The 72,089-nt window shown below is 42.0% G+C and overlaps 1 protein-coding gene across 2 annotated transcripts; it reads left to right on the forward strand.

Annotated features, from left to right (window-relative positions):
- Positions 1–7,155: 7,155 nt before the first annotated feature.
- TBX19 (T-box transcription factor 19) lies at positions 7,156–41,022 on the forward strand. Of its 2 annotated transcripts, XM_069548811.1 has the most exons (10): positions 7,156–7,475; positions 20,921–21,185; positions 23,009–23,143; positions 26,137–26,198; positions 27,581–27,642; positions 34,234–34,425; positions 36,601–36,736; positions 39,702–39,846; positions 40,207–40,327; positions 40,740–41,022. In XM_069548811.1, the coding sequence occupies exons 1-9, from the start codon at positions 7,453–7,455 to the stop codon at positions 40,279–40,281; spliced, it is 1,095 nt and encodes a 364-aa protein (XP_069404912.1). In that variant the 5' UTR covers positions 7,156–7,452; the 3' UTR covers positions 40,282–40,327; positions 40,740–41,022. The 2 variants fall into 2 exon arrangements, with proteins under 2 accessions (XP_069404912.1, XP_069404905.1); XM_069548804.1 differs by having other exon boundaries at positions 39,702–41,022.
- Positions 41,023–72,089: the final 31,067 nt, after the last annotated feature.

The following is a 72,089-nucleotide window of genomic DNA, read 5'->3' on the forward strand; positions in this document are numbered from 1 at the left end:
CAGCAATCCCACTAGACATATACCCTGAGGAAACCAAAATTGAAAGAGACACATGTACCCCAATGTTCATTGCAGCATTATTTACAATAGCTAGAACATGGAAGAAATCTAGATGTCCATTGACAGATGAGTGGATAAAGAGGTTGTGGTACATATTTACATGAAATATTACTCAGCCATAAAAAGGAATGCATTTGAGTCAGTTCTAATGAGGTGGATGAACCTAGAGCCTGTTATATCACGTGAAGTAAGTCAGAAAGAGAAAGATAAATATCATATGCTAATGCACATATATGGAACCTAGAAAGATGGTACTAATGAGATTATTTGCAGGGCAGCAGTGGAGACATAGACAGACTTATGGACATGGGATGGCGGGAGGAAGGAGAGGGTGAAATGCATGGAGAGAGTAACATGGAAACTTACATTACCATATGTAAAATTGCCAACCGATGGGAATTTGCTGTATGACTCAGGAACACAAAGTGGCTCTGTAACAACTTAGAGGGGTGGGATGGGGCAGGTCATGGGAGGGAGGTTTAAGTAGGGGGAGACATAGGTAAACATATGACTGATTCAAGTCGATGTTTTGTAGGAACCAACACAATACTGTAAAGCAATTATCTTTCAATTTAAAAATAGATAAATTAAAAAAACAAACAGGTGGTTTCTATTGGGGTGGGGGAGGGGGAGAGGCATGTTATGGGGATGGGATTAAGAAATACAGACTGTGCTGCGTGTGTGCTGTGCTAAGTTGCTTCAGTCGTGTCTGGCTTTTTGTGACCCTTTGGACTGTACCCCGCCAGGCTCTTCTGCCCATGGAATTCTCTAGGCAAGGATACTGGAGTGGGTTGCCGTGTCCTCCTCCAGAAGATCTCCTCGATGCAGGGATCAAACCTGTATCTCTTATGTCTCTTGCATTAGCAGGCAGATTATTTACCACTAGCACCACAAAGATATATTGCATAAAATTGGGAAGTATAGCTATTATCTTTCAATAACTCTTAATGGAGTACAGTACTGAATCACTATGCTGTTCACTTGAAATTAATAAAATATTTAAAATCAACTATATTTTAATAAAATATCTATTTCTGCTTTATTGACTATGCCAAAGCCTTTGACTGTGTGGATCACAATAAACTGGAAAATTATGAAAGAAATGGGAATACCAGACCATCTGACCTGCCTCTTGAGAAACCTGTATGCAGGTCAGGAAGCAACAGTTAGAACTTGACATGGAACAACAGACTAGTTCCAAATAGGAAAAGGAGTACGTCATCTTGCTTATATTGTCTCCCTGCTTATTTAACTTCTATGCAGAGTACATCATGAGAAATGCTGGGCTGGATGAAGCACAAGCTGGAATCAAGATTGCTGGGAAAAGTAGCAATAACCTCAGATATGCAGATGACACCACTTTTATGGCAGAAAGGGAAGACGAACTAAAGAGCCTCTTGATGAAAGTGAAAGAGGAGAGTGAAAAAGTTGGCTTAAAGCTCAACATTCAGAAAACAAAGATCATGGCATCCAGTCCCACCAATTCATGGCAAATAGATGGGGAAACAGTGTAAACAATGTCAGACTTTATTTTCTTGGGCTCCAGAATCACTGCGGATGGTGATTGCAGCCATGAAATTAAGACACTTACTCCTTGGAAAGAAAGTTATGACCAACTTAGACAGCATATTAAAAAGCAGAGACATTTCTTTGTCAACAAAGGTCCGTCTAGTCAAAGCTATGGTTTTTCCAGTGGTCATGTATGGATGTGAGAGTTGGACTGTGAAGAAAGCTGAGTGCCGAAGAATTGATGCTTTTGGACTGTGGTGTTGGAGAAGACTCTTGAGAGTCCCTTGGACTGCAAGGAGATCCAACCAGTCCATCCTAGAGGAAGTCAGTTCTGAGTGTTCATTGGAAGGACTGATGTTGAAGCTGAAACTCCAATAATTTGGCTACCTCATGTGAAGAGCTGACTCATTTGAAAAGATCCCGAGGCTGGGAAAAGTTGAAGGTGGGAAGAGAAGAGGATGATAGAGGATGAGATGGCTGGATGGCATCACCGACTCAGTGGACGTGGGTTTGGGTAAACTCCAGGAATTGGTGATGGACAGGGAGGCCTGGCGTGCTGCAGTCCATGGGGTCACAAAGAGTCGGATACAACTGAGTGACTGAATTGAACTGATACTTTAATAAAAATATATTGTGATTCCCCTTAAAGTTTGTTATTAAATAAACAGAATGATTTTTCTTAATAAATATGAATTTTTACCTTATTGCATCCTGACCTTAAGCAATAAATCAAACAGTAAGTATAGAGGATCTACTATGTGCTGGCTACTAACTTTATGGATAAAGGGGATAAGGACATGATACTGGAGGCAAAACAATTTAGTAATTTAATCCTAAAATGTAGATATGAAGCTCTATTTTGAACTATTGAAGATTTGATACCGAATTACATAAGAACATAAGTAGCAGGGTGACAATATAATTTCTACAATAATTGCTACATAAGAAATTTGCATTCTGTATACTCTGGGGAATGTTGCTGACCTCTCTGCTCTGTGTGCTCACTGCCTTCCGTAACTGTTAGGCAAACAAACTTTGATTTACCCAAATGTTCTCAGTTTCTGATCTCTTCATAAAGCCTAGCCTACCACTGACATTTGTCTGTACAGTGTCATTTGTCTGTATAGTGTCATTTGTCTGTATACTTATCATTCCAGGGGCTTTCCTTTGTTTTTTTCTTGTGTTGGGTCTCTTGTTTCCCAGGTCTCGTATTTTGCTTTCTTTTCTTATTTTACTCTTCTATTTCACTTAAGGACATTCTCTAGCAACTTCTGAGCAAAAATGCATGGTAGGTAAATTTTTAAATACCTTGTAGGTCTGAAAATGTCTTTAGTCTCAAACCACGTATTTATTTTGAATGGGTATAGAATTCTGAATGAATAGTAATTTTCCATCACAGTTCTAAGAGCATTGTTTAATTTTCTTGTAGCTTTCAGGTTGTTATTGAGAAGGTTGATAGCATTATAATTTATGATTTATTATAACAAATTGCTTTTTCTCTAAAATATTTCATGATGATGCATGTGTCTTGGAGCAGATAAATATTTTTTTATGCATTATTCTGTGCCCTTCATGGACTTTTCAATACTGAAACTTATGTTCTTCAATTCTGAGAACATCTCCTGTATAATTTCTTGAAGAATTTCTGCACTTTTATCTTCACTGTTCTTTCTTTTTGGAATTCATTGTCACTCTTTTACTTTCTTAGAAATTTCACAAACTCTGACTTCAAAGCTTTTATTGAATTTTAAATATACATTTTGATGTCTTTAATTTCCAAGAGCTCTATTTTGTCCTCCAGTTCTTCCTTCTCTTCCTTTCTGCATCCCCTTTATCTTGATTCCTTTGTTTCCTCCTCCCCTCCTCTCTTATTGTGCTTCCTATCTCCTTCTTTTCTTCCTTCCTTCCTTCCATTTCCTTGTCTTATTTTATGAATGCAATATTTTCTCTTATGTTTGGGTGGAAAATAGTTTTCCTTTATTATATTTTGCTCCCTACATGGTCTCTGTTTACTCAGAATTCCTTTTTAAATTTAGTTTTTGTTTTGGTCTCTGACTTCCATGTTTGATGTCTGATAATCTCTTATTTTGAGGCACATACAGGCACTTAATTTTATTTTTTTTTAATTTTTTAAATTTTTTTATTTTTATTTTTTTTCAGGCACTTAATTTTATTGTGCATCACAGATATAGTGTTTTCTACAAATTGAAGGTTTGTGGCAAATCAGCATTGAGGAACACTATCAGTGCAACTTTTCCAACAGCATTTGCTCACTTCATGTCTTTGAATTACATTTTGGTCATTCTCACAATATTTCAAGCTTTTACATAATTATATATTTTTATGGTGATCTCTGATCAGTGATCTTTGATGCTGTAACTATCATAAAAAGATTATAACTTTTTGAAGGTCCAGATGATGGTTAGCATTTTCAGCAATAAAATATCTTTCAGTTCAGTTCAGTTCAGTTCAGTTCAGTCGCTCAGTCATGTCCGACTCTTTGTGACCCCATGAGCTGCAGCATGTCAGGCCTCCCTGTCCATCACCAACTCCCGGAGTCCACCCAAACCCATGTCCATCGAGTCAGTGATGTCATCCAACCATCTCATCCTCTGTCGTCCCATTCTCCTTCTGTCCTCAATCTTTCCCAGCATCAGGGTCTTTTCCAATGAGTCAGCTCTTCACATCAGGTGGGCAAAGTATTGGAGTTTCAGCTTCAACATCAGTCCTTCCAATGAACATCCAGGACTGATCTCCTCTAGGATGGACTGGTTGGATCTCCTTGCAGTTCAAGGGATTCTCAAGAGTCTTCTCCAACACCACAATTCAAAAGCATCAATTCTTCGGCACTCAGCTTTCTTCACAGTCCAACTCTCACATCCATACATGACCACTGGAAAAACCATAGCCTTGACTAGACAGACCTTTGTTGGCAAAGTAATGTCTCTGCTTTTTAATATGCTATCTAGGTTGGTCATAACTTTTCTTCCAAGGAGTAAGCGTCTTTTAATTTCATGGCTGCAGTCACCATCTGCAGTGATTCTGGAGCCCAGAAAAATAAGGTCAGCCACTGTTTCCCCATCGATTTGCCATGAAGTGATGGGACCAGCTGCCATGATCTTTGTTTTCTGAATGTTAAGCTTTAAGTCAACTTTTTCAATCTCTTCTTTCACTTTCATAAGAGGCTCTTTAGTTCTTCCCTTTCTGCCATAAGAGTGGTGTCATCTGCATATCTCAAGTTATTGATATTTCTCCCGGCAATCTTGATTCCAGTTTGTGCTTCCTCCAGTCCAGCTTTTCTCATGATGTACTCTGCATATAAGTTAATTAAGGTATGTACATTATGTTTCTAGATACAATACTGTTGCACACTAAATAGGCTGTACTATATAGCATAATGATAATTTTCATATGCTCTGAGAAACAAAAAACATTTACATGACTCATTTTATCACAATATTCATTTTGTTTGGGGGGTTTAGAACTGAACCACTGAAGTATGCCTGTCAATGTTGGTGCAATTCCTATGTTCATGGGCAGTTTTACAAAGTTTGGCTTTCCCATTTGATTGAGGTTAGTGATAATTGAGGATGAGTCATTTCACTGAGGAATCACCAGGTCTATTACCTAAGGAGTGCGTCATAACACTCGGTTTTCAGAATGTTCCTCACCCCTGCCTCCACCAGCAATTGTTGTCTCTGAGTACAAATCCTCCCAAATCTCCTCTCTTCTGAAAGTCATTCTCTTGTTTTCTCCTGCAATGGGGAGGTAAAATTGCCTGGCTGAGAAGTGAAGATCTCAAAAGTTAATGGTTTTTTTTTTACCACAGATTTCACGTCAACTTACTTCTCACAGGCCCTTTGCTGCCTTTTGTGTTGGTCATTTCTTCATCAAACTTGGGATTGTTGAGCAAATTGTGTACTCAAAGAACAGCTGAAAAACAATAATGATCTATAAATAAAACTTCAGTTTGAGAAAGCTAAAAAAAAAGTTAATGGTTTTTTAAAATAAAATTTCAAGATATTTTCCTATTTGATCCTAGCCAGAAACAGAGTTGGGCCATAAACAAGGCTGAGTGCCTTGATGCTTTTGAACTGTGGTGCTGGAGAAGACTCTTGAGAGTCCCTTGGAGTGCAAGGAGATTAAATCAGTCAATCCTAGAGGAAATCAACCCTGAATATTCATTGGAAGGACTGATGCTAAAGCTGAAGCTCTAATACTTTGGCCACCTGATGTGAAGAGCTGACACACTGGAAAAGATGCTGGGAAAGATTGACAGAGGATGAGTTGGTTGGATGGCATCACTGACTCAATGGACATGAGCTTGAGCAAACTCTGGGAGATAGTGAAGGACAGGGAAGCCTGGCTTGCTGTGGTCCATGCGATCACAAAAGTTTGGACATGACCGAACAACTGAACAACTTCCTTTCAGAGGAGTATAGTGCATCAAATCCCTGAGGCATTTCAGGGTTCTGTGGTACAACTGGCTTGCTTCTTATTGATCTCTTCCCCTGAAGCTTATATTTCAACTTTCTCTGATCTGCCTCATCAGTAACAGCCATTTGTTTTGGCAGTTCCCAAAATCTTGGTGACATCTCTTTTCTGCTGTTGTTTGCTCTGCTGTACTCCTCAACTTTGTGGGTTTACATTTCATGTTACCTTAGTGCCATTTTAGAGCTGTTTGCGGAGCATATATAAAAGAATGTGTTTAATCTGCCATGCTTAATCAAGAGTCTTTAAAAATTCTATTTTAAAAGAAGTATGCATGTATTATAAATAAAAATGTCTTCATCAAACTTGTTAGCAGAGGTCATCTCTTGGAGCTGCAATTATAGATAGTTTTTCTTTGCTTAATTTTTCAAAATTATCTATAGCAAGATACTTAGTAACTAGAGAAAGATCAATCAAGTAAAATGATATTATTGGGTTGGCCAAAAAATTCATTTGGATTTTTCTATAAGATGACATGGGAAAACCCAAACAAACTTTTTGGACAGCCCAATATATAGCTGTTTCAGTGAAAGCATTTTATATTAGTTTCAAATCCAATAATTAGTTGAACTATATTAAATTGCCTTTTCTTTTTTCAAATAAAACAAAGGTTGAATAGCAGCACTTTCATGTGGTTCAATCTAAACTATCTAATATAACACCGACCTTAGAGGTGATAGTCTGGAAAATGGAGTCATTATCTAGGTAGGCTAGACTCAAAGTCAAGAGAGTGTAAACCATTTTTGATTGCTAGTTTCACCCCATAACCACTGCATGTACTATTTTCCAAGGATCATTCTTTACTGGGCATACTGGTTGAAGATATTTGTGTGTTAACCTAGTTTTTAGGAGCACACTGATTTGGATGTAATGGATAAGAAAAATAACATTATTTATTTCTTTTCTTTTTTGTGGGTACACTTCACACATCTCTGTATTGTAATTCCCAGGGCATATGACTGCAGTCATGAAATTAAAAGACGTTCGCTCCTTGGAAGGAAAGCTATGACCAATCTAGACAGCATATTAAAAAGCAGAGACACATTACTTTGCCAACAAAGGTCTGTAATAGTCAAAGCTATGTTTTTTTTCCAGTAATCATGTATGGATGTGAGAGTTGGATCATAAAGAAGACCGAGCATCAGAGAATTGATACTTTCGAACTGTGGTGTTGGAGAATACTCTTGAGGGTCCCTTGGATGGCAAGGAGATCCAACCAGTCCATCCTAGAGGAGATCAGTCCTGGGTGTTCATTGGAAGGACTGATGTTGAAGCTGAAAGTCCAATATGTTGGCCACCCGATGCGAAGAGCTGACTCATTTGAAAAGACCCTGATGTTGGAAAAGATTGAAGGCAGGAGGAGAAGGGGACAACAGAGGATAAGATGGTCGGATGGCATCACTGACTCAATGCACGTGAGTTTGGGCAAGCTCCAGGAGATGGTGAAGGACAGGGAAAACTGTATGCTGCAGTCCATGGGGTCAAAAAGAGTTGGACACGGTGGGGTGACAGAACAACAACATGCCTTTTTCTCTCTTTTAGATTGTTACATACTTTAACGGTAGGGATCCTCATCCTACTGGTATTTATGGACCATTTGAGGAAACGTTATTCAGCCTATCACACAGTGTTTTCCTCTAAAGACTCATAGGAAAAGTTTCCCTTGGGCAAATGGCCTGTTTTTTATTTTAGGAACACAGTGTAAATGTATGTCAGATTGTATTTCCCCCTGCTTGTACTGCCTGCTAGGAAGATGAGAGCCACACTTGTGCCATAGTTTTAAGTAGTTTCTTCTTGAAATCTTTGCTTAGAAGTCTTGTCGTCTTTGAACTAGTTTCTTATTGCTGCTATAACAGTTACCATATACTTAATGACTTAAAGCAACACAAATTTATTATCTTACAGTTCTGGAGGTCAAGAGTCTTAAATCAGCTTCACTAGACTAAAATCCAGGTATTGGTGAGAGTTCTTTCTGGAGGCTGTTGGGGAAAATCCATTTCCTTATCTTTTTACAACTTGCTTGGCTTGTGACCCCTTCCTCCATTTTCAAAGCCAGCTGCGCAGTAAGATACCCTTCTCTCTGGCCTCTGCTTCTGTGCCTACATCTTTTTTCTCTGACTCTGATCCTTTTGTCTCCTTCTTATGAAGACCCTTGTGATTACCTTGAACCTACCTAGATAATCCAGGATAATCTCCCTATCTCAAATTTTTAACTGAGTCATATCTGCAAAGCCTCCTCCCCCCACCAATTAGTTTTAGTTTTTAGAACAGTTTTAGGCTTATAGGAATACTGAGCAGAAAATACTGAGACTTCCCATATATTTTCTAACTTTATACATGCATAGCCTTCCAAATGTCAACATTCTGGGCCAGAGTCACACTGATGAACCTATGCTGACAAATTGTTATCACCCAAAGTCCATCATTTACAGTCTGGTATTGTACCCTTTTGGTGATGTACGTCCTATGGGTTTTGATAAGTTTATCATGACAGGTGTTCATTACTATGAAATCATACAGAGTGTTTTCACTGCTTTAAAATTCTTCTATGAGATGGTAACAATAACCCTGTAGGTGAGACAGCAAAAGAGACACAGATGTATAGAACAGTCTTTTGGACTCTGTGGGAGAGGGTGAGGGTGGGATGATTTGGAAGAATGGAATTGAAACATGTATATTATCATATGTGAAATGAATCACCAGTTCAGATTTGATGCATGATACAGGATGCTCAGGGCTGGTGCACTGAGATGACCCAGAGGGATGGGATGGGGAGGGAGGTGGGAGGGGGGTTCAGGATGGGGAACACATGTACACCCGTGGAGGATTCATGTCAATGTATGGCAAAATCAATATGATATTGTAAAGTTAAAAAAAAAAAGAACTTAAAAAAAATCCTCTATGTTCTACCTGTTCATCCCTCTTTCTCCCAGTCCCTGGCAACAGCTGTTCTTTTTATTGTCTCCATAGTTTTGTGTTTTTCAGAATGTCATATAGTTGAAATTACACAATATGTAGCCTTTTGGGATTGGCTTTTTTTACTTAACAACATACATTTAGATTTCCTCCATGTATTTTCATGGCTTGATAGCTCATTTCTTTTTAGCACTGAATAATCACTGTTGGGTGTACCATTTATTAACCCTTTCAACTATAGAACAACTTCTTGGTTACTTCCAAGTTTTGTCAATTATAAACAAAGCTGCTGTTAACATCTGTGTGCAAGTTTTTTTGTGGACATAAGTTTTCAACTTATTTGAATAGTGCCATGGCTTCTTAGATCATGTGGTAAGAGTATGTCCAGTTTGTAAGCAACCATCAAACTGTCTTCCGAAGTGGCTGTATTATTTTGCATACCCACTAGCAATGAATGAGAACTCCTATTGCTCAGCCACCTCATTAGCCTTTGATGTTGTCAGTGTTTTGTTCATGCTAATGGGCACATAATGGTAACTTGTTATTGGTTTAACCTGCTTTTCTGTGATGACATACAATGTTGAGCAACAAAGTTCTTTTTTATCATATGTGAGGTACCGTATTCACAGGTCCTGGGGGTTAGGGCATGGGCATATTATTCAGACTTATTCGCAATTATTATTCACAATTTTGTCAATATTAATTACATGAAAATGAAAATTTTGATTCCTCAAACTAAAGCCGTATCTCTGCAGACTCCTTTCCCTGCATCCTTCCCCATCTCAGTAAATGGCTCTCTTACCTACTAACCATTCACCACAGACACTTGATTCCTCACTCTCTCCCTCAACCCACATCCTGTCCCTCTGAGGTTCTGCCATATCTACTTCTAAAACGAATCTAGAGTCCAACCACCTGCATTTGTGGCTGCTGCCACCACCCTAGGATAAGCCATCTCTTGCCTGAAACACTACAACAACCCTCTAATTTTTCTCTTTTCTTCAATTCTTGACTTTTACTACTCTATTCTCTATAATTTGTCCAGATTTCAAAAAAGCACAAAGCAAAACATACTATCTTCCTGCTTTAATACACACTGATAGTTTTGTATCTCATGTGGAATAAAATCCAAATTCCTTTTTAAGATTTATAAGGCCCCTCTTAAAGCACATCCCACTCTGATCTCTGTACTACCATGTTCTAGCCACACTGGCCTCCTCATGGTTCTTTAACTGGCCCAAGCTCCACTTCTCATATATGCCTCCTCTGCCTGAAACTCTTTCTCCAACTCTTCTCTAACTAAATCCTTGTCATCTTTTTTGTTCTCATCTGAATTGTCTCCTCAGAGGAGACTCCCCATACAACCCCACATAATTAGGATCCTCCCCACCCTGTCTTACACACATTTTTCTCGGCCATCTCACCCCTTTACATACTCTTCATATACTTATCACTACTGGTAATTACTCAGTTCAGTCCAGTTCAGTTGCTCAGTCATGTCTGACTCTTTGTGACCCCACAGACTGCAGCATACCAGGCCTCCCTGTCCATTACCAACTCCCAGAGTTTACTCAAACTCATATCTGTTGAGTTGGTGATGCCATCCAACCATCTCATCCTCTGTCGTCCCCTTCTCTTCCCATCTTCAATCTTTCCCAGCCTCAGGGTCTTTTCAAATGAGTCAGTTCTTCGCATCAGGTGGCCAAAGTAATGGAGTTTCAGCTTCAACATCAGTCCTTCCAATGAACACCCAGGACTGATCTCCTTTATGATGGACTGATTGGATCTCCTTGCAATCCAAGGACTCTCAAGAGTCTTCTCCAATGGCACAGTTCAAAAGCATCAATTCTTTGGTGCTCAGCTTTCTTTATAGTCCAACACTCACATCCACACATGACTACTGGAAAAACCATAGCCTTGACTAGATGGACCTTTGTTGGCAAAGTAATGTCTCTGCTTTTTAATAAGCTGTCTAGGTTGGTCATAACTTTCCTGCCAAGGAGCAAACGTCTCAGTTGTTTATATTATTCATCTTCTCTGCCAGATTTTTCATTCCATGAAGGCAGGGCCATTTCTGTTTCATTCATTGTTGGATGTAAGGCTTCATCAGTATCTGGCACTTAGTAGGCATGGCATACTGTTTGTATACCATCCTTACTCTGACTTTATCTTATGTTTTTGCTTTTACTTTTCTTTTGTTTTCATTTTCTACAACGTTCTGTTGTAGCAAGAGGAAAACTCACAAGTCCCAGGATCTACTCATAGTTGGGGAGGTGGAGCTGTCTCTGCCTTCCCCGTGTATATAGTGTGTATTGTGTGTCATGGGTAAAAGAAATGTTTTCTACTAGTAGTATCTGCTCAGGGAAAGTGGGGATTCACCTCAGAATGCCAGATAGGCCACAAACCATTGAAGGGGAAAGCCAGAATGCCTTTCTGGATTTAAGATTACAATTGCATAATAAGGTAACAAGCTTATTTTTCAATCACTGGGGACAGTGTTTCCTTAGATTAATATGGTGCTAGAAGGATTTTTTCTCCTTCTGGCTAGGATTGGAAATGAGAAATATTTGGGCTGTGGATACTAGGGAGGAGGAGCAATGTTCAGCGCTCTTCTGCTTGTGGGAGGAAATGAGGGACCTTGAGATGAGCAGGAGACTACACCTTGAGAGGTCTTTAGGATCCTTCAGGAGAGAGATGGCTAGTAAGGGATATCCTGGGAGAATGAAGTCCTTAGCTCTTTTCTCCTGATTTCTGACCCTTGAGTGGATGGCACACAGAGCATCTTCCTTCCTTTTGTGGTACAGTTGTCATATTCCTTGGCACAACGCCCTTGGCCTTCCATATATTCTATTCTATTCAGAGCTATTGGTTAGGTTCTCAACTGTGTCAGGAAATCCTGTTTCGGCATCAAGGTTTCCGATGCTTCTTTTTCCCTATAGATACCACAAGCCATGATTTAGACACAAATGTGATTTGCCTGATTGTTACAGTCTGGGCCCACAACAATTTTAATTAACTGGAAAATGGTCCTCAATACACCGATTAGACCTCTTCAGGTACAGCAAGATAAAAGCCTGATAATTTGGATGGAGTACCCTTCTTAAATATCTACTCTATACACAGCAGCCAATGGGAAAGCCAGGCTTTCTCCCACCTGATCCAGTGAGTAATTAAGAGAGGGCTTTTTCTTCCCCACCTCTCCCTTCCACCCCCAGCTAAAGCTTAACAGGTTGGTGGTATAATTTGTAGACTTTCAGGGTGTCATGCTAGGAGCTTAGGCAAGAGACTAGGCATCTCTTCCCCAGCTTCCCAGGCACTGTCCAGCTGGATTTGAAAAGCAGGCAAGTGACAGGAGGAAAGAGGTGGAAACCGGCAAAGTAACTACCATTTCTCAGCAAAGTTTGAGAGGGGCCTGTGGCCATGAGTGAGTTGGACACTCAGAAGACCTGTGATGGAACTGTTTCTCGTCTGCTCAATGTGGTGGAAAGTGAGCTTCAGGCAGGGAGGGAAAAAGGCGACCCTACAGAGAAGCAACTTCAGATCATTCTGGAGGATGCCCCTCTCTGGCAGAGGTTCAAGGAAGTCACTAACGAAATGATCGTGACCAAGAACGGCAGGTGAGATTATCTGTGGCTCTACTTGGGCTGGCGGGGCTTGGCAAGGGAGGCAAGGCCCCTTGAACATAGAAAAGGCTGCAGCTCTTCACTCAGAGGTAGCGGGGTCTGATTAAACACTCCCGAGGACAGTCTCCTATGGCTTTCCCCCAGCCAACTTAATTAATTTCTCTGAGATCGTCAGAGAAGTGGAGCATGAAGCCACCTGTTTTGCCTGCATTTTAAATGAAGAAATACTTTGAAATTACTGTAAAGGGGGGCATGTCCTGTGGGTTTGGGAAATGAACTCAAATGTCAGAAAATAATGTTAATTTTTGACTGACTGTACATCCTGGGGGCTTCCCTGGTGGCTCAGATGGTAGCAGATTACTACTATTCTTTGAACCCCAATTCCATTCAGATAAGATAAAAATAAAAGGCAACTTTATCTGGAAGCTGGGTGATCTTGTCTGAAGTATAGCAAACTTGCGAGACATTTCTGACAAGCTGAAGATTCAGAGGCTAAAAGGCAAATTTAATCTCATTTCCTCTTACTACACTTGCTTCTTCCTGTGTGTTTGTGGTGAGTGTTCATTTGAAACTGTGTGTGTTTGTGACAGTATGAAAGCCACTGGAGTAATAGTAAATGAACCCATAATATACTGACTGAGAAAAGAGAAGATGCCTTCTGTTTTTTTCATTGCAACAAATTAGGGATTAACGAAAATGGAGTCTCTGTTGGCATTTCTTGGATTATATTAAATCTATTTCTGCCAAGTGACTATCTAAGGTAATATTAGGGGTTTCTGTTTAGTAAAGGAGATAGAAATATTTAGAAAGAAAGTATTGTTCCCAAGCTTAGCCAAACAGCTCTCAATATTAATGTGATACTGATCTTTCTGTTCACATGGTCAAAAAAGTACATTGAAAGGTATTTTCAATATGGTTAGTTTCAGCACAATCTCAAAGGTTGTGACTTTTGAGAGAAATTCTGCTTTCCAATGAGAGAAAAAGTCCCAGCTAGCTGAAATTCTGGCAGGCTTTTATCCTTGTGAAAAGCACTTTCATTTCTGACTTCTCACTTTTCCATTTCTGAATAAAATGCATGGCATAGAGAATGAACCATTCTATCTGGGAAAATTATGAACTTGAGTGTTGTTGTGTGACATTACAGTGCTTCATAAATAAAAACTGTTCTAGAGATAATAGCCTTTCAATAAATTGTGATTACTAATAGTAGCAAGAATATCAATCTTGCTTGATGCTTATATTTTCTCTCTCTAAATGGGTCCCATATTTATTTCATATATAGAATTTGTTATTTTTAATAATTTTAATTGTAATTTCACCTCTTCTTACTCTTGATCTGTATTGATGCATTATATTCTGTAAAAAGAAATAGAAAACATGTTTGTAATTTCAAAGAATTATCCCCAATTCCTAAAACTAGATATACTTTCTTTCCTTTTAAAGATGAGTGATGATACAATTTTAAAAGTTTTATGATGTCTGATGACAGGTAAACCTTTCTGTTTATTATTATTTTAGTTACACTAATACTTAGCCTCATACTATTTATTTGGCTGTCAAAGTGGTCATATATGATATTAAAATAAGTATAATCATCAAGTAAAAATATAGTCCATATATTTGAATGAGGAATAAATAAAAATTTTGAAAACCATTATAAGATTCTACTTAATAATATGTCATATTGGTATATTCTTTTACAATTTTAGAAGAGCATTCTCTTGCCTTTCTGCACCTATATAATTTTCTCCATATTTAAAGTTGAGAAGTCTTCACATATTTAAAGTCATTAACTATGTGAAAATTATTCTCTGTAGAAAAAGTCTAATTATGATCAATGTGATTATTCTTATTTTCTGTGGAGGTCCTGCTGACATGTTACCTCCTCGGTGAATTAAATCTTTTCTTAGGATCTCTGAACCCCTCCTGGTCAAGATTTTGCCAGGAGATAGTTCCCTTTGTATTTCGGATAAAGAAGGGAAGACAAATCTCTAAGAAATGAATGCAGTTGGTAATGAATGAGTGTGATCTGGAATTACTCTCAGTCTGTTTAGTTTCTCAGAATAAACTGTTAACAACACTTTTCTGCTCTTGATATAGGCACATCTTTCTTGTTTTGCTGTCTTCTTTATTCTCCTCTTCATCTCTCTTTTCCCTCTTTTTTTCTCCTTGTATCACTACTTTTGACCCATTTTCTTCTGTCAGTAGACCCACAATGTCTCCTTCAGATGCCCCATCCTTATCTTTCATACCAACTCCTGAGCCTAAGGCAGATGGAACTGTGGCCCTTCTCTGGAAAGAAAGAAGAACATTCCTGGTAGTTAATACCCAGTCTTGGCCCTTTTCGTTCATGTTACCCTCCTGCCCCTGTAGTCAGTTAACTTTCTGACTTTTCTAAATCTTTGATGGGGTTAATCAGATATCTCCTGTACTCTAGAGCATAATTGTCCTCTGTAATAGCAAATTTTAAAATAGCATAGATGGGATGATGAATGAAAAGGCTCATTTTCAAATGAGCATCTATTTATATGCATAAATAGGAGGCTTGCTTCTGACATTGATCAGAAGTGATAGAGATTTTCCCTGAAAAACAGTGAATTATCCTCAGAAACTGGGATTATGATGGTTCTTCATTCCTTCCTCTCCTGTCCCTTCCTCGTGCTGTTTGACTGCTTCTTTTCTCTCTCCTCTCTTTTCTTCCCCTCCTTTTTTATTGACAATGCTTAGTTATCGATATTCAATAGCCTTCCAGACATAACAATAACAATTATAATACCTCCTTAGAGCTCATTTGAATCATCTCTAGTGCATTAGCTTGTAAATACTTCCTTTCATTTCCATCCTTTAAGCTAGGAACTTGTATTTTAGGTCGCACAAAAAGATTTATTTCAGATTTCAGTGGCAAATAAGTGAAATCTCTTGTAACTTTTGTTTTCTCTACAGTAACATATTTGCTTTGGGGGGAAAGCTATATTTCATGTGTATTTCCATGCAGTTGAATAATTTGATTTCATTCAGATTAAATTTGCCTTGAGAAGATTTTAATAAACTGGAAGAATTTCTGATGTAATTGGTGTATCCATTTATTATCATAAAATGTTAGGATCACTAAGTTGAACTTCCCAGTGATTTAGAGATGTTGGTTCGGTGAGCTAATGCTCATAGTGGGAGGCAACAAGGGCCCTGAAGGTATAGTGGAAGAGAAAACCAATGTTGCACATCAGGAAAGAATTGTCCATGTCCCTGTAGTCTATGGAGGTTTTTCTCTGAAGTTTACAATTGCGGTTTATGAGGATCATATGTTTTTGTGTGATCTGCCTCTAACCAGGCTACTTTGGTTACTTGCCCCTTCTCTCATCTTCACATAAGTCTAAACATCCATGCCCAATGTGTCTGCATACACACACACTCCAAAACCCTGATGAATGCTTTATGATTATTAAAATTTTGTGGGGGGAAAAAGAGAGTTTACTTCCTGAATTTTGCCTTTAACCATCTCTGCTGTTTCCCCACCTAGAAAATCTGCCTTGTCTGCCCTCTCTCTTCCTATAGATCTCAGTCTTCACAGCCTCTTTCAGCAGAGCTTACAGGGGCTCTCAAGATCCCCTGTAAGATAAATAAAAACTGAGAAACTAGCCTAATAGCTAAACAATACAGAGTTCATGGCCAATCCTAAGCATGTATGGTTCCTCAAGCATGGTTTTGGGCAGTGCTTATATTCCCTACTACATTTGCTTCTCTCTCTCTGCTATAGGGATTGGTTTACATATTTCTCAGCTTCTCAAAGATTCTTGGCCATCTCTGTGGTTAGCCACAGAGATGGAAGAAAAGGGAGAAAAGATCAAAGAAGTGCAGCTCATCCCTGAAAACAGCCTGGTCATGAGTGTTGCCCACAAGTAAAGAGATATCACATCCCAGTCCTTGTGAGGCTGGAGAAAGAGGCAGAGGCGAGCAGGAGGTGCTGAACTTGGCTTGGAGTCAGGGTGGCTTCAAGTGCTAGTTATAAGACTTTGGGCAAGTTGACATTTATTTACATTGGTGACATTTATGACATCATTGGTATAAAGAAGATAAAAATACACATCAGTTCATTTCTGTAGTGATTAAAAAAGAAAAATAATGATAAAATTCTCAGCAAATGAAGTATTAGAGATTAAAGCAACAAATGGTCCTACCATGTTTTACATGTGTTCTTCTAAGAACCAGGATGCTTCTTTACTTCTTTACTTTTTCTTTATTTACTTTTTTTGTTAACAGCTTTGTTGTGATAATTTACATACTATACAATCCAAAAAAACTTGTTTAAAGTATACCATAATGTCTTCATGGTTCATCTGTGTTGTAGCATTTTTATTGACAAATAACAATTCACTGTATAAATATACTTCATTTTATTTATTCACCCATCAATGGACATGTGTGTTGTTTCCAATTTTCAACTGTAATGAATAATGCCACTATGAATGTCTGTATATAAGTTTTTATGTGGGTGTATGTTTTCATTCAGTTCAGTTCAGTTCAGTTGCTCAGTCGTGTCTGACTCTTTGGGACCCCAAGAATCACAGCATGCCAGGCTTCCCTGTCCATCACCAACTCCCGGAGTTCACTCAGACTCGCGTCCATCGAGTCAGTGATGCCATCCAGCCATCTCATTCTCTGTCGTCTCCCTCAACATTCAGAAGATGAAGATCATGGCATCTGGTCCCATCACTTCATGGGAAATAGATGGGGAAACAGCGGAAACAGTGTCAGACTTTATTTTTTGGGGCTCCAAAATCACTTCAGATGGTGACTGCAGCCATGAAATTAAAAGACGCTTACTCCTTGGAAGAAAAGTTATGACCAACCTAGATAGCATATTCAAAAGCAAAGACACTATTTTGCCAACAAAGGTCCATCTAGTCAAGGCTATGGTTTTTCCAGTGGTCATGTATGCATGGGAGAGTTGGACTGTGAAGAAAGCTGAGTGCTGAAGAATTGATGCTTTTGAACTGTGGTGTTGAAGAAGACTCTTGAGAGTCCCTTGGACTGCAAGGAGATCCAACCAGTCCATTCTGAAGGAGATCAGTCCTGGGTGTTCTTTGGAAGGAATGATGCTAAAGCTGAAACTCCAGTACTTTGGCCACCTCATGCGAAGAGTTGGCTCATTGGAAAAGACTCTGATGCTGGGAGGGATTGGGAACAGGAGGAGAAGGGGACAACAGAGGATGAGATGGCTGGATGGCATCACTGACTTGAAAATTCTGAAAGAGATGGAAATACCAGACCACCTGACCTGCCTCTTGAGAAACCTATATGCAGGTCAGGAAGCAGCAGTTAGAACAGGACATGGAACAACAGACTGGTTCCAAATAGGAAAAGGAGCATGTCAAGGTTGAATATTGTCACCCTGCTTATTTAACTTCTATGCAGAGTACATCATGAGAAACGCTGGGCTGGGAGAAGTACAAGCTGGAATCAAGATTGTCGGGAGAAATATCAATAACCTCAGATATGCAGATGATACTACCGTTATGGCAGAAAGTGAAGAGGAACTAAAAAGCCTCTTGATGAAAGTGAAAGAGGAGAGTGAAAAAGTTGGCTTACTCATGTACATAACACCTAGGCGTGGAATTGCAGGGTCATATGGTAACTCTGTATTTTAACTTGTTAGAGGAATTGCAAGACTCACATTTTTTCCAGAGTGGCTGGTCCATTGTATATTCCACCAGCAATGTATAAGTGTTCCAGTTTCTCCACATCCTCACCTATGCTTATTGTTATTCACTTTTTATTCTTATTATAGCCATCTAGTGAGTATGAGGAATGATTTCAAATGTAGGTTATAATTCAGTTTGTTAGGTGTCAACTCTCGCTCTTCCTGAATACATGGACTTAAGTTGGTTTACTTAAACTCACCAAGCTTCATTTTCATTATCTTATCCAGCCTCTGGTACTCAAAGGTACTATCTATTTGCTATCTATTAAATGCTTGCTAGGAGCCATACTGGGGTATAAACCTTGGTTGGTGTAAACTCCCCCAGGTTCTTTGTATTTTGCCATGAGTTTTGAAGTGGTCTCTAAGACCACTTAGAAAAGAGGGGCTACTGAAAACAGATCCCTGTTATTCATACACAGCTGGAGGACTAAGTTGGAAGAGGACCCAGCAAAGGAGTTGGAAGGAAGTATTGATGAGGTGATGAGCCAAGGGGAAAAATATCCTCTCTGTCCAGAGTGTTCAGGGAGCCCATGTAATTTAAGCTCAGAAGACTGAGGAGCCTGGATGGCTTGAGTCCATCTCTAGATCCAGCCTTTGTTATCCGTTGGTCAATTTCTTCACTTTCCATATGTGACAGTTCTTATTGTACCTCATTTCAAAACTAGGCACTACTGGGCACAGGAGGATTCCCTTGGTGACCCTCCAGTCCCTCATCTATACCCATTATGCTTTTAATATTTCCATACCCGGCATCCTTGGACTCCTTCTTTTAGCAATGGACATACTCAGTTTTCCCTTTTTTATTCTCTTCCCAACCTTAATAGAAGCACAAATCCTCCAAGTGACTCCCCTTACTCCCTTGGATGTCTCCTTAGTTGCTATCTTAAAAGCTAAAGATACCCTAGACCAGTACATTTTAAGCTTTAAAGTTCTGGTGACTTAACTGGAGATTTTGAAAAGCACAGATTTTGATTGTGTATGTCTGGAGTTTGATCTGAGCTGCTGCATTTCTGATTACTGCTGCTGCTGAGTCATGAACCGACTCTGAGTAGCAAGTGTTTGGACCCTAGTTTGTTAGCTTTTCAACTTGGAGACTCAGATTTTCAAAGATGTATTGACAAATAAGATAGCTTCTGGGGCAATCGGGAGGTGGTAGGGGTGTCTGTATGGAAACTAGGTCTTTTGAGGAGATTGGAGCAACGTAGAGAGCTTGGTGAAGGAAAAATAAGCTAAAGAGAATCAGAAGCCAGGTGAGATGGCTTCTCCAAATATTTGTGAGAGTAAGCTTGCTGGTATTTTCTTGGAGCACAGGAGCTGCTGCTGCAGCTGTTTAGGCTCTACCACATGTCCGGCTCTTTCAGGGACCTGTGGACTGTAGCCAGCTAGGCTCCTCTGGCAGTGGGATTTCCCAGGCAAGAATATTGGAGTGGGTTGCCATTTTCTTCTCCAGGGGATCTTCCCAACCCAGGGATCAAACCCACGTCTCCTGCATTGGCAGGCAGATTCTTTATCACTGAGCCACCTGGGAATCCCCCAGAGGGTGGGAGAAGGACCAATAAATTCAGATCATCATGTCTTAAAGTATACATCTTCCTTTAAAATTTTTTTATTTATTTTTGGCTGCACTGGCTCTTTGTTGCTGTGTGCAGGTTTTCTCTAGTTGTGCTGAGTTGGGGCTACTCTCTAGTTGTGGTTTGAGGGCTCTATAGCATGCAGGCTTCAGTAGCTGTGGCTCATGGGCCTAGTTGCCCTATAGCATGTGGAATCTTCCAAGACCAGGGATGGAACCCATGTCCCCTGCATTGGCAGGCAGATTCTTAACCACTGGACCACCAGGGAAGTCCTCAAAGTGTATTTCTTGAACACAAATTCCCATAAGACGCTCAGTGAGAAGATCGTTGCACTGGTACACAAGTGCAGAATGCGGAATCCCTCTTCCCTTCTCAAAGTGCATACAGGTGAATTAAAGCCTCTGACAACTCCTGCAGGGAAGGAACTGGTCTAAATATGTAGAGTCAAGGGTCCCCTTCACTGCCTTTACCACAAACCATGTTTTCCGTATTAACACTGTTACTATTATTTAGAACTGTTTTGTGATACAGAGAAGGCCTGCTCTGTGGCAATAGTGTGAAAATCTGATGTATGCTGAGAGAAAACCTTTGAAGGAAGCTCTGTGAAGACCTGGTACCTGCCTGTCTATAATACCTCAAATTTCAGGAGGAATTTCATTCTAGTCAAATGGCTAGATCAATGATTTTCAGACTTTAAAACAGAGCACAACGTTTAAAAGTAAAACCTCAATATACACGTGTTCCCCATCCTGAACCCCCCTCCCGCCCCCCTCCCTGTACCATCCCTCTGGGTCATCTTACCTCCAAGTAAAATAAATAAATTTATATTAAAAAAACCTCAATATAAAATACATTGGTAAAAAGAGGCTTGTCTGACTTCGAGGTTGCTGGCCTGGCCCCTCTTTAATTTGGCTTCCCCCTGTGCATTTTCTGCACCACCAGAGCCCTCCAAGGACAGTCTCCTCTGAGCAGAGAGAGGGCTGGACAACTAGAGAGATGTTCCTAACATTCTAATATCCTTCTTGTGGCTCAATTTCTGCCTTTTCTTTTAGACGGATGTTCCCAGTCCTAAAGATTAGCATCACAGGGCTGGACCCCAATGCCATGTACTCACTCCTTCTGGACTTTGTCCCAACGGACAGTCATCGCTGGAAGTATGTCAATGGAGAATGGGTGCCTGCAGGCAAGCCAGAGGTCTCCAGCCACAGCTGTGTCTACATCCACCCAGACTCCCCCAACTTCGGTGCCCATTGGATGAAGGCACCCATCTCCTTCAGCAAAGTGAAGCTGACCAATAAGCTCAACGGAAGTGGGCAGGTATGCTTGGTAGCCTGGCCACCCGGCTGCCCCACAACACCCATCAAGAAATATCAAGGGTGCATTTAGGCAATTAGGGGGTCCTCACCGACCTCTTCTCTCACAGAAGCCAATTATTCCCCAGAGTCCAAATGTGAACAGGAATAAACAGCTCTTAATTGGTGCTTTCAGTTTTTAATGGACTTCCTGATGTTAAGAGAGAGTGAGAGAGTGCAGTAGTTTACTTAATCATCAGGGGCCTTTCAGAGTTTTGCCTTGTGTGCGGTGCTTTTTACCAAGCCTGGGAGGAGGGAGATGTTTGTGGGTACCAGGGTTTTATTATTCTCTCTCCCCCCCTTTTTTTTTGGTGTAAGTGGCATCTTAATAAAAAGCTGCTCCTAAATGAAATAATTGCTCCCTCTACTTGGGCATTATGATAATTATCAATAGAATGAATCAGCTTTGGGTTTTCAGAAAAAGAATCCAAACAAACCTTAAATAAAGAGGGTTTTATTTAAGGTCTCCAATTAGAGTAAACAAGATTTTGAGGCTTTTTACTCTTTTGTTTTCTCTGGTAGGATTGTGCATACTAGTGTGCTGTGCAAGGTTGCTATTTGCTTTATAAAATGTAGACTGTTTGGAGGGATTAGACCCAAATGGGGAAAGAGGTCTTATTCCCCCAGATTTCACTTTGGTCAGTCTCATAAGCCCTTAGACGTTTCACCCCTTCTCTGATCTCTGTGCTTATCCAGCTGGGATGTAGGGGTTCTTGTTTTAAGAATGGTAAGTCATTTTCCCAAGTCTCTGCAATATTCAGAAGTTTCCAGTTCTTTATTGAATCAGGAAATTGAAAAGTAAACTATTATTCTCTCCCAGTTTTCACGACAGGAGACTTTCAATAAACCTTTGATTTGAATCACAAAGAGTGGATGTTATATAACCAGCAGATGTCAGCTATCATTACTTTTTAGGTAATTCAGCCCTTTGTCAGGATTTTGAGACAATTAGGAATTCTTACTTGGGGGCTTCCGTGGTGGCTCAGATGGTAAAGAATCTGCCTGTGATTCAGAAGACCCAGGTTTGATCCCTGGATCAGGAAGATCCCCTGGAGAAGGGAATGGCAACCCTTTCCAGTATTATTGCCTGGAGAATTCCATGGACAGAGGAGCTTGGTGGGCTAGATTGGTTGCAAAGATTCAGACATGACTGAGCTTCTAACACTAACACACTTTCTTTTTTAAAAAAAATTTTATTTTTACTTTATTTTACTTTACAATACTGTATTGGTTTTGCCATACATCAGCATGAATCCACCACGGGTGTACATGAGTTCCCAAACATGAACCCCCCTCCCACCTCCCACCCCGTATCATCTCTCTGGATCACCCCCGTGCACCAGCCCCAAGCATCCTGTATCCTGCATCAAACATAGACTGGCACTTTCTCATAGGAAGAAAAACAGTATGTTTTAACAGAGCAAAATTCATATCGTTGTGCTGAAAATAGGAGGAAAAAAAAAAAAAAGGAAGCCAGGATTTTGGCAGAAAACCGAACACTGTTTAGACCAGCTCTTCTCTGGCAACCCACCCTTCACCCTCTTATGTGTGTATGTGCCTAGTCACCCTCACAAGCAGCTCCAAAGTTATTCTCCTTAAGAGTTTCTAAAAAAATCTCCCTTCAATAATTTCTCAGAGAGACAGTGGCAGCTCAGATGACTGGGGATCAATGTGTGTGGCCCTAAATGAGGTGGGTGTTAACCTTAGGACTAATCAGAGATGCTGAGTCATCTGTAACCTGTGATGCCCCAGGCTTTGTGTGTTCTCTCTCTTCTTCCACCTAAACAGATAATGTTGAATTCTCTGCATAAATATGAACCCCAGGTTCACATAGTGCGTGTTGGAGATGCCCATCGAATGGTGATGAACTGCTCCTTCCCTGAAACCCAGTTCATAGCTGTGACTGCCTATCAGAACGAGGAGGTGAGTGTGTGTGTGTATGTATGTGTAAATGTCACCTGGGGGAGTGTAGTGGGACTAGGGGGTGGTGCTTTTATTGCTATGACCAAACTTGAATGAAAGGTAGGTTTTCTAACATTCAGATACACTCAGATAGACTTGGTAGAGACAAAGTTAAACAGTGTGGTAATCACTTTCCACCTCCTTCTCCCTGCTTGCCAAAGCTCCACCAGTGTTTCTTCTCTTGGTGCCAATAAGGCACAGTGGTGTATTGTAATACAACCAGCAGAAATGCAGGAGTCTTTGTTTCCAGGCCCTGGACCTGACAAAGCTCGGCATCTCTCCTGCTCTAGAGCAAGTCTGTGGGAATTGATCCAACCGTGCACCCCCTTTGGGTTTGTGTTATACTATCTGTCCCACTTGTTAGCTTTTTTGGGGCCATATGTAGATCTTTTCCTGCCTAACTTGGGCCACACTAATGGTTACAGCTAAGGAGCCAGCATCTGGCCTCTGTAAACTCTGTGGGAGCAAAATATTTTTGGTTCATCCACATACTATAGGAGTTTCCAAGACTGCTGGTCACCAGGATACCTGATCAGTTGGATTCTTTTTGCTTAAACTTTAAAAGATTATTAAAAATTGAAGTATAGTTGCTTTACAATGTTTTCATTTTTTGCTGTACAGCAAAGTGATTCAGTTATACATAGATATATACATATTCTCTTTTTATGTTCTTTTTTTATGGTTTATCTCAGAATATTGAATATAGTTCCCCATTCTATACAGAAGTATCTTGCTGCTTTTCCATTCTATATATTTAATAGTTTTGCATTTAAGCCTAAACTCCCAGTTCATCCCTCCTCCACCCTTAAAAATTTTTTAAATGGTAATGATACATGTTTATTAAAAAAAATTCACATGATAAACAAATAGTATGGAAGTATATACAACGAAATGATAAGTTAGAGGCAAAAATTTACTCTTTCCCTATTTTGTGAATCCTACACCCCAGGGACACTACAAATAATAGCTTAGACTGTGCTTTTTTCCCACGCATATTCTGTTCATTTATAAATATGCACAGTGTATAGATTTCCTCACACAAATTGGCTCATGTTCATAATAGTATGCAATTTCTTCCCATCCCCTGTATTTAAGAGTATGTTATGAATATCTTTCTATGTAAATTGGATTAGGATTTATCTCCTTTTCTGAAATTATTGCAGAGGATACACTATATTTCAGGCAATCAGTTTCCCACCTAAATGACGTTTAGGTCATTTCCAGTTGTTTTTTTTTCTATGATAAATAATACTGCAGAGAATATTAAGCACTCAGAAATGGAAATGTTCTGTCAAGGATGGAATTGTTCTGTCAAGGAGAGTGTATGTTTAGAACTGTGATAGACAAAGCCCCATTGCCTCCCTCCAAAGAACATATCCATTTATAATTCCCACACCAGTTTCAACACTGGTGATTACCTACATTTTCAGCTTTGATAATTCAATAGGGTAGGAAAAATGGTATCTTACTGTTGCTTTAATTTGCATTTCTTTATTTGGAAGCTTTATAAGATTTTTAAGCTCCCATCCAGCTAACTGAGTCAGAATCTCCAGGGAGAATACCCAGAATCCAGTTTTAATAGTCTTCTTAAAGGATTCTGATGATCATCCAAGTTTGGAAACTACTGCCTTAGTGCCTACAGATGATGTGCAGGGAAATGTAATTTCTTTTCTATAGCTAATCTGGTCTCTCAGCTGAACCCTTTAGCAGGTCAGTGGAATGAAAAATTAACCAAATATCTGAAAATTTAAACAGGCCCTCAAATACTGTTCAGTTTTTATAGGCTGACGCATTTTGTTTCTCAGATTGCCTTTCATCCCCTTTTACACTCTGTAGGATGGCCTCTGGGTTTATGAAGGGAAAGTGGGCTTTTGCAACTTTGGAAAGTGAGGAGGAGTTGGGGGCCACATCCTGGCCTACTCTGTTCTCTGGATAATGTCCCTTATCCACTGACATGCTGCCTGCTCTCTCAGTCCATGGCAGGTGGAAACTGTCATCTCGTTGCCCTCTGGCTAAGTGCTCAGATTTTCCTGGACACATGCCGGAGGGTTCCCTCTGAACTAGCAGCAAGGCTAAGGCTATGTTTTCAACAGGCTACTAGCCTGATGCTGTAATTCTGGTCTTGGACATGCCCCAAGGGAATCAAACCTGGGAAACTCTAACCTCGGAGCCTCTGTCTCCTGACAACGTATCTCTGCCAATGTAAATGCACCCTGAGAGTGGGTACAGGGGTGGATGAGGGAGCCAAAAATCTTCTTTTATTCAGCAAATATTTGTTGGGTATTACTACAGGCTGGATGTTTTCCTACATGCTGGTAATGCTGCACTGTACTCAAGGCACTTGCATCCCGGTGAGAAGAGATGAAAATGATAAATATATGTTTGGTCAGATGGCTCTGAAGGAAAATGAAGTAGGCTAAGCCTAGGGGAGATAAAGGGTGAAAGTAGGTGGAATTGATAGTTTGTGTGTGTGTGCATGTGTGTAAACATGGCCCAAAGGGTAAGTGATTATTTAAGAGGTCAGGAAGTTGATTCTAGTCTGTACTTGAGAGTCTAGAGACAGGTGTTCATCAGTATACTCTCCTTTGTGTCCCAGTGACTAGAAAAGTAACTGACAGATGGTGGGTGTTCAATTACTGTTAAAAAAAATGAATGAATAATAGAATAAATGCTAGATTTAGCACATCAGGTTTGTGAAATTTTGTTGCTTTATCGTTTCTTTGCTCACTTTATACTGCATTTGCTATTTTCACCATATGTGACAATAAAATGTTTCTTGTTGGACAGTGCAATAGTGATTTTGTGCAGAAGGAAGCAAAGAAACGTGGAGAGGGAGAAAAAAAGAGAGAGGAGAATTATTCCGATTTTACAGAAATTCACAGGTGAAGATAAAGTGTTCTGTTCCCCATGCATATTCTACTTTCACTAACACTTCTTGTCTTTGTAAATACAAGATAACAGCTCTCAAAATCAAGTACAACCCTTTTGCCAAAGCCTTCTTGGATGCTAAGGAAAGGTGAGTAGAGAAATTTCAGGGAAATCTTATGATCTTTGCAAATATGAAGTTTATAATAATCTTGGAAGGAACCATTTGCATTACCTTTGATAGAAACATGTTTTTAATATTTAATTCAGTGTCCAACAAAATCAGCAAGATAAAACAAATTTATAATTACTTGCCATTTATAATAGGGGTCCAGGAGAACCTGGGGCTTCCCAGGTGGCTCAGGGTTAAATAATTCGCCTGCCAATGCAGGTACTGTGATTTGTTCCCTGAGTCAGGAAGATTCCCTGGAGAAGGAAATGACAACCGACTCCAGTATTCTTGCCTGGGAAATCCCATGGGCAGAGGAGCCTCGTGGGCTACAGTCTATGGGGTCACAAGGAGTTGGACACGACTTAGCAGCTAAACAACAGGAGGACCTGGAACTGGCCATGTTTTATCTGCCCTGTCTTATGATAGATTCTTAAAACTAATATAATCACATTAAAAAAAAACTAAGTGATTTAAATTTTAAATAATTCAATCTTCCTTTACCACAGTTGTCTGAGTAGTACAATTTCAAAAAATTTTTTAAAGCTAGATTTCACCTAGGAAAGGTGAGTAATTCATAAATGTGAGAGGCTCATGTCTTTCAGAAGTCAGAGACTTCTGGGGGTTGTGAATGATTTCCTTTGAAGTGTTGGGATTTTGTTGTTTCTGTTTCAAATCTTTACACTAATTCCTATAACTTTCTAATCTTTCCTTTTCATCATAAAGGCTCTATACTAACGGACAGGTATTTATAATAATGTGTCACAGGGGTCTGTCCTGTCAATATTTGACTTAATTTTGATGATGTAGAAGAAATGCCTTTTTTCAGATAAGAAAAGTCATATAATAAAAATATTTAAGACTTTGAGAGAGAGAGAGATCCTGGCTTTTGAGTCCTGGCTTTACCATTTCCTGACTTGCATAAGTCAGTTTGCTTTTCTGGGACCCATTTTCTAAATCTGCGAAAGCATGTAGTAATATTCTATCATAGGATAATTGGTGGACCTAGCATGTCACAGATGTGACTGTGCCCTGAAGTTCTATGCAAATCTTAGCTGCTGTAATCATTGCTTGAATTTTGGCAAGCAGAAACACTAACCACAAATCAGTAAGATCAAGCTGCATAGTGATAGATGTAAATAAGGTAAATTGGATTGACTATAAAGTTGCAATTCAAAGAGCAATTGCACAAGAACATAAAGTAGGAGGAGAATGGGGGAAAGATAGTAGTTTGAGGGGAAAAAAGTGTTTTATTTTCTTATTTCAAGAAATTTATTGCTCTCCAAAGACAATCTTGGGTGTACTTGATGCTGGATGTGAATGGTAAGCTGGACAGCTATGGTGCACTTTCATTGCTCTTTCAGGAACCACCTCAAGGATATTCCAGAAGCTATGTCTGAAAGCCAGCATGTGACCTATTCTCACTGTGAGTTGGGTGAACCCTGGATAGGAGGGGCCTGGGGCTACACTAGGAGCATCTCCACCATGCTCAGACTTTTTACCTGTCATGACTGCTTCAGGCTTGTTTCCAATATTCTATCAAGACCCAACAGTTATTTCTTCCACTCAAGACAAGTATATGCCCTTTCAAGAATTCCCAGAGAGAACCACTGCTCCTGGGGGAGTGTACACAAATCCAAGGCAGGAGAGAAAAATGGAAATAGTGGATTTCTTTGACTCCCATTTTTGTGTCAGGGAAGCTAAAGAGCTCATCAAAGTGCATTCTGGTTCTAGGCTTTACCCTGATACTCCACTCCTGCTTCAGGGTTTCCTTTTTCTTAGTACTTTCTGGTTTTTGAGTTTATCACCATTGCCACGCCTCAGAAAGGCCACAGCTTTGCACATGAAGGAACTTCTGTATTTGTTGACTGGAAAGCTACAGTATTAGTGGAGTCATATACCTGGAATTCTGCAGGTGGACTGGATGCACCTGATAGGGTGCCACCCTCTCCATGTCTCAGATCAGAGAGGAGGCTCCACAGTGGAGCAAGTCCTCTAAAGCTGCAGCAGTAATCCAAGGGCTGTAGCATCAGTGTCTGAGATACCCTTTAATTTAGAGTATAATGGTTTGCTAAGATCCCTTCTGCAGTTTTCCAGCTATGAAATTCTTTACTCCCTCCTTCCCCTAAAGTTCGCTGCATTTTTCATTACAGAAGTGGCAGTATAGCCACATAAAGAGAAACAACTCTCAGAAAATAACTTTAAAAAAACCTTTTCTCAGAAGTCTTTTTTTTTCCTTTGTCTAGTTACCATCTGTCACCATACAAAGTTATTACAATATTATTGACTATATTCCCCATACTGCACGTTTCATCCTCATGACTCTTTTGTGACTGGAATTTTGTACCTCTTAATCTCCCTCACCTATTTATTTCCTCCCCACCATCTGGTAACTACTTGTTTGTTCTCTATATCTATGAGTCTGTTCTGTTTTGTTATGTCTGTTCATGTGGCTTGTTTTTTAGATTCCATGTATAAGTGAAATCATATGGTATTTATATTTTTCTACCTGACTTATTTCACTTAGTATAATACCCTCTAAGTCCATCCATGATTTTGAAAATGGCATGATTATTTTTTATGGCTGAATAATATTCCATTGTATGTGTGTGTGTATATATATATATATTCTTTATATATATATATACATATATATATATATTCTTCTTTATTCATTTATCTCTTGGTGGTTTGCTTCATTTCCTTGGCTATTGTAAGTAGTGCTGCAATGTTATTTTTTGTTTTGCTTTGTAACTTTCTTTTTGTGGTGCTGTTGTCTGGTTTTGGTATGATGGTGATGCTGGCCTCATAGAATGCATTCAGAAGCATTCCTTCCTCTTCAGTTTTTGGCATAGTTTGAGAAGGATAGATGTTTACTTCTTAAAACATTTGGTAGAATTCAACTTTTGTTTGTTGGGAGTTTTTTGATTATTGATTAAATTTCATTGTTGGTAATCAATTTGTTCATGTTTTCTATTTCTTCCTGATTCAGTTGTGGGAGATGGCACATTTCTAACAATTTATCCAGGAAAAGCACTTTTTAACTGACCTGGAATGAAAAGCTATTTTGCGTAGGATAGGATCACATGTGGAACCACACTGTTTCAAGTTCATGTGTTGCAATCTTCTCAGTAAACATCCTTATATGTGGCAAACTTCATGAATAAAAGTCTGGTTCTGCCTGGCTTTGCTTACTGAGCACCTGAATCTTGATTCTGTCATTCAGATAGTGATCCTTTGTGCCACATGTCTATACAACAAAGAGAAAATGAAGATAACAAAATGATTTATTGAGAATGACTGACCTACATTTTGTAATATGAATTCTGTACAATTTGTTTACTTATACTTAAAAAGTATTAAGCATGGAGAAGGAAATGGCACCCTACTCCAGTGTTCTTGCCTGGAGAATCCCAGGGACGGGGGAGCCTAGTGGGCTGCCGTCTCTGGGGTCGCACAGAGTCGGACACGACTGAAGCGACTTAGCAGCAGCAGCAGCAACCCTGTCATGGGAGGTTACAGCTCCCGCTGTGTTATAGCCGAGCGCTAGACATGGACCAGCTGTAAAGGGAGAAACTCAGTTTACCCGTGGAGCCTCCCCAGCAGATCGCAGACCTGTTTTCCAAGCTGCTGGTTTCTGGTATATAACTGCTAGTGTTTCTTAAGGGTTTCCCCATTTGATTTAGCTTTGTGAAGTATCTTTTATCTTAATCATAACTTGCTTTTCAAGCAATGGTACATGACCTGGTTCAATGTTTGGTTCTGAATTTATAAACTGATGTGTTTAGATATCTTAATGTAACTTGACAAGTCCTCAGTAGGGAACTGTGAATTTCTGTAACATTTTGATATGTTTTAAAGTACCTGACTTAGATCTTTTTGAATAAAGCACTCTCAAAAAGAAAAAAAAAGTATTAAGCAAATGGTTTTAATAAAAGTTCTATTTCCATATCACAAAAGCGTTGGTGACAATCCCTAGTCAATATTCTTAAGAACATTTCTGGTCCTGTCTGAATCTTTATCTGTGGGCCCCTCAGTTGAGAGATGGTTGGCCAAAGGATGTACTTCTTTTTCTAGGGCCTCTCTGTCCTTTCCCATGAATTCACCTGAAGTAAAGCCTTTTCCTCATAATACTTACTACATTTTTTATTGTGGCTTAAAACCATAATATAAAATGCACCTTCACAAGAATTGTATGTATAGTACAATATTGTCAATCACATGCACATTTTGGTTCAAAAGATTCCCAGAACCACCTGATTGCCCCCTCTACCCCAATTCCTGCATGTTAAAACTACATATACTCACCAAACTTCATCTCTTCACATCTCCCTCCCCACAAAGCCCTTGGCCACCACCATTCTACTCTATACCTCTGTATCCATAGCCTTTAGATACCTAGTATGAGGAATCATGCTAGGTATATATATTTTATGACTGGCTGCTTCTGCTTATCCTAATGTTCCTCAAGGCTCATCCATATAGTACCATACGACAGGATTTCCTTCTTTTTAAGGATGAAATAATATTCACTTGCATGTATATACCAAATTTGCCTATCCCATAATCTGTTGATGGTCATTTAGGTTACTTACACCTCTTGGCAACTGTGAATAATGGTGCAGTGAACATAAATGTGCAAATGTCTTTAATTCTCCTGGATATATAGCCAGAAATGAAATTGGTGGATCATGCAGTACTTCTATTTTTAATTTTTTAGGGAAACTCCATAGTGTTTTCCATGCCAGTTGCACCATTTTACATCCCCATGAACAGTTCACAAGGGTTCCAATTTCTCCACATTCTCACCAACACTTACTATTTCCTAATCTTTTTTGGATAATGGCCATCCTGGTGGCTCAGAGGTTAAAGCATCTGCCTGCAATGCGGGAGACCTGGGTTTGATCCCTGGGTCGAGAAGTTCCTCTGGAGAAGGAAATGGCAACCCACTCCAGTATTCTTGCCTGAAGAATCCCAAGGATGGAGGAGGCTGGTGGGCTACAGTTCACAGGGTCTCAAAGAGTCGGACACAACTGAGCGACTTCACTTCACTTCAATAGTATGAGGTGATATCTTGTTTTGATTTGTGTTTTGCTAATGAATACTGATGTTGAACATCTTTTCATATACATATTGACTTTTTTATATCTTTGAAGAAATGTCTGTCTGTCCTTTGCTTGTTTTAATTAGGATTTTTGTTGTTTTATTGTTGAGTTATAAGAGATCTTTACATGTTCTAGATGTTAATTCCTTTTATAGTTTTATAGTTTGTCAATATTCTCTTCCACCCTATAGATTTCCCTTTCACTCTGTTGATTGCTTCTTTTGCTGTGCAAAAGTTTTAAAGTTTGAAGTAGTTTGTTTATTTTTGCTTTTGTTGTCTGTGCTTTTGGTGTCATATCTAAGAAATCATTGCCAAATCCAATTTCATGAAGTTTTCCCCTGCATTTCTTATAGGAGTTTTATAGGTCTTACATTTATTTATTTAAAGTTAAAATTTTTATATGGTGTAATACGAGTTTATTTCTAATACTGTTCACTGAAGAGACTATCCTTTCCCCATCATGTAGTCATGGCACCATTGTTGAAGATTATTTGACCATATAAGTGGAATTTATCTATCTATTTTTTGCCATTGGTCTATATGTCATTATGCCAGCACCATACTAATTAAGGGGCTTCCTAGGTGGTTCAGTGGTAAACTATCTGCCTGTCAGTGCAGACACAGGAGATTGAGTTTGATCCCTGGTCAGGAAGATCCCCTGAAATAGGAAATGGCAACCCACTCCAGTATTCTTGCCTGGAAAATTCCATGGACAGAGGAGCCTGGCAGGCTACAGTCCATGGGGTTGCAAAGAGTCAGACACAAATGGGCAACTGAACACATACTATTTACTGTATTGTAGCTTTGTAATGTGTTTTGAAATCAGAAACTATGAGGCCTCCAGCTTTATTTTTATATCTCAGGATTGTTCTATTTGGAGTTCTTTGAGAATCTATATGAATTTTAGTATTGCTTTACGTTTCTGACAAAAGTGTCTTATGGATTTTGATAGAGATTTCTTTGGGTAGTATGAACATTTTAATAATACTAAGCCTTTCAATCCATGAACATAGGATGTCTTTCCATTTATTTATATCTTCTTCAATTTCTTTCATCTATATTTTATTGGAGAAGGAAATGGCAACCCACTCCAGTATTCTTGCCTGGAGAATCCCATGGATGGAGGGGTTGCAAAGAGTCAGACACGACTGAGCGACTTCACGGAATTTTAGTATTGCTTTATGTTTCTGACAAAAGTGTCTTATGGATTTTGATAGAGATTTCTTTGGGTAGTATGAACATTTTAATAATATTAAGCCTTCAATCCATGAATGTAGGATGTCTTTCCATTTATTTATATCTTCTTTAATTTCTTTCATCTATATTTTATAGTTTTCAGTGTATGAGCCTTTGCCATGTAGGTATATTTTGTTCCAAGGTGCTTTATTAACTGTGGTGCTATTCTAAATTGGATTGTTTCCTTAGTTAGTTTTTGGATTGTTCATTGTTAGTGTATAGAAATGCAACTGATTTTTGTGTGTTGATTTTGTATCCTGCAACTGCTGAATTTGTTTATTATAAAAGTTTTTTGTGGAGTATTTAGAGTTTTCTACATATAAGATTGTGTCATCTATGAACAGAGATAATTTTATTTCGTCATTTCCAATTTGGATGCCTTTTCTTTCTTTCTTTTTCTTTATTCCTAATTGCTCTGACTAGGGCTTCTAGTGGAGAAGGCAATGGCAGCCCACTCCAGTACTCTTGCCTGGAGAACCCCATGGATGGAGGAGCCTGGTGGGCTGCAGTTCATGGGGTTGCTAAGAGTCGGACACGACTGAGCGACTTCACTTTGACTTTTCACTCTCGTGCCTTGGAGAAGGAAATGGCAACCCACTCCAGTATTCTTGCCTGGAGAGTCCCAGGGACAGGGAGCCTGATGGGCTGCTGTCTATGGGGTCACAAAGAGTTGGACATGACTGAAGTGACTTAGCAGCAGCAGGGCTTCTAGTACAATGCTGAATGGAAATGGTAAGAGTGGATATTCTTGTCCTGCTCATGATCTTGGAGGAAAAGCTTTCAGTTTTTTTACCATTGAGTATGGTGGTGAAATGGCAACCCACTCGTATTCTTGCCTGGAGAATCCCAGGGATGGGGCAGCCTGGTGGGCTGCCATCTATGGGGTCACACAGAGTCAGACATGACTGAAGTGACTTAGCAGCAGCAGCATGGTGTTAACTGTGGGCTTGTCCTATATGGCCTTTATTATGTTGAGGCAATTTTCCTATATTCTTTATTGAATGCTTTTATTATGATAGGGTATTAAATTTTGTCATATGCTTTTTCTGCATCAATTGAGATGGTCTTTCACAAACACATTTCTGTGAAATATTTTGCAGTTTTCCAAAATGTTTTGCAAGATTCTTATCAATTTGTGCTAGCCATCTCCCTCTTTTTCCCTTCAGAATCCTTTTTGTTGAATGGTGATGGGAGGCATCATGTCTCCTCTTGCTTGGAGCGAGAAATAAAGATATTTTCTCACTTGGCAGAAACAGGGAGGGCTCTATTCTTTCTGGGTAACCAAATTAAACATTCCCTAGTAGCTATTAATTAATGATTAACATATCATCTAACACCTCCTTCTTGGACTGACTTTTAATCCAATTAAGTCAGAAGCAACTTAACTTTTGTATTTTCTATTAACTTATACATTCAAATAATATTTTATATAGCTGTGATTCCAGCATTGCTTAAGAGATTTTCCAAACTTGATAGGACCTGTCATCCATCTCCAAAGAAGCCAACTTTGCTGCTAACATGGAAGGGGAGTAGCAGCAGAGGTGGTAGTATCTAACTCCACACAGGTAGACATTGTCATTCACACAGAAATATAACTATGCAAAGTGGCTGGTAACCTGATTTTTGGTGTGGAAGTTCACAGAGTCTTCCTCTGTGTCTTCCTCTTATCTCTTCCAGTGGGAGGCTGGATCTTTTCCAATCCGGAGGGAGTGTGCACTGCAGGAAACACCAGTTACCAGTATACTGCTCCTTTGCCTCTGTCTGCTCCCCACACCCACCATGGCTGTGAGCACTATCCTGGCATCCGAGGACACCACCGGCAGGCTCCCTACCCTTCTGTGTACATGCATAGAAATCATTCTCCCTCAGGTGTGTGATTCTGCTAACAATACCCTTGGGGGTATGGATGGTGGTAAGGAGTAGATAAACAACTAGTAGAAGTAAATATCTGAAGATAGACTCCATCTTATCTAATATATGTAATATTATTATATATTAAAATTTTGATGTTTATATACTAATAGTTGACTATGTCGTTATAGCATTATTAGTGTTTTAGAATTATTTCAAATAATTACAAAAGCTGAGAGACAACCAGTCTCCCAATTTCTAATGGGTGTGAAAGTCCTCCTCCCAGGGCACTGGTGTACTAAGCAGTTTCAGGCTGCATCTCTAAAAGCCAAGTTAAGTCATGGAGTTCTGAGACCCTCAGCTCATTGCCCTCACATGACTCTTTTCTACAGTTGTAATACATGGCTCAGTCCAGAAAATATTGGGCCCAGTTCGAAGAGCCATTAGGAAGTTTTGGGAAGCTAGCTCACTCTACATCCAGGCTTTGGTCTGATTTGGCAAATATTTATCAAGGGTTGACTTTGTGCCAGGTTTTGTCCATGAACAAAATAGATTACAGCGCCAATCATCTCACAGAGATTCTATTCTCATATGGGGACACTAACACTAAATGAAACAAGTAAAGTTCATGGTATGGGAGACAGAGGAGTGTGTTAGGATACCAGGGACATCCTGAGCTTTGTACCTGCAGATGACTTTGCTGGTCATCAGCTACCTGTCCCTGTGCTCCATCGCTGGCAACTCCCAGCAACCTTGAAGCAAGCTGCTTCTAGGAAGGGAGAAAATGGAGCTTAATGATATCAGAAACTGAGCAGGGTTCTCATTTACTTCTTGATTCTTTCCTGGGGTCAGCACACAAAACACATCTGAGTATTTCCTATGCACCAGGCACTCTTCTAGGCAGGGGGGTAAGGAAGGTGATTAAGGTTTAATTTATTCCCTGGAGGATCTCAGGGTTATGCAAACACATATAATTAATCTTAATACAGTATAGTGAGAGCTCTAATGTGGTCCTCAGACCTGTAGCATTCCCCGGGAACTTGTTAGAAATACAGACTCTCAGGTTCTCCTTCTGAAAGAGTTTGCAGTTTAACGAAATCCCCAGGTGATGCTTATGCACATTAAAGTTAGAGAAACATTCTATAAAGCACACAAGCCAAGGTGCTATGGGAATGAAAGAAAAGGGCAGTGAGGCTTAATGCTTAAGTTGAGATTTGGAGATTTGGAGAAAAGGATAATGGCTGGAGTGGGCAGGGGTGAAAGATGGATGACATGGGACACAGGCAGAAGTGAAGGGCATTCCATGTGAGAGAGTGCTATGAGCAAAGGTAAAGAAGGCGGAGAGTACCTAGGTTGTCCAGGAATGGTTTGGCAAAAGAGAGGAGAAGGAGGGAGGCAGTGTGGTGGATGCAGGAGTTGAGGCTGAGGGCTACACCATGAAAAGGAGTGGCTTGGCCAGGGATGTACATGAAATCCTCTTCCTATCTTTCCCCTCCTTCCTTCCCTTCTTCCTCTCTATTATTTATGCACCATTTGTGCAAATGAAGATTCAAATACATAGAAGACACTATTCCTGAAATGTTTAAATCTCCCTGGGGTTGCTGAGAAAAATAGGTCCTGATCCTCAGAAATTTCATCTGAAGCACTGGTGGCCTTAGGCTTGTTTTGAGGGGATGATGACATGGCCCATTTTAAAGGGGATGTAAGCATGGTGACCTGAGTTAGATCTGTGTCAAAAAGGGAAAATCATCCCACCTGTCTGAGCCTCATCTATAAAATGGAGGTGAGAAGTTGTTATAAAGATTTAAAGATGAACAGTACACGACCCAGCTGGTAAAGAATCTGCCTGCAATGCAGGAGACCTGGGTTGGGAAGATCCTCTGGAGAAGGGAAACACTACCCACTCCGATATTCTGGCCTGGAGAATTCCATGGACTGTATAGTTCATTGGATCGCAAAGAGTTGGACATGACTGAGAAACTTTCACTTTCAGTATGTGGTTGACATATAGTTGACATTCAATAAACTTCAATAACCTAAGTTCCTCCCTCCTGTTTCCTTCAGAAAGTATCAACACACAGTTGGCACGTGTGGCACAAGCTATGGTTGTATTTTGACCAAGGATAATGTCATTGGTCACCATCTTTATAGTTTCCATGCTTCATAAATTGAACTGTTGTTATTTCCCCAAAGTGAATTTGATAGAAAACTCCAGCAATAATCTGCAAGTTTTCTCTGGAGCTGACAATTGGACTTCCTTATCCTCCACACCCCACGCCAGCATCCTGTCTGTACCCCACACCAGCGGACCAGTCAATCCAGGGCCTAGGTAAGACCAACACAAACAGCTTGCTCATTATTCTTGGAGGTTTACTTTTTAGCATGGGGCGTCAAATTCATATTTTTTTCCTGGGGTGCCTTGGTCTAAGCTTTTGTCCTGACTTCTAAGCCACTAAGAAGTGAAAATAACAAGGTCAACTCTTCGCCCCTGGAAAAAGTATGGTGAGAAAGCTCTACTCAGTCATGTAGTCTTTTCATTTGTAACTTTGGTATTTTTTTAAGAGGGAAAAGATATTGTGGCCTGAGATTATTTGTCTCAAGTCAGGAAGAAATACTGTGAACAATGGTGGTAGCAAATAAATACTGAACATCAGGGAATTAAAAGGGAAAAGTGCAAATATGCACTGAAACCTTAAGACCCTAGATTGTCTATATCCTCACAAGCTACTCATTCTAACAGGTGGACAGATTTTGGGCCCCTGGGCCTCAACCCAGGCAATAGGGCTGAGAGGATCTTGTAGGACCCATAGCATAACTCTTATACCAGAGACCAGCATTCAGTTCTGAGTGTTGGAAATCAGTGTGATGAGTAGAAAGGAAAGGGGCCTGGAATCTGACAAATGTGGCCTTCAGTCCCAGTTTCACTTATTGACTCTGTGACTTTAGGAAATTTTCTTAGCCTCACTAAGCTTAAACTTTCTTATCTGTAACATGGCAATAATATGAGCCACTCTGTAGAGTTATGGTGAACACCAAAATTAAAAAGAGCATAATATATACTGTAAGCAATAACATTGTATCAATATATACATGTCCTGTTAAGTTCAACTTAATTAGGCAGAGTTTTGAGAAGGTCCCAAAAGCAATTCAAGATTAAAAGATGTCCTGTCTTTTTTGGGGGGAGATGTTAGATGACTTATGACTTGCAGGTCTAAACAAGTTTGAGGGTCATAGGACTTTGATTCACATCAATGCTCCTCACTCTTTAATGTGCATTAGAATCACCTGGGATGTTGTTCAACTGCACAATCTGATTAACAGGTCTGGGTTAGGGCCCAAGATTCTGCATTTTTAACAAGCTTCCAGGTCTTGCTGTAAACTGTGATCTTGATTTTGAGGTTGATGTTGCTATGGCCCTTGAGCAATCTAGTGCTGTGCTGTTAAGGCAACAGCTCCCAACTGCTTTTGGCTCCTGGACTCTTGTAATGCAACTGGTCCAAACTGAGATGGGCTGTAACACACAGAATGTTAAAGACAGTAGATAATAAAGAATAAATTCTTAATAATTGTTTATACTGATGCATGTAAAAATGATAATATTTTAAATATTTTCAGTTACATAAAATATTATTAAGTTCATTTGTTTCTTTTTATTCTTTTCTCAAGTGTGGTGTCTTGAAAATTTAGCCTCATTATTTGTGGCTCACATTATATTTCTGTCGGACAGTGCTTGACTAGAAGACCTCAGTGAAATGCATTTATTTGTGCTGTGTTGGAAGTGAGGGAAAGGGTGTCCTTGAAGCTATTAGATAAATAATTATGTGCCAAGTTCTGTACTAGATCCTTTATGTAAGTCATTTATAGGATTCAAAGACATCCATGAGGCTGCTTTTAAAATTCCTATTTTCCTGATGGAGAAACTAAATCTCAGAGGCACTAAAAACTGCCTGAAGCTAAGACAGTAAATAAAGTAACTCAGAGCCCATGGTTTTTGAATCAGTCCAGGAAGCATCAGAAAGGGTCTCTGACTGTTATTGTAGAAGAATTTCTTTTGAAAACTGGGGAATTGGGGACAGAATCCCAGCAAGCTGAGCTGGCTAAAAAACCCAACAACCCCCATGGCCTATCTAGGTTTTTGCAGGTTTCATATGGTCCAAGGAGGTCTGTGAATCTGAAATATGGCAGAGTGCAGGGTGGCATTTCTACCTCTGGTTTCATCGGTGGCATGTTTAACCCATTGCTGACTCTAAATATTTTTCTAGAGAAAAGCAAAATGTGTTCAGTACTGTCATTGGGTAATGAGCCTATTATCAAGCAAAGTAGGGACTCTGAAAAGTGATGATGAAAATACTGGAAGTTATTTTGCTTGTGTTGACTGCAGTCATTTTAATCCAGGTTCTGTGTTAAGGTGCAAAATTGGCTGCACATCACAGTCAACAGGAAAGCTTTAAAAATTCTGGTACTACATGCCAGACTAATTAGATCAGAATCTCTGGGGGGTAGAACCTATGTGTCAGTAGTGTTTTTAATTTGCTAAATGATTTCAGTGTACAGTCAAGTTCATGACCCAGTGATATTGGATAGAAAAGTCTAAGAAAGTGGTCCAGTTCACTGCCTTTCTACCAGGGACCAGAACTGACGGGTAGAAACCTGGAATGAAAGAATTAATTATAACAATCACCATTTACTGAGTGCTGTGTTTTGGATTTCACGTACTCATTTCCTTATTCAATCCTCATATAAATATTTAGTAAGATATGTTTAATTATCACTCCAAATCTTGAAGCTAAGGAAGCTGAGGCTTACCTATTAAATAATTTGTACAAAGTCACAGAGCTAATAAGCTGCAATGCTAGGATTTAAACCTAGATTTTCTGTCCTGGTTATCAGGCCACATCACCTCTCTTGGCCAGTGAGAGATCTTACTCACAGATTATACTACCCAAATAGCCTCCTTTCAACTCCCCTGCACATTTACTCAGGTAGCAAGGGAAGCCTAGAGAAATAAAATGCTGTGTTAAAACTGAACAACTTGCTAGAGGCAAGGGCCAGCATCAAAATGCAGGTCTCAGGACACCTAATTGTATGCTTATTCTACTACATCTTGCTGCTTCTCTGCAGAAATGGGACCAGTGTGTGTCAGAGCTGGAAATAAAGCCATGACTAGATACTGTCTTTCTAACTTGTGTCCCTCTCAGCACTGTGTATGTGCTAATCAGAAGGCAATCCTGTCTGGGAGTATCATCACCATTCTCTCTCTCTCTCTCTCTCTCTCTCTCTCTGTGTTTCTGCAGCCCATACCCATGCCTGTGGACCATCAACAACAGTGGCGGGGGCCCTGCTGGGTCGGGCTCAGAGGTGCATGCCAACTCCCCGGGAGCATTTCTCCTGGGTAACCCAGCTGTGACTTCGCCTGTCTCCACCCAGACACCCACTTCGGTTAGTGTGGAGGTTCTGGGGGAGCCTTCGCTGACCAGCATCGCCATGTCCACATGGACAGCAGTGGCTTCACATTCCTTTACAGGCTGGGGTAGCCCAGGTAGGGGTGGGCACCATTCTCCCTCCTCACTGCATAGTTAAGCAGGATCCTAGTGAAGGTGTCAGTAGAGAATCTGCTAGATGTAGAGCTCTTAGAAGAATCACCTACTGATCCCAGTGAGTCAGACTGCAGAGTCTCCCCACCCAATGAAGTGGGTTGTAGCAGAAGCCTCCTAGGAAACGGTTTGGTTTAGATGACGCTAATTTTGTCACCTGCATCTCTCTACCATTTTCTCTTTGTGCTCCCATTTTTTTCTGCAGCTTATCCATGCCATGCTTAGGCAACAAAAGTTCGTTGAGTACCTTCCTTGTGCCCTGACCCTTACTCTCAAATGATTCTAGAAGGCTGCCCCTCCTGTTCTGTGGACATAGTGTAAAGCTGGTAAGTGAGCTCAAAATTTACCTAGCCTAAGGCTACTGCTTCATAACTTTGTACAGTCCTAAAGGTATGTGTAGCCACAGAGCTTCTGCTTTGAGACCAAGAGAGGGTGTAAGGCCATGGAGTGAAGTTAACAGAAGTAGAGTTAATTACATGTTATAGCATTGAGAACTGAGGAAATGAAATCATGTTGCTCCTTGGCTCAGAAACTTTGGATGACTCACCATCACCTACAGATCAAAGTTGATCTCTGCCATCTGCCCTCAAAACATTTCTCCAGCTTTATCTCCATGTTACCCCCTTAGCATCCTCTGTTTCAGTCAAGGCATACGTTCTGCCTCTATCTTGTGAACATTCAGTGTTCTTTCCCACCTCTGTACCTTCTCTCCTGCCTGAAATTTCCTTCTCTGCTCAGTTCCACCTGTGTGAATCCTGCTTATCTCCCATGGACTGACCAGAGCATCACCTGCTGCATCAAGCATTTGATCTGCCTGGGTTCCGTGCCTTCCCACTGGTTTTGCCTCTGTTATAGAGCTCATCTCATGCTCCCTTGTATTTTTAGTACCTGTGTCTCTCTTCCACTAGATTGTGAGCCCCTTGAGGGAAAGGCCCAGCCTTCTCTTCTCTGTTCCCCACAGCAGCACCTGGTTCTGTGCCTTGCCTATAGGAGGTGCCCAATAAACTCTGGCTGAACTGCATGGATGTGAAGTGCATATGTGAAAAGGACAGCTATAGAGCTCACTGGGGGGCAGAGCTCAGAGATATATGTCTCAGAATGGGCAGCGGGTCAAAGTGGGAGATCGGGGACACTCTGGGTGTTACATTTGCAGTGCAGCCCTTTCTCAGTGATTGGTTGTGTAAGGAGATGGTGTGGGCTAGGGTGATTGTTCCTCGACTCTGGTCCTTGGATCCCCTCCTCTGAACCACATGGAACACTGAGAAATAAATTCTTTGGCACACTCCACACCTCTTGAATCAGAATCTTTGGAGGTGGAGTCCAGGAATCTGCATTTCATACAAGTGTTCCAGACAATGGTCTCAGCCAAATTTGAAAATGACTTGCCTGGAACAGAGAAACAGCATGATAAATACTCCTGGGATCTCCTCAGATAAGAGTTTCAATCTCTGCACCATTCTAGGCCGTTGCTATAGCCAATGAGCAGAATCACGTTTTATTGGTTTTCCTTTTCTACCCCCTACTGGATGTGCTGATGACTGCAGGAGTGAGGTCTCCAGACCTAGATGATGGCTCTCTCAGCATCAACAGCATGCTGCGCTGACTGGGCAGCTTTCTTGGGTCATTCCTGAAGGTCTCTGAGAATCCATTCGGAACCTGGCCATGGCTCAGCTGTTCCCACTGAGGCAGGAGACAGGCATTTATAACTGATCTCCTGTTTACATTTCTTGAGGCAAGAAAAAGATGGGCTTCAGGCCAGACATTTACAGCTAGCCACCTGTTTGCATTTCTTGAAATAGACGATAGGTAGGCTCCAGGTTAGATATCTACAAGCAGCCTCCTGTTTGCTCTTCTAAATGGAACTAACAAAGGAAACAGGATAAATAGTCAATTTTTGTCTCCTGTGGACACCCTAAGGGAACAGTCATGGCAGGAACATAGAGGAGCTAAACCTTGTCTGAGTAAAGAATCAAGAGGTTATATATTTGCCATCCTTGGGGCAAGAGAGACAGTTCATATGTGCAGAAAGGCTCCTTGGGGTCAAAAAGAATGGTGTACTGCCCCATAATATGTGATGTTAATATGTGATTCCATAGGCCTCTCAACTGGAATCCATCTTGGAAAACAGTTGTGTGTGCATGTTGGGAAGGGTTCTAGGGTAGGTCAGGTTTGGAAAAAGAAGCCAGATAATTGGCAGAAGATAAACAAAGATCGGAAGAACTGTCATATATAAATGGCTTAAACACTTCTTTATTGTGTTCCTCCTCTCTGGGGGGTACACCTATACCCTTTCTCTTTGGGTATGTCTTTCTCCCTTGCTTCCATCTTAAGAAACCATTCCTCTGTGTGCTGCCCCACTTGTTGTTGTGCTGTGCCTCTAATAATAAACTTTGAACCTGCATTTACAGTTTTTGCCTCCATAATAAATGCATTTTTCACTGGAAGAAAGAGTCCAGAAAAATAGCTTCTAGCCTTTAGCCCTTGCTGGTCTGGTGGCTCAGTCTTCTAGTTTTCATCCAGGCTATCCAGGTTCAATTCCTGGGCAGGGAATTAAGTTCTCATTTCATGCCACCACTCACTGCTGGGTACCAAGATCACTGCCACAGTTCCATCAGTAGAGCCCATGCAAACCCACCCATGCCAACTCTTAGCCTGGGGCATCCCAACACAGCACTGTTGAGTCCTTGGCTCTTTCTACAGAGAAGGATCTTTTAACATGTTGTAGTTAGCCTGTTTTCTGGTGCCATTCCATTTTTGGACCTGGATCTCTGGCAATGATGCCACTCCAAACACGTGGTGACCTTCAGTCAGTTCAGTTCAGTTCAGTTCAGTTGCTCAGTCGTGTCCAACTCTTTGGGACCCCATGAACTCCAGCACGCCAGGCCTCCCTGTCCATCAACAACTCCCAGAGTTTACCAAACCCATGTCCACTGAGTCGGTGATGCCATCTAGCCATCTCATCCTCTGTTGTCCCTTACTTCTTCTGCCCTCAATGTTTCCCAGCATCAGGGTCTTTTCCAATGAGTCAGCTCATCGCATCAGGTGGCCGAAGTATTGGAGTTTCAGCTTCAACATCAGTCCTTCCAAAGAACACTCAGGACTGATCTCCTTTAGGATGGACAGGTTGGATCTCCTTGCAGTCCAAGGGACTCTCAAGAGTCTTCTCCAACACCACACTTCAAAAGCATCAACTCTTCAGCGCTCAACTGTCTTTATAGTCCAACTCTCCCATCTATGCATGACCACTGGAAAAACCATAGCCTTGACTAGATGGACTTTTGTTGGCAAAGTAATGTCTCTGCTTTTTAATATGCTGTCTAGGTTGGTCATAACTTTCCTTCCAAGGAGTAAGCGTCTTTTAATTTCATGGCTGCAATCACCATCTGCAGTAATTTTGGAGCGCCCCCCAAATAAAGTCTCTCACTGTTTCCACTGTTCCCATCTATTTGCCATGAAGTGATGGGACCAAATGCCATGATCTTCATTTTCTGAATGTTGAGCTTTAAGCCAACTTTTTCACTCTCCACTTTCACTTTCATCAAGAGTCTCATTTGTTCTTCCCTTTCTGCCATAAGGGTGGTGTCATCTGCATATCTGAAGTTATTGATATTTCTCCCGACAATCTTAATTCTAGCTTGTGCTACATCTAGCCTGGAATTTCACATGATGTACCACTCTGCATGTAAGTTAAATAAGCAGGGTGACAATATACAGTCTTGATGTGCTCCTTTTCCTATTTGGAACCAGTCTGTTGTTCCATGTCCAGTTCTAACTGTTGCTTCCTGACCTGCATACAGATTTCTCAAGAGGCAGGTCAGGTGGTCTGGTATTCCTATCTCTTTCAGAATTTTCCACAGTTTATTGTGATCCACACACTCAAAGGCTTTGGCGTAGTCAATAAGGCAGAAATAGATGTTTTTCTGGAACTCTCTTGCTTTTTTGATGATCCAGAGGATGTTGGCAATTTGATCTCTGGTTCCCTTTCCTTTTCTAAATCCATCTTGAACATCTGGAAGTTCATGGTTCATGTTATTGCTGAAGCCTGGTTTGGAGAATTTTGAGCATTACTTTACTAGCGTGTGAGATGAGTGCAATTGTATGGTAGTTTGAGCATTCTTTGGCATTGTCTTTCTTAGGGATTGGAATAAAAACTGACCTTTTCCAGTCCTGTGGCCACTGCTGAGTTTTCCAAATTTGCTGGCATATTGAGTGTAGCACTTTCACAGCATCATCCTTTAGGATCTGAATTAGCTCAACTGGAATTCCATCACCTCCACTAGCTTTGTTCATAGTGATGCTTCCTAAGGCCCACTTGACTTCACATTCCAGGATGTCTGGCTCTAGGTGAGTGATCACACCTTTGTGATTATCTGGGTCATGAAGATCTTTTTTGTACAGTTCTGTGTATTCTTGCCACCTCTTTTCTTTTTTAAAATAAAATTGTTTATTTTCTTTTTTTGGTAGTAATTTTATTTTTTCTGTTTATTTATATATTTATTTTACTTTACAATATTGTATTGGTTTTGCGATACATTGACTTGAATCTACCATGAGTGTACACGTGTTCCCCATCCTGAACCCACCTCCCATCTCCCTCCCCATTCCACCCCTCTGGGTCATCCCAGTGCACCAGCCCCAAGCACCCTGTATCATGCACAGAACCTGGACTGGTGATTCGTTTCACATATGACAACTTACATGTTTCAATGCCCGTCTCCCATATCATCCTGCCCTCACCCTCTCCCACAGAGTCCTAAAGACTATTCAATACATCTGTATCTCTTTTGCTGTCTTGCATACAGTGTTATCATTACCATCTTTCTAAATTCCATATATATGCATTAGTATACTAATTGGTGTGTTTCTTTCTGGGTTACTTCACCTCTTGTTAATATCTTCTGCTTCTGTAAGGTTCCTACCATTTCTGTCCTTTATTGAGCCCATCTTTGCATGAAATGTTCCCTTGGTATCTATCTATAATTTTCTTGGAGAGATCTCTAGTCTTTTCCATTCTGTTGTTTTCCTTTATTTCTTTGCATTGATCACTGAGGAAGGCTTTCTTATCTCTCCTTGCTATTCTTTGGAACTCTGCATCAAATAGGTATGTCTTTCCTCTTCTCCTTTGCTTTTCACTTCCCTTCTTTTCACAGCTACTTGTAAGGCCTCCTCAGACAGCCATTTTGCTTTTTTTCATTTCTCACTCTACCTACACTTATATCTTCTCCCCATCCTGCAACAAAGATACCCTTGCCATTTCAAGCCACCTCAGAACACCTCTTTGTGCCTTGCTCAATCTCGACCTAATACACGCCCACACACGCCACCCTAATCTGCCCCTCCCCAGGCTTTCCACCTCACCCCAACTGCCCTTCCACATATCAACCCAATCCATACCTGTCTTGGCCCAGTCCACACCTCCACATATCTACTCGCTCCACTTCACACCTACCCGCCTCACCCCAACCTGCCCTGACACGTGACTACCCTCCATACTGCAATCTGTCTCACCACGTACCCATGAGCCTCAATCCAAAGTGCCCCTCCACATACTTACCTGACATACTTTTACCCGCCATGTCACATGCTTACCCACTTCAACCCATCCCACTCTGCCACACAACTGCCTGCTATGCCTCAATCTGCCCTGCCATGCAACTAACCAACTCACCACAACCCACCCAGAATATGCCAATTTACCTTGCCTCAACCCAAAGCTACAAATGCTTACTAACATTGTTCCAACTCATCTTGCCACACACCTACAGCCTCGCCCCACTCCAACCCTCCACATGTTTACATGTCTTGCACAAACCCGACTCACCACAAATCTAAGTGCCTTGACAAACCTGCCTTGCCACACACCTACCTGCCTCACTCAATCCATCTCACCACATGTCTAATTGCCTCGCATCAAACTTGCTTTGCCAAATGCATACCTGCTTCTCCCAAATCTGCCCAGGCACATTCCTATTCCTGCCACTTTAAACCTCTCCACCTCATGCCTTCATGCCTTGTCCAAACCCAACAAAATACATGACTACCCTCCTCACCCTAACCTGCCAAGCCACACACCTTCCTGACTGGTTCAACCCACTTCATCAGAGGGCTATCTGCCTGTTGTAAACCTGCTCTGACTCACATTCACCTGTCTTATCCCAACCTGCTCTGCCACATGTCCACCAGTTTTGCACCCAGTTGCTCCACTGCTTACCTCGCTGCCTCATACCAACCTGGACAGCCTCACGTCTACCTGCCTTGCCCCAACCTGTCCTATCATGTTCCTATCCACCTCACTCCATTCATGCAACATACACCTACCTGTCTTGCCTCAATGAACCACATGTCTACATGCTGTGCCAAACACCAATTCATCTCACTCCAACCCATACTGCCACACACTTACAGTTTGTCCCTACCAGCCTTGCCACATGCTTACACCCCTTAATGCAAGAAATACCACAACACATCTACCTTTCTCACCTCACCCTGCTTCATCTCATGCTTAAACACCATGCCACACCCTGCCCCACCACGTGCCTACCCACCCTGCCCCAGTGCATCCCACCGTGCAGCTTCACTCTAACCTGCCTTGCTACAGCCCTACCCATCTCACCCCTACGAGGACTTTGAAATGGTTATCCATGTTGCCCAAACCCTACCTACGGGGGTACTACATGCCTACTCATCTAACCTAACCTGCCCTGCCTGTGCTTACCTACTTCACTGAAATCACCCCACCACACACCTTCCCAACTCACCCCAACCCCACCTGCAAGATGAGTACCCACCTCACTTCAAATTGTCCCACCCATGCCAACTACCTCACACCAACTCACATCACCACACCCCTACCCACCTCACTTCAACCAGCCCTGTGACATGCCAGTTGCCTTGCCCCAATCCTCCTCGCTGAACACCAGCCTGCCTTGTCCCAACCCACTGTGTCATGCTTCCTACATACATTGCACCAACCAGCCCTGCAACATGAACAGCTAGCCACCTTGCCCAGATTGCACAATTTCACTGCTATACACCTCACAACTCACCCTGCCAAACTAATGGCCACCTGTCCTTAACCCATTCCGCCACATGTCTACCAGCCTCGCCCTAAGCCACACTGCTTCACACCTATAGCCACGCCAAACATGCACCTCCATATGCCTACCCACATTGTCTCAACCTGCCCAACCACACGCTGTTGCACCACTCAATAATCTTCCCTGCCAAACACCTACCTCCTTTCTTTAACCCACCCATCACATGCCTCCAGACGCCACACTAACCTGCCCCATAACATGACTACCCACATCCACAAGCCTACCTGTCTTGCCCCAGCCCACTCAATTATACATCTGACTACCTCACTCAAGCTGCCTTGCTATGCACCATTTTCACCCCAACCTGCCTTGTCACACACCTATCCATCTTGCCCAATTCCTTTGTCAGACACTCACTTGGCTTGCCCAAACAGGCCCCACACATGTGTACCCATCTCATATGGACTCATTCCTCCATACACCTACCCAACTCACCCAACACACCCTGCCACAGGCCTACCCACTGTACCCCAACCTGCCAGGCACATGCCTAACTACCTCACCATAAGCCACCCCACCATATGCTCAACTGTTTTGCACCAACCTGCTCAACTACATGTGCACCCTCACCACATGAAATTGCACCTCCACGTGCATATTCAGCCCGCCCAACAAGAACCACTGCAGGCAAACCGCCTCACTCCAAGCTGACCTGCTACAGGTCTACTTTACTTACCTTACTGCCTGAGCACATGCCTACCTACCTGCCTTGTCCCAACTCGGCCCTCCACATGCCTAGCCCCTTATCACAACCCACTCCTTAAAATGTGTACCTGCCTTGCCTCAGAGTACCCCTTGACACACATACCTGCCTTGCTGGTAACCGCCCTAAAATACACCTACCCGCCTCTTGCCAAATCACTCCAACTCATGCCAGCTGCCTCTTCCAACGCTGCCACATATCTAACAGCCTCGCCCCAACCCATCCCACCACACTCCAACATGCCTCATCCCAACCTGCCCCACTACACATTTACCCGCCAGCCCCAACCTACCCTATGACGTGCCTTCATGCCTCATTCCAACCATCCCCCTACACATGTGCCCATCTCTCTTCAACCTGAGCTGCCACACACCTACTTGCCCATCCCTAACCCACACCACCACATGCCTACACCTGCCACCCTAATTTGCCCCACAATAAGCTTATCCATCTTGTCCTGTCATACCCCTCCAAATGTTTACCTGCCTCAACCCAGTACTTCCCACATACACCTATGCCCACACCCCCATTTTGCTGTGCCACTCATTTATACCCCTTACCCTTAACCATCCTGCCACATGCCTATCTTTGTCACCCCAATACGCCCAACCACACACCTACCAGCCTTGTCCCAACCTGCCCCTCCATTGGCCTACACACCAAGCCTAAACCTAACCCACTATCCGCTTCACCACAACTCGCCCTGCCACACACCTATGCTTTCCATCCCAACCCACCACATGTTTACATGGCTCACCCAAACATGCCTTGCAACAAACCTACATGTGTTGCATGAACTCACAGGTCCTCATGGCTACCAACACACCCTACCTACTCACCTAGTGCTAATGCACCCTGCCCACACACTTACCTGCCTTGTCCCAACCTGCCCCATGACACACCTACCTATTTTGCCCCAACCTGCACCACTACGTGCCTAAAACCACCATATGAATTTGCCTGGTCACATGCCTACGCACCTCGCCCAGCCACGCACCATCACATGCCTACCTGCCTCATTTCAACCCGCCCCACCACACACCTACCCTTTTCACCCCAACCTGCCCAACCACATGCCTCTCCACCTCATACCAACCTGCTCCACCACATGTTTATCCTTTTGCCCCAACCCGCCCTGCCACATGCTTATTCCTGCCAACCCAAGCCACCCGCCACAAACTTATGCACCTCGCCAAAATCCAGTCCTCTTCAACCTACTCTCTTGGCCCTAACCGTCCCCATGACATGACCACCAACCTTGTCTCAACATGCCTACCCACATGGATACCCAACTCACCCCAACCTGCACTGCTACATGACTATCTGCCTCACCCAATCTCATTCCACTGCATGACACCTGCCTCACTCTAACCTGGCCACCTCAAGCAAAATGAACTTACCGCACACCTACCTGCCTCACCCAACTCACCTTGCCACACAACTACCCTCCTCCCCCAAATTGCCCCACCGCATGCCTATCCATCTGTCCCAACTTGCCTCACCACACGACTAGACACATTTTCCCACTCTGCCCCATGACACACCTACCCCTTTGTCCCCAACCCAGTCTTTGAACAACTAAACTGCCACCCCTTAACTGGCCCCACCAGAGGACTAGCTGCTAGCCCCAGTGGACACTACCACACACCCAGCCACCTCACCCCCAAGTGCCTAACCCCGCCATCCTAATCTGCCATGTTACATGCATAACCTCCCCTCCTCATGTCACCTAGCCACACACCTACTGTCATGCCCCAACCTGCATACCAGAGGCCTATCCACCTTGTCCAAACCCACACCACAACCAACCACCTGCCTTGATCCCCCCACTCTGCTAAATGTCTATCTGCCTCACCTGAATTGGCCCCAACACAAACCTACACATCTCAACTTAACTCACCTTGCCACATGTCAATCTCTGCATCCTGATTGCAATACCTCACGCCTACCCATTTCAACCCAACTCGCCCCTTCAAATGGCTACCTGCCTTGCACCAAACTGGCCTGCCACACAACTATCCCACACCCCAATTCACATCTCCACACTCCTAACCCTGACACCCTTACACCAAGACACACACTTACATACCTTGCCCAACCCGTACCACCACAGACCTAACTGCTTGACTAACTCACCCAGACCTAACCCAGACCTACCTACCCCACCACATGCCTACCCACTTTACTCTAATCCACCCTCCCACATGCCAACCCACCTTAACCAAATCCACCTGGTCACACCTCTACCTGCCTTGGCTCAACACTTTCCAATTCACCCTGAAAGATGCCTACATGCCCTGCCCTGATCCACTCCATTGCAGGCCTACCAGTCTCATGCCAACCTGCCCAGACAAATGCCTACCCACTTAGTCCCATCCTACCCCACAACATGCCTACCCAACTTGCCTGAACCCAACCCTCCACATTCTTACACATCACCACAAGCCTAGTGGTTGAGACTCAGTTTACCCTGTCAAAAGCCTACCACCCTCTCCCCAACCTGCCCCACCACTCACCTATTGCCTCACACTAACCCCCACCACATGCCTGCATACCTTTCCTTATCCCACCTCACCCCACACCTACCCTTGCCACCCCAAGTTGCTCAGCCTACACCTACATGCCTCACACCAACTCACCCCTCCAAATGCCTGCCCAACTCACCCCAACCCATCCAGCAACATGCTTAGTGCTTCATTGTACCTATTCAACCAATGCCTATCTGCATCAACCCATCCTGCTGTGCCAAAAGCCTACTCCATTCACCCCAAACCTCCCCTCCCCAAACCTACTCATATCTCAAAATCCACTCTGACTCAGGACTACCTGCCTTGCCCCAGCCCACTCTGCAACACACCTACCCATCTCGTCCCAACCTGCCTCACCACACATTGAGAAACCTCACCTGAACCCACCCCCAAGATGCATAGCCAATTCAACACAACTGGCTCTGCCACATGCCTAGCTGACTCACTCCAAAGGACCCCACCATGGGCCTACCTACTGCACCACAATCCACACTGCCACATGAACATCCTCTCCATATGTCAACTTCCTTCTTAAAACCTGCACTTAAACTTGCCTACCCACTTCATCCCAACCTGCCCCACCAAAGGCCTATCCCCCTTGCACTGACTCACCCCTCCATATGTCTACCCATTTTGCCCATCACACCCAGTTACACACCTAACCACCTTTCCCCAACCCACCCCACAGCACACATTCCACTTCATACCAAATAGACCTACCACAAGCCTACCTACCTCACCCCAACACACCCCACCACATAACTATATGCCTCCTGCCAACCCACCTGGTAATAAGCCTACATGTCTCACTTAACATGCCTTGCCACATGCCTACCTACCTCACACCAACAGATCCCCTATGTGCATAGCCACCTAGCCCCAACTGCCCTCACTATATGCATAACTGACTCATTCCGATAGACCCCACCATAGGCCTACTTGCTCTGCCTCAGCCCACACTGAAAAGCAAAAACCTGCCTTGCTGTAACCCTCTGAAACACACTGATAGCCACCCCAAACTGCGATGCCACATGCCTACCTCCTTGCCTGAACTTGTCCCACCACACACCTATGTGCCTTGCCCAAACCTTCTAACCCCATGCCTACCACAACCCCCCTGCCTACCATGAGACCCTATCCTGACCCTCCACTTGCCCAACTTCCTGGCCCCATCCTACTTGACAAGTGCTTATCCCTGTTACCCCTATATGCCCTGCCACACGCTTAACCTTGTTACCCCTACCAGCCCTGCCACTTGCCCACCCACCTCACCACAACATACCTCACCTATATGCATCCTGCCAACCCACCTGGTAACCCTCCAACCCACCTCACTCTAATCCACCCTGTCACAGGCCTTCTCGCCTCCCAACCAGAAGCCTAACCACCTCACTTGAATCTGTCACTCCACATGCCCACTTGCTCTGCCATATGCTGCACTGCCACAAGCCAGGTGGCCACATCTCAACTCATTTGACACAGGTCTGAGAGCCTTGCCCCAACATGCCCAGTAACATGCCAGTCTCCACCACCTCAATATACCCCACCACTTGTCTACCCACTTCACTACAACCTGCCCCACCATGTGCATACCTGCATCACCTTAACCAGCCCCACCACACACCTATCCCCACCACCCTAAACTGCCCAGCCTATGCTTACCCGCCCCACACCAATTTTCCCTCCAAATGCCTGCCTGCATTTCCCCAACCCACCCTGACACATGCTTGCCTGCCTCGCTGAATCTGTCCAGCCAATGCTTACCCATTTTGCCCCCTTCTATAGTGCCAAATGCCCTACCCTATTCACCACAAAACTCTGCCACACATCCACTTATTGTCAACCCAGTATGACACATGTTTACCCACCTTGCTGCAACCTGTACTGCCACTCACCTACCCAACTCAACCCAACCCACCTTGCTGTATGCAGACCAGCCTCACATCTCACCTTGTCACATGGAGACACAGCTCACCCCAACACACCCCACAACAATCCTACCCACCTCATATGGACTTAACCCTTGATATGCCTACCTGCTTCAGCCAACATGTCCCATCTCACACATACACACCCTGCTCCAACATGCCCTACCACATGCTTACTCTCTTCTCCCCAACTTGTGCTTATAGTCCCCTACTTACCTTGCCACAATCCACTCCACCACAAACCTATCTTCCATCCCTTCACACACCTACCTGTTTTATTCATCGCACTCTCCATACACCTAACCATTCAGGCCACCCCACCTTGTACCAAACCACCTCACCACATGCCTACCTGCCTTACTGAACCCATCCAGCCTTCACCAACACATTTGACCCAATCAGCTTCACCAAACTCCTACCCTATTCATTCCAAATCTCCCACCTAACACGCCTAACCACCTCTTGCCAACTTGCTCTGACTTGTACCTACCTACCTCACCTCAACTGACCCTGCCACAAACCTACCCACCTCTTACCCACCTGCCTCTCTACATGTTGATCATCCTTCCCCCAACCTGCCTCATGACATGCCAATCCACCTCACTCCAACCCATCTCCTGCATACATAACCACCTCACCCCAGCTGGGCTCTACATACTCCTAGGTGCCTCACCTCAATGGACCCGACCAGAGGCCTACATGCCTTGCCTCAACCAATTTCACCACATGAAAATGTGCCTTGCCACAGCTTCCTCCCACAAAACTACACATGCCTCCCCAATCTGCAATGCCAAACAGCTGCCAGATTCACTGAAACCTGCCCAGTCACATGCCTACTGCCTCACTCTAACTTGTCCCACCAAATGCCTATTCCCCTTTCCAAACCTACCATGTCACATGCCTATCGACTGGCCCCACCCCGCCCCACCACATGTTTACTGTCTATCCTTAATCTGCCCCACAATCCACCTACATGTGGAGCCCAAACCTGCCTTTTCACATGCCCACCCACCTTATCCAACCGTCTGACAAATGGCCACTTTACCACCCAATCTGCCTTGCCACATGCTTAACCCTGTCACCCCTAACTGCCCTGCCACTTGTCTACTTGCCTTACCCCAAACTGGCATGCCAGACACTTATGTAGGCCTCATCCCAACCTGTCCTTCAACATGCTTATGCATCATGCTTTAACCTGCTCTGCCACACACCTAGCCCCTCACCCCAAGCAGTCCTGCCCCATGCCTACATGCTTCACCCCAATTTGCCCCCAAACACACATACACGAGTTGCTCCAGCATGTTCCTCTACATGCCTACCAGCCTAATTTCAATGCAACCTGCTACAAACCTACCACCACACCATGCCTTGCCCTATAACATGCCTATATGCATCACCCTAAACTACCCCACCACATATCTACTCACCTGGCACCAACCTGCCCAGCAAATGCCTACCTTACATGTCATCTCTCCTTAACACATCCTGCCACATGCTTACACACACCACCCTAACCTACCCTGCCAGACACCAACCTACCTTTCCAAACCTGCACCTCCTTATGCCTACCCACCTCCCCAAACCCCTCCACCACATGGCTACCCACCCTATCTCAATCCTTTCTGCCACACATCTACCTACCACACACCAAACCACCACATAACATGCCTACCTGCCTTGCCTAAACTGGCCCAGCCATGTGCATACTTACCTTGCCCCAAGCTGTTCTGCTATATGCCTACCTGCCTATCCTTAACCTGCCTAACCACACATATACACTAGGCAGCCTAACCGATCCCAACACATGTTAACCTGCCTAATCCTGACAGGCCCCTTGACAGGCCTACCTGTCTTGCCTCTAGCTGCCCCTGTAATGCCTATATTCCTTCTGCCACCCCACCTTGTTACATGCCTACCCCATCACCCAAACCTGTTCCACAAATACCTATCCCTGACACCCCAGTCTACCCTGCCACAAGCTTAAACCTGTCACCACAACTTGCCTTGCCACACCCCTCCCAACTTGTTCCGTCCCACAGTGTCACATGCCAACACAACTCTCCACAACACCCCACAACACCCCACAACATGCCCACTCATATCTCATGAACTCACACCTCCTCACACCTGCCTATCTCACTCAAATCACACCATCACACTCCTACCTGCCTCTCCACAACCCGCCCAACAATATGCTTACCTACTTCAGCCCACATTGATACACTGGAGGCCTAACAGCCTTGATCTAACCCACCCGTTATCATACACACTCACCATGCCTTACCTGTTCTTCAATGACACAAACCTACCTGCCTCAACCTAACCTGTGTTTGCCTAGCTATCTTGCCAGTACTGGCCACATCACGCCCCTACCCATTTTACCACAGCAACCACGCATGCCATCCTCCTCACCCCAGCCCATACCACCTCACATCTGCTCTTGAAAGGTTGTTGTTGACCCATGAAAAGACGCTGGGATTCTTGGCCTCCAGAGGAGAAGAATTCAATCTGGGGCCAGAGACAAGGCTTAACGACTCAGAGCTTTTGTGTAATAAAGTTTTATTAAAGTATAAAGGAGATAGAGAAAGCTTCTGACATAGGCATCAGAAGGGGGCAGAAAAAGTACCCCCCTGCTAGTTTTCAGCTGGATGTTACACAGTCACTAGCAGTCTGTTAATGAAAGAAAAGAATGTCTTAAAATTCAGAATGGCACCAGGCCCCTCATCCATAAGATATATTTTGGGATTATCTTGGCACCAATGAGTCATCCCAGGCAATAAAATGATTGACTTGAATCTTGTAGAAGGGCAGATTACCATATAAATACTTTCATTTACATAGATTAAGGGAACAATGTCTGAGTATAACATAATGGTTTGCCAAGTGGTTCTGAGCCATTAGGAAGAACTGACTTGAAGAATAGTCTGGGGTAAATGCAAAGTACATTAACATAGCTTAAGACAACCATTTTCATAAGAAAAATGCATTGGTTAACTCAAGGTTTGAGAATAGTTAACTTCAGGTGGAACCAGATGTCATTATGGCAACACAGTATTTTAAGAGAAACCTCGTTTTAAATTTGTATAGAGAAGGGGAAAAATACATATCACCAGTTTGTTTCCTCCTGTCACTAAAGAGAGAGATAAAAATATCTGACACTTGCAGCCTATTTTCTCTGTTTGGAGACCCCTGACCTTCCTGCCTGTTACCCTCTCACTCTCTTCATCCCAAACCACCACACTACACATCTACCCACCTCATCCCAACTTGTCTCACCTCATGCCTACCTGTTTTGCCCTAACAGGCCCCTCACCCAATATACCCCCCCTACATACCTACTACCCTCATTTCAATACACATGGAAAATGCCTACCCTTGTCACCAATATCTAACCTGCCACACTCAGGTTCACAAATAGCATATTTCCATGCATTTTCAGAGCAGTGGAAAGACACACCAAAGATGCACTGGATCTTTCCATAAGAAAACTTATTTTTGCAGAGCGTTCTGTGAGTGGTGAATGTCATACCTACTATTGCCCTGGTTAGACAAAACTACTGTGAGAAGACCTCCCAGCAAGGAGTTAAAAACAGCCTATTTCTTTTAGAAAAATTATCATTTGACTAAAGGTGTCACTGCAATGAATAGAAGGAAAGAAACCAGAGTGTTTTTCAGGCAGCTTTTAGGCCTCAACTATAATTTCACAGGGGAAAAATACTGCTTTTGCCAGCAAGCCCCAATTTCCACACACAGAATACATTCCTTCAGCTTCCAAGCAGTGTAAAGGCCCACATAAGACACATTGGACCCATCCATAAAAATACTTGTTTCCACAGAGCGTTCTGTGAGTGATGAGTGCCATGCATCTCACCATCCTGGTTAGATGAGATTGTAGTGTGAGATGACCTCCTAGGTAGGAGTCGCAAGCAACCCATATCTTTCAGAAAATTCAGGGGTTATACTCAAGAAGTTGTTGAACTGAATTAAAACAAAAAAACAAAGTGCTTTTCAAGTAACTTTCAGTCTAAAACTATCTAGCTTTCAGAGGCAGAACATAAAGTTTTACCAACAGACTAAGATATCTAGGTTCATACACAGCATGTTTCTGAATAGTGTAGGGACACAAACAGGACTCACTGGATTCTTCTGTGAGAATGCGTGTTCGAGCAGTGAGTTCTATGATAGTTAGTACTATGCCAATAACAACCCTGGTTAAGCGAAAATACATTCTGAGATGGACTAACAAGGAGTTTCAAGAAGCTTGTTTCTTTCAAAAACCTCAAGAATTAGATAAGGAAGTTGTTGAACTGAATAAAAGAAAAGCAAACCAAGTAACTTTGAGTCTAAAACTACCTAGCTTTCATGGGCAGAATATACAACTTTGCCACAGGCTCTGATTTCCAGGTTCACACACAGCATGTTCCTGAGCAGTTCAGAGACACATACAGGACACACTGGATATTTCTGTGTGAACACTTGTTTGAACAGAGTGTTTTGTGATTAGTTATTATTATACCTACAACTAACCTGGTTAAGTGAAAATGCACCCTGAGATGACCTCCTAACAAGGAGTTGCAAGCAGCCTGTTTCTTTAAAAGAACTCAAATGTTAGATAAGGAACTTGTTGAACTGAATAGAAGAAATGCAAGCCAAAAGTTTTTCAACTAAGTTTCTTTTAAAAAAATTTATTTATTTTTTAATAGAAAGATAATTACTTTACAGAATTTTTTGTTTTCTGCTGAATATCAACATGAATCAACCATACGTATACATATGTTCCCTTCCTCTTAAATCTTTCTCCCCATCCTACCCTTCTAGGTTGTTACAGAGCCTGTGTTTGAGTCCCTTGAGTCATACAGCAAATTCCCATTGGTTATCTATTTTACATATAATAATGTAAGTTTATGTGTTACTCTCTCTATACATCTTACCCTTTCTTTCCTCCCCCTGCACTGTTGTCTGAGTCCTCATGGTTGCCCTGCAAATAAATTCATCAGTACCATGTTTCTAGATTCTATATACGTGTTAGTATATAATATCTATCTTTGTATTTCTGACTTACTTCACTCTGTATAATAGGCCCCAGCTTCATCATCTCATTAAAACTGACTCAAATGCATTCCTTTTTATGACTAATATTCCATTGTATATATATACAATAGCTTTTTTATCCATTCATCTGTTGATGGACATCTAAGTTGCTTCCATGTTCTAACTATCGTAAATAGTGCTACAGTGAACATTGGGGTACATGTATCTTTCCAGTTTTGGTTTCCTCAGGGTATATGCCCAGTAGTGGGATTGCTGTGTCATATGGTGGCTTTATTTCTAGTTTTTAAATGAATCTCCTTACCATTTCCATAGTGGCTGTATCAATTTACATTCCCACCAACAGTGGAAGAGGGTTCCCTTTTCTCCATGTCCTCTCCAGCATTTATCATTTGTAGAATTTTTGATGATGGCCATTCTGATTGGTGTGAGGTAATTGTAGTTTTGATTTGTGTTTCTCTAATAATGAACGATGTTGAGCACCTTTTCATGTTTGTTAGCCATCTGTATGGCTGTTTAGGCCTTTTTCCCCCACTTTTTGATTGGGTTGTGTGTTTTTCTAGTTCTGACTTGTATGAGCTGCTTGTATATTTTGGAAATTAATCCTTTGTCAGTTGTTTCATTTCAGTTTTCTTCTTACTATTTTCTCCCATTCTTTTCACCTGGTTTATAGTTTCCTTTGCTGTGCAAAAGCTTTTAAGTTTAATTAGGTCCCACTTGTTTATTATTGTTTTTATTTCCATTACTCTAAGAGGTTTGTCATGGAGGATCTTGCTTTGATTTATGTCATCTAATGTTCTGCCTATGTTCTCCTCGAAGAGTTTTATAGTTTCTCGTCTTACATTTAAGTCTTTAATCCATTTTGAGTTTATCTTTGTGTAAGGTGTTAGGAGTATTCTAATTTCATTGCTTTATACATAGCTGTCCAGTTTTCCTAGCACCACTTATTGAAGAGGCTCTCTTTGCCCCATTGTATATTCTTGCATCCTTTGTCAAAAATAAGGCACCCATAAGTGCATGGTTTCATCTTTGGGCTCTATCTTGGTCCACTGGTCTATATTTCTGTTTTTGTGCCATTACTATACTGCCTTGATGACTGTAGCTTTGTAGTACAGTCTGAAGTCAGGAAGATTGATTCCTTCAGCTCCATTCTTCTTGCTCAAAACTCCTTTGTCTATTTGGGGTCTTTTGTGTTTCCATATGCATTGTAAAATTCTTTGTTCTAGTTCAAGACCTTCCTGGTAGCTCAATCAGTAAAGAATCTGCCTGCAGTGCAGGAGACCAGGGTTCAATCCCCAGGTCAGGCAGATCTCCTGGAAAAGGAAATGGCAACTCACTCCAGTATTCTTGTCTGGAAAATCCTATGGACAGAGGAACCTGGCAGGCTACAATCCATGGGGTTGAAAGAGTTGGACACGACTTAGCAACTAAACCACCAATAAAGACCTTATTTGACTTCTAGTAAAAATTGTTTTAGTTCTGTGAAAAATGCTGTTGGTAATTTTTTAGGGATTGCGTTGAATCTGTAGATTGCATTTGGTAGTATGGTCATTTTTCCAATATTGAGTCTTTTAACCCAGAAGCATGGGATAGATCTCCATCTGTTTATGTCATCTTTGATTTATTTCTTCAGTGTGTGTGTTAGTCACTCAGTCGTGCCCGACTCTTTGCGACCCCATGGACTGCAATCCACCAGGTTCCTCTGTCCATGAGATTTTCCAGGCAAGGATTCTGGAGTGGGTTGCCATTTCCTTCTCCAGGGGATCTTCCCAACCCAGGGATCGAACCTGGGTCTCTTGCACTGCAGGCAGATTCTTTACTGACTGGACTACAAGGGAAGCCCAGTGTTGTATAATTTTCTGTATACAGTTATTTTGTCTCCTTAGGTAGGCTATTGCTAGATATTTTATTCTTTTTGTTGCAATCATGAATGGGATTGATTCTTTAATTTTTCCTTCTCATTTTTCACTGTTAGTATTTTCTTTGTATTGATTTTGTATCCCACTACTTTGCTAAATTCACTGATTAGCTCTAGTAATTTTCTGATAGTATCTTTAGGGTTTTCTATGTATAGTATCATGTCATCTGCAAACAGTGAGAGAGTGACTTCTTTTCCAGTCTGGATTCCTTTTATTTATTCTTCTTCTCTGATTGCCATAGCTAGGACTTCCAAAACTATGTTGAATAATAGTGACAAGAGTGGGCACCCTTGTCTTGTTCCTGATCTTAGAGGGAATGCTTTCAGTTTTTCACCATTGAGAATAAGGTTTGCTATGGGTTTATCTTACACGGCCTAGATAAGAGGCATACGTAGGTTCCTCCTATGCCTATTTTTGAAAAAGATTTTTTTAAAATCATAAATAGGTACTGAATTTAATCAGAGGCTTTCCCTGCATCTATTGAGATTATCATATGGTTTGTATGTTTCAGTTTGTTAATATGGTGTATCATTGATTTGTGTATATTGAAGAATCCTTGCATTCCTGGGATAAATCCAACTTGATCAACGTGTATGAACTTTTCAATGTGTTGTTGAATTATGTTTGCTATAATTTTGTTAAGGATTTTTGCATCTATGTTCGTCAGTGATATTGGTCTATAGTTTTCTTTTTTTGTGTTGATTTTGCCTGGTTTTGGTATCAGGGTGATGGTGACCTCCTAGAATGAGTTTGGAAGTGTTCCTTCCCCTGCAATTTTTTGAAAAAGTTTTAGAAGGAAGGCATTAGCTCTTCTCTAAACATTTGATAGAATTCACCTGTGTAGTCACTGGGCCCTGGGCTTTTATTTTTTGGGGAGAGATTTTTTTTTTTTATCACAGTTTTGATTTCAGTGCTTGTAATTGGGTTATTCATAAATTCAATTTCCTCCTGGTTCAGTCTTGGAAGATTGAACATTTCTAAAAATCTTTCCATTACTTTCAGGTTGCCCATTTTATTGCTGTATAGTTGCTCATAATAGCCTCTTATAATTATTTATGTTTCTGCATTATCTGTTGTAACCACTCTTTTTTTATTTCTAATTTTGTTTATTTGTTTTTCTTCCCTTTTTTTCTTGATGAGTCTGGCTAAAGGTTTGTCTATTTTGTTTATCTTCTCAGAGAACAGGCTTTTAGTTTATTAATCATTACTATTGTTTCTTTCATTTCTTTTTCAATTATTTCTGCTCTGATCATTATGATTTCTTTCCTTCTGCTAACTTTGGAGTTTTTTTGTTATTCTTTTTCCAGTTGTTTTAGGTGTCAAGTTAGGGTGTCTATTCAATGTTTTTCTTGTTTATTGAAGTAGGATTTTATTGCTATAAGTTTCCCTCTTAGAACTGGTTTTTCCTGCATCCCATAGGTTTTGAGTTGTCAAGCTTTCATTGTCATTTGTTTCTAAGATTTTTAAAATTTTCCTGTTTATTTCTTCAGTAACCTGCTTGTTATTTAGAATGTGTTGTTTCATCTCCAAGTGTTTTTTTTTTAACAGTTATTTTCTTGTAATTGATAGCTAGTCTCTTACCATTGTGGTCAGAAGAGGTGCTTGATATGATTTCAATTTTCTTAAATTTACCAAGGCTTGATTTGTATGACCTAAGACAAGGTAGCCTACACCCTGGAGAATGTTCCATGTACACTTGAGAAGAAAGTGTATTCTGCATTTGGATGGAACATCCTAAGGATATCAATGAGATCCCTCTGGTCTAATATGTCATTTAAGGCTTGTGTTCCCTTATTTTCTGTTTTGATGATCTGTCCATTGCTGTAAGTGGGGTGTTAAATTCTCCTACTATCATTATGTTACTGTCAATTTCTCTTTTTATGTCTGTTAGTACTTGTCTTATGTATTGAGGTGCTCCTATGTAGGGTGTATAGATATTTACAGTTGTTATGTTTTCACTTGGACTGATTTCTTGATCATTATGTAGTGTCATTCCTTTTCTCTTATGCTGTTCTTTATTTTATGGTCTGTTTTGTCTGATATGAGGATTGCTACTCCAGCTTTCTTTTGATTTCCATTTGGATGGAATATAGTTTTCCACCATCTCACTTTTAGTCTATCTGTGTCTTTATGTCTGAAGTGGGTTTCTTGTAGACTCATATATATGGGTCTCGATTTTGTATTCATTCAGCCATTCTGTGTCTTTTGGTTGGAGCATTTAATCTGTTTTCATTTAAAATAATTATTGATATATGTGCTCATATATCATATGAACATATTGATATGTATGTATGATATACTTCATATATCAATATGAAGTATATATATATATATATATATATAGTCATTTTCTTGAGTCTTTTTAAAGATCTTTTTCTTCTCTTGTATTTCCTGACCATATAAGTCTCTTTAACATTTGATGTAAAGCGGTTTGGTGGTACTAAATTCTCTTAACTTTTGCTTGTCTGTAAAGCTTTTGATTTCTCCATCAGTTTTGAATGAGATCCTTGCTGGGTATAGTAAGCTTGGTTGAAAAGTTTTCCCTTTCAGTACTTTAAATGTATCCTGCCATTCCCTTTCAGAGTTTCTGCTGAGAGATCAGCTGTTAAATGTATGGGGTTTCCCCTGTGTGTTACTTGTTGCTTTTCCTTGCTGCTTTTAGTATTCTTTCTTTGTGTTTAATCTTTGCTAGTTTGATTAGTATGTGGCTTGGAGTGTTTCTCCTTGAGTTTATTTTGTATGGGAGTCTTTATGCTTCTTGTACTTGATGGACTATTTCTTTTCTCAGGATGGGGAAATTTTCAGCTATAATCTCTTCAAAAAAATTTTCATACCTTTTCTTTTCCTCTTCTTCTGGGACTCTTATAATTCAAATGTTGCTTCACTTAATATGGTCCCAGAGGTCTCTGAGACTATCCTCAGTTTTTTCATTCTTTTTACTTTATTCTGCTCTTCAACCATTATTTCCACCATTCAAACTTCCAGTTCACTTATCTGTTCTTCTGCCTCAGATATTCTGCTATTGATTCCTTCTAAAGTATTTTGAATTTCAGTAATTGTGTTGTTTGTCTCTGTTTGTTTATTCTTTATTTCTTCTAGGTCTTTGTTAATTGATTCTTGCATTTTCTCCATTCTGTTTTCAAGGTTTTGGATCATCTTTACTATCATTATTCTGAATTATTTTGCAGGTCATTTTACTATTTCCTTTTTATTTGGACTTGTGTGTTTCTAGATTGTGCCTTCATTTGCACAGCATTTCTCTACCTTTTCATTATTTTTTAAAAATTTGTTGCATTAGAGGTCTCCTTTTTCCAGACTTTGAGATTGAATTCTTTCATTCTATGAGAAGGGCTGAGTGAGTTTGTAATCCTGTATGCTGATGATTGAGTTTTTATTTTTGTCTTTGCTGTTTGGATGAGGTGTCCTGCACAAAGTGCTGCTGGCAGTTGAGTGATGCTGGGTCTTATATACAAGTGGTTGTCTTTATGGGAATTCTCACTATATGATACTCCCTAGGGTTAGGAGTTCTATGATGGTCTAGGATCTTGCAGTCAGTTATCCCACTCCAAAGGCTCAGAGCTTGATCTCTGCCCAGGAATGGAGATTCAACAGGTGGTCTGTTATGGTATTAAGAAGAAAACAAATATGTAAAAATGAGAAACAAAAGATGCACCCCAGACAAATGGCAATTACAAAATCTGGCAAATAATAACTAAAACAATGGAATATACACACAAACATATTGACCCATAAGCAAAACCAAAACAGTCCAAAAAAACAAAAAAATTAGTACAACAGATTGACCCAGCAAACAAAGGAAAACAAAAATGATATCCACCAGTTAAGAACAAAACTAACAAAAACACGAACTGAAAAATAAGACTAAAGGAAAGAGACAACTGGGGAATAAAGCAATGAAAGTAAAGCAAACTAACAAATATGATAAAAAAAGAAAGAAAAGAAAGAAAGAATAGATGCAAAGTTAAATAGAGGTAGATCAAGAAAATTTATATATATTAAAGATTAAGGCAGTGGGAAAAGAACAATAGGAACAGTAGGAAATGCAAACAAAGGGTGGAAATAAGTAAAATAAGTGTGGAAAATATAATAAAATTTACAAACTAAAAGTTTAAAAAATAAGAGAAAAAAAGAAAAAGAAAAAAGAGAGGAAAAACCTACAGAGCCACAAAAGGCCAATGTAGACACAGAAGTATCCAACAGAAATAAAAAGTGTGATAAATTCTCAAAAGTGTAAATAAATATAATAGTACTAATGAAACTGTGGAAAATTCTTAAAGAGATGGGAATACCAGACCATCTGACCTGCCTCTTGAGGAACCTGTATGCAGGTCGGGAAGTAACAGATAGAACTGGACATGGAACAACAGACTGGTTTCAAACAGGAAAAAGAGTATGTCAAGGCTGTATATTGTCACCCTGCTTATTTAACTTATATGCAGAGTACATCATGAAAAACGCTGGGCTGGAAGAAGCACAAGCTGGAATCAAGATTGCCAAGAGAAATATCAATAACTTCAGATATGCAGACAACACCACCCTTATGGCAAGGGAAGAAGAACTAAAGAGCTTCTTGATGGAAGTGAAGGAGGAGAGTGAAAAAGTTGGCTTGAAGCTCAACATTCAGAAAACGAAGATCATGGCATCTGGTCCCATCACTTCATGGGAAAGAGATGGGGAAACAGTGGAAACAGTGTCAGACTTTATTTTGGGGGGCTCCAAAATCACTGCAGATGGTGATTGAAGCCATGAAGTTAAAAGACGCTTACTCCTTGGAAGGAAAGTTATGTCCAACCTAGATAGCATATTCAAAAGCAGAGACATTACTTGCCAACAAAGTTCCGTCTAGTCAGTTCAGCTCAGTCGTGTCCGACTCTTTGCGACCCCATGAATTGCAGCATGCCAGGGTCCCTGTCCATCAACAACTCCCGGAGTTTACCCAAACTCATGTGCATTGAGTCCGTGATTCCATCCAGCTATCTCATCCTCCGTTGTCCCCTTCTCCTCCTGCCCCCAATCCCTCCCAGCATCAGAGTCTTTTCCAATGAGTCAACTCTTCTCATGAGGTGGCCAAAGTATTGGGGTTTCAGCTTCAGCATCAGTCCTTCCAAAGAAATCCCAGGACTGATCTCCTTCAGAATGGACTGGTTGGTTCTCCTTGCAGTCCAAGGGACTCTCAAGAGTCTTCTCCAACATCACAGTTCAAAAGCATCAATTCTTTAGTGCTCAGATTTCTTCACAGTCCAACTTTCACATCCATACATGACCATTGGAAAAACCATAGCCTTGACTAGACAGACCTTTGTTGGCAAAGTAATGTCTCTGCTTTTGAATATGCTATCTAGGTTGGTCATAACTTTTCTTCCAAGAAGTAAGCATCTTTTAATTTCCTGGCTGCAATCACCATCTGCAGTGATTTTGGAGCCCCCCCAAATAAAGTCTGACACTGTTTCCACTGTTTCCCCATCTATTTCCCATGAAGTGATGGGACCAGATGCCATGATCTTCGTTTTCTGAATGTTGAGCTTTAAGCCAACTTTTTCACTCTCCTCTTTCACTTTCATCAAGAGGCTTTTTAGTTCCTCTTCACTTTCTGCGATAAGGGTGGTGTCATCTGCATATCTGAGGTTATTGATATTTCTCCTGGCAATCTTGATTCCAGCTTGTGCTTCTTCCAGCCCAGCGTTTTTCATGATGTACTCTGCATATAAGCAGGGCGACAATATACAGCCTTGACGTACTCCTTTTCCTATTTGGAACCAGTCTGTTGTTCCATGTCTAGTTCTAACTGCTGCTTCCTGACCTGCATACAGGTTTCTCAAGAGGCAGGTCAGGTGGTCTGGTATTCCCATCTCTTTCAGAATTTTCCACAGTTTATTGTGATCCACAGGGTCAAAGGCCTTGGCATAGTCAATAAAGCAGAAATAGATGTTTTCTCTGCAACTCTCTTCCTTTTTCCATTATCCAGCAGATGTCGGCAATTTGATTTCTGGTTCCTCTGCCTTTTCTAAAATCAGCTTGAAAATCTGGAAGTTCACGGTTCATGTATTGCTGAAGCCTGGCTTGGAGAATTTTGAGCATTACTTTATTAGTGTGTGAGATGAGTGCAATTGTGTGGTAGTTTGATCATTCTTTGGCATTGCCCTTCTTTGGGATTGGAATGAAAACTGCCCTTTTCCAGTCCTGTGGCCACTGCTGAGTTTTCCAAATTTGCTGGCATATTGAGTGCAGCACTTTCTGTCTAGTCAAGGGTATGGTTTTCCCATTAGTCATGTATGGATGTGAGAGTTGGATGGTGAAGAAAGCGGAGCACTTAAGAGTTGATGGTTTTGAACTGTGGTTTTGTAGAAGACTCTTGAGAGTTCTTTGGACTGCAAGAAGATCTTACCAGTCCATTCTAAAGGAGATGAGTCCTGGGTGTTTATTGGAAGGACTGATGTTGAAGCTGAAATGCTAATACTTTGACCACCTCATGCAAAGAGTTGACTCATTGGAAAAACCCTAATGCTGGGTAGGATTGGGGGCAGGAGGAGAAAGGAACGACAGAGGATAAGATGGCTGGATGGAATCACCAACTCGATGGACATGGGTTTGGGTAGACTCCGGCAGTTGGTGATGGACAAGGAGCCCTGGTGTGCTGTGATTCATGGGGTCTCAAAGAGTCGGACACGACTGAGCGACTGAACTGAACTGAATGAACGAAACGGACAAGTACAACAGAGGGGAAAAAAGGAAAAATAAATCCAGAAGCAACTGCAGAACATGTCAAAATATAAGAATAATAAATGTCTTTCTTGAGTCTCTGCTGTCAGTGTCCTTTCCTTACTGAGAGTTGCAGTTCACCTCATTTTCCTAGGATGCCCTCCAACACTGGGCTGGTCTCTGGACCTGCTGTGGGGGCAACTGAGACTCTAAATTTGTCCTACTCCTATGTGTTCTTTCCTCCAAGGTCCACACTGTCAGAACTAGTGCGTTTTCTTTTGTGAGAACTCTCATTGTCCTTTTACATATTCCATAGACACAGAGTCTGCCTAGTTGATCATGTGGATTTAATCTAAGACTTGTACAGCTGGTGGGAAGGTTTAGGGCCCTCTTCCTTTACCACACTGTCTCTGGGTTTCAACTGTAGTTTTATCACCACCTCTGCACATGGTTTGTTCACAGGGGGTTGCTCCTGAGGCTGTTTTGGAGGCCTTGGGTATGCCCCAGTGAGGGCCAGTTGTGGAGCTGGTGCAGCTGCTTGGATCATAGGAGCACTGGCAGCACCAGGTACTCAGGGGAGCCAGTGGCTAGGGCAGCAGGAAATATGGTGCTCTAAGACACTTATTTGGAGAAAGCAATGGCACCCCACTCCAGTACTCTTGCCTGGAAAATCCTATGGATGGTGGAGCCTGGTGGGCTGCAGTCCATGGGGTCGCTAAGAGTCAGACACGATTGAGCGACTTCACTTTCACTTTTCACTTTCACGCATTGGAGAAGGAAATCACGACCCACTCCAGTGTTCATGCCTGGAGAATCCCCAGGACAGGGGAGCCTGGTTGGCTGCCATCCATGGGGTTGCACAGAGTTGGACAAGACTGAAGCAACTTAGTAGCAGCAGCAGCAAGACACTTATTCCTTGGAAGAAAAGTTATGACCAACCTAGATAGCATATTGAAAAGCAGAAACATTACTTTGCCAACAAAGGTCCGTTTAGTCAAGGCTATTGTTTTTCCAGTGGTCATGTATGGAGAAGGAAATGGCAACCCACTCCAGTATTCTTGCCTGGAAAATCTCATGGATGGTGGAACCTGGCAGGCTACAGTCCATGGGGTTGCAAAGAGTCGGACACTACTGAGCGACTTCACTTTTATGTGTGGATGGGAGAGTAGGACTGTGAAGGAAGCTGAGCACCGAAGAATTGATGCTTTTGAACTGTGGTGTTAGAGAAGACTCTTGAGAGTCCCTTGGACTGCAAGGAGATCCAACCAGTCCATTCTGAAGGAGATCAGCCCTGGGATTCCTTTGGAGGGAATGATGCTGAAGCTGAAACTCCAGTACTTTGGCTACCTCATGTGAAGAGTTGACTCATTGGAAAAGACTCTGATGCTGGGAGGGATTGGGGGCAGGAGGAGAAGGGGACGACAGAGGATGAGATGGCTGGATGGCATCACCGACTCAATGGATATGAGTCTGAGTGAACTCTGGGAGTTGGTGATGGACAGGGAGGCCTGGTGTGCTATGATTCATGGGGTTGCAAAGAGTCGGACATGACTGAGTGACTGAACTAGACTGAACTGAATTTGACTTGTTATCTTGGACCCAACTGATTTTAATCGGTTTATGTTATTCCCTTGCTCTATGCCATTCTTTCAAAAGTTGTGCCCTAACCCCTTCCCTCCTGTTTCATGCTCTTTCCTGAGCCCCATCCAGGCCCACAATATTGCCTCCACAATCTTCTGGAGGGACAGCCAGAAAATAGCTGGCCCCTGGGAGGGAAATACTGTATAATATTCAATTCCTCTAGATAGTCAGGCCTTCATCTTCCATGTTTCCTATAACATGTGCAACGTCAGTATCTCTCAGTGAACCTGCTAGGGTGGGCGACAGGCACACCTGCTAGAAGTCCATCTGTTGGCATCCCTTCTAGGCAATTGGGCTTCCAGGGATAATGTTTGCTACTTTGGGAGTTAGCCCTGCAGGCTGTTTGGGCCCAAACCCTTACCACCCATCTCTTAAAGTAACAAACATAACCCTGAATTAAAGCTCCATTCCATTTTTATAGAACATCTGGTCTGTTGCTTCTTACCACTTTGTCCTTAAGCCAATTACTAACTCTTACAACCAGGACTCTGCTCCCTTGTAGGCAACATTACTCCACCCAGTCTATTATTAAAACACTTTAATGCCCCCAACTGGGCCAGATAACCCACTCCTTTGTCATTACTTCTGTTATTACCTAAAGTGGATCTATGATAATGAAATGTTTACCATTGGAAGCACCTTAACTGCTCTTATGGAGGACTAGGGGAGGAAATCACTAACTCACAATCCCTTAGAGCAGTAAGAAGATAAGGCTTATGACTGTTTCACCAGGTTCACAGTCTCAAGGCACAGACTTGGATTGCTTTACATCATATCTATTCCCATCTGCAGTGAACAAACTGGCAATAAGTTAAAATTACAACCCTTTAATCCTACTCAGCACTGCTCACATTGGAGCCCTTGGGGACACCCAACTCCAGTCTGGGGGGTCCCAGTAGGTCAACCTGCCTTGACCTGCCTAGGGATCTGGTCCTTGAAAGGTTGTCATGCCTCAAACTGCTCAGGGATCCACTAGTCTAGAGGTCCCAGTAGGTCGTCACGCCTCGACCTGCCCTGGGACCCAATTCTTAGGAGACCAGCCTGCCCCGACCTGCCTGGGGATCTGATCTCCAGGAGACTGTCAGGCCTCAGCTTGGCTGGGGATCTGCACCCTGACCCAGGGATGCCTGGCTCTTAGGTTGCAACAGTCCTGGGTAGGATAAGTCTCAAAAAGACTCACCCCTAAGGAAGTCCATCCATGGAAATAGAAGGAAGCCTATTACCTTGTGGGACTGTGCCCAGTCTCAGCAATAACTCAGGAGCCCGCCGATGAGAACCCCATTGCCTTTTTGGAAAGCCTGAAAGAGGCCCTCCAAAAGATTACCAATCTGGACTTCCTGTCCCAATGTGCATCCAACATCAAGATAAAGTTACTACAACCACAGCAGCAGGACTCTGCTGCCTCTTTAGATGAGATGGTCCAGAGATCCACCAATACCTTTCATAACAGAGAACAGGAGAAGAAGGCCAAGGCCCAGGAGAAGGAGAAAAGGAAAGAGACAAGGCATGTCCAGATGCTGGCCGCCCTCCAGGGAAGCCCTATGGCAAATCCCGAGTCCTTGAAGGACAAGGCATGAGGCAAATGCCTAATCTGTAGACAGGCGGGGCATTGGGCCAAAGAGTGTCCAAACCATGACAAGTCTTCTAAATTACCTTGCTACAAATGCCATCGATTGGGACATTGGGCAGCACTCTGCCCTCGGGACCCAAGAGCCTCAAAGTCTAGCGCCAAGCCTTCTCTCACGATGGTTCAATAGGACTGATGCAGCAGTCCACTCCAGCCAACCCACCTGTCACAGATAACCATCACAGGGCTGGAGCCTAGGGTGCAACTGGATGTGGTAGGTAGGTCTGAGAATTTCTTGGTTGACACAGGGGCCACCTACTCTGTCCTGATCTCCTACTCTGGAGCCTTCTCCTCCCAAACCTGTACTACTTGGGGGTGCTACAGGAAAAACAATTACAAAAAGATTCACCTCAGCACTTTGTTGCTAGGATGGACAAATATTTTCCCAACAGTTTCTAGTGGTTTTTGACTGTCCTCCTCCCTTATTTGGAAGAAATCTCTCCCTGCCTTTGAAACTTTGCAGCTATTGCAATCCTGATAGAAGATGCTTTAAAACTCTCTTTTGAGGGCAAACTATTTTTACCAGCCACCAAGTGAAACAACTCCTAAATGGGAGAGGCCATTTATGGATGTCTGATCAAAGAATCCTCAGATATCAAGTAGTGCTGATTGAAAATCCAGGCCTCATTACATCCTCTTGTGAGGTTCTTAACCCAGCCACCCTCCTACCTACCCCCGAGGGCTTTCTCCCCTTTCACTCTTGCCTAGAAACCTTGGACCACTGGACAAAACCCCAAGAGAGATTGTTGGAAGATCCTCTGACTAATCCTGAGGAAATCTGGTACATTGATGAAAGCACTTTTGTCTTGGATGGAAAAAGAAGAGCCAGATATGCAGTAATCCCTAATTTTGAGACCATTGAGGCTAAGCCTTTGCCACCAGGTACTTCAGCCCAGTTAGCTGAACTTATAGCCCTGACTCAAGCTTTAGAGCTAGGAAAAGGAAAAAGAGTAGCCATTTACATTGACTCCAAGTATGCCTTTCTGGTGCTACATGCACATGCTGCTATTTGGAAAGAAAGAGGCCACTTGACCACCAGAGTGTCCCCAATCAAATTTGGTGATCAAATCCTTAGACTCTTGGAGGCAGTCCATCTGCCTGCTGAGGTCTCAGTCTCCCACTGTAAAGGACACCAAAAAGGGAGCACAGAAGTGGCACGAGGGAACCAGGCAGCCAATCAGGCAGCAAAGAGAGCAGCATTACAAAACAATGATCTAGTAGGGGTTGCCACCTTAGTCCCACAGACTAATTTGCCATAAACTCCTTCATATACTGAAGGTGAGACTCTTAAAGCTAAGAGGGAGGGCTTTCAAGAAGATCATATGGGATGGTTCCAAAAGAAGGGACTCCTGTTTCTGCCTGGGAACCTCCAATGGAAGTTGGTTAACTCCTTACGTGCCACCACTCATTTAGAAGAAAAGGCCCTCCAAAGATTCCTTTGGAGAAAGGTCCTTCAGAGGAACAGGCCTCCACATGACTATAAGGCAAGTGGATTCCTCTTGTCCCACTTGCCAATTAAATAACCTCCAAGGAGCTCGAAGACCACAGAAGGCCCAGCCTATCCAAAGATGTGGAACCTACCCAGGAGAGGACTGGCAGATGGACTTCACCCAGATGCCAGTTTCTCAAGGGTATAAATACGTATTAATCATGATAGATACATTCATAGGATGGATTGAAGTCTTTCCCACCCAGACTGAGAACGCTGAGGAGGTGGTAAAAAACAAAAACAAAAACAAAAACAAAAAACTGCTTCATGAAATCATTCTGAGATTTGGTCTGCCCAGGTCATTTCAAAGTGACAATGGGACATCATTTACTTCTAAGGTCACCCAAGGGGTCTCTAAAGCATTGGGCATTACTTATTATCTCCATTGAGCCTGGGGGCCTTAGTCTTCAGGAAAAGTAGAAAGAGCCAACCAATTCTTAAAATCAGTGATAAAAAAGATAATCCAGGGGACCTCCCTGGGATGGAAGGAGGCTTTAGCAATAGCTCTCCTCTGCACCCTTGTTGCCCCTAAGGAAGAGACCTTTTGTTTATGTCAATGACCTCTTTCTAGATCCAGAGGCTCAGACCATCCAGTCTTATACTATGGCCATTGGTCAATTCCAGCAGGGTATATGCTTGTGTGGTGTCAACTAGGACCCAAAAGATTTTAAGGAATCACTACTATATGCTCCAGGGACTCAAGTCCTAATTAAAGTCTTGGTGGGTCCCCAAAGGCTCAACTCCAGCCCACATGGAAGGGCCCCTACCCTGTAATACTTTCTACCCCCACAGCAGTTCATGAGTCAAGCCATGGAAGAAAACAAGGGGACACTCAATATACCTGTGAGCCCCTGGGAGATCTCAGATACCTATTCAGAACTACAAATGAGAGCCATCCTAATGAACACCTTGAGCAAAATCAAGTTTCTGGGGATAATATTTTTCAGGACAACTCTAAGGAGCCAACATAGCTTGGCAGGGATTGTACTCCAAAACAGATAGGAGATAGAGCTTTTGATCCTTGAACAAAGAGGGATTTGAGCCATCCTGGTGATGGAAATTTGGAGTTGGCTAATGCCCCTACTAGTCCTTGTTAAACCAAAAGGTCAGTTTTCATTCCAATCCCAAAGAAAGGCAATGCCAAAGAATGCTCAAACTACTGCACAATTGCACTCATCTCACACGCTAGTAAAGTAATGCTCAAAATTCTCCAAGCCAGGCTTCAGCAATACGTGAACTGTGAACTTCCTGATGTTCAAGCTGGTTTTCAAAAAGGCAGAGGAACCAGAGATCAAATTGCCAAAATCTGCTGGATCATCGAAAAAGCAAGAGAGTTCCAGAAAAATATCTATTTCTGCTTTATTGACTATGTCAAGGCCTTTGAGTG

This window comes from Ovis canadensis, chromosome 1 (genome assembly GCF_042477335.2).
Source record: "Ovis canadensis isolate MfBH-ARS-UI-01 breed Bighorn chromosome 1, ARS-UI_OviCan_v2, whole genome shotgun sequence".
NCBI classification, from domain to species: Eukaryota; Metazoa; Chordata; class Mammalia; order Artiodactyla; family Bovidae; genus Ovis; species Ovis canadensis.

Excerpts from the sequence above, each read along its gene's own strand:
- TBX19 (XM_069548804.1), top strand. The coding sequence starts at position 7,453 with ATGGCATCACTGACTCAATGCAC. Across the intron at positions 21,186-23,008 it reads AGCTCAACGGAAGTGGGCAG|ATAATGTTGAATTCTCTGCA; the intron begins GTATGCTTGGTA and ends CCACCTAAACAG. Across the intron at positions 27,643-34,233 it reads GCATGTGACCTATTCTCACT|TGGGAGGCTGGATCTTTTCC; the intron begins GTGAGTTGGGTG and ends TATCTCTTCCAG.